The following is a 52,589-nucleotide window of genomic DNA, read 5'->3' as shown; positions in this document are numbered from 1 at the left end:
TCTTTTTTGCCTTCTTCTTCGTTATTTAGTCTTCTACTCCTTCTTTTTGCCTTCTTCTTCGTTATTTAGTCTTCTACTCCTTCTTTTTTGCCTTCTTCTTCGTTATTTAGTCTTCTACTCCTTCTTTTTTGCCTTCTTCTTCGTTATTTACTCTTTTTTGCCTTCTTCTTCGTTATTTAGTCTTCTACTCCTTCTTTTTTGCCTTCTTCTTCGTTATTTAGTCTTCTACTCCTTCTTTTTTGCCTTCTTCTTCGTTATTTAGTCTTCTACTCCTTCTTTTTTGCCTTCTTCTTCGTTATTTAGTCTTCTACTCCTTCTTTTTTGCCTTCTTCTTCGTTATTTAGTCTTCTACTCCTTCTTTTTTGCCTTCTTCTTCGTTATTTAGTCTTCTACTCCTTCTTTTTTGCCTTCTTCTTCGTTATTTAGTCTTCTACTCCTTCTTTTTTGCCTTCTTCTTCGTTATTTAGTCTTCTACTCCTTCTTTTTTGCCTTCTTCTTCGTTATTTAGTCTTCTACTCCTTCTTTTTTGCCTTCTTCTTCGTTATTTAGTCTTCTACTCCTTCTTTTTTGCCTTCTTCTTCGTTATTTAGTCTTCTACTCCTTCTTTTTTGCCTTCTTCTTCGTTATTTAGTCTTCTACTCCTTCTTTTTTGCCTTCTTCTTCGTTATTTAGTCTTCTACTCCTTCTTTTTTTGCCTTCTTCTTCGTTATTTAGTCTTCTACTCCTTCTTTTTTGCCTTCTTCTTCGTTATTTAGTCTTCTACTCCTTCTTTTTTGCCTTCTTCTTCGTTATTTAGTCTTCTACTCCTTCTTTTTGCCTTCTTCTTCGTTATTTAGTCTTCTACTCCTTCTTTTTTGCCTTCTTCTTCGTTATTTAGTCTTCTACTCCTTCTTTTTTGCCTTCTTCTTCGTTATTTAGTCTTCTACTCCTTCTTTTTTGCCTTCTTCTTCGTTATTTAGTCTTCTACTCCTTCTTTTTTGCCATCTTCTTTGTTATTTAGTCTTTTTTTGCCTTCTTCTTCGTTATTTAGTCTTCTACTCCTTCTTTTTTGCCTTCTTCTTCGTTATTTAGTCTTCTACTCCTTCTTTTTTGCCTTCTTCTTCGTTATTTAGTCTTCTACTCCTTCTTTTTTGCCTTCTTCTTCGTTATTTAGTCTTCTACTCCTTCTTTTTTGCCTTCTTCTTCGTTATTTAGTCTTCTACTCCTTCTTTTTTGCCTTCTTCTTCGTTATTTAGTCTTCTACTCCTTCTTTTTTGCCTTCTTCTTCGTTATTTAGTCTTCTACTCCTTCTTTTTTGCCTTCTTCTTCGTTATTTAGTCTTCTACTCCTTCTTTTTGCCTTCTTCTTCGTTATTTAGTCTTCTACTCCTTCTTTTTTGCCTTCTTCTTCGTTATTTAGTCTTCTACTCCTTCTTTTTTGCCTTCTTCTTCGTTATTTAGTCTTCTACTCCTTCTTTTTTTGCCTTCTTCTTCGTTATTTAGTCTTCTACTCCTTCTTTTTGCCTTCTTCTTCGTTATTTAGTCTTCTACTCCTTCTTTTTTGCCTTCTTCTTCGTTATTTAGTCTTCTACTCCTTCTTTTTTGCCTTCTTCTTCGTTATTTAGTCTTCTACTCCTTCTTTTTTGCCTTCTTCTTCGTTATTTAGTCTTTTTTGCCTTCTTCTTCGTTATTTAGTCTTCTACTCCTTCTTTTTTGCCTTCTTCTTCGTTATTTAGTCTTCTACTCCTTCTTTTTTGCCTTCTTCTTCGTTATTTAGTCTTCTACTCCTTCTTTTTTGCCTTCTTCTTCGTTATTTAGTCTTCTACTCCTTTCTTTTTTGCCTTCTTCTTCGTTATTTAGTCTTCTACTCCTTCTTTTTTGCCTTCTTCTTCGTTATTTAGTCTTCTACTCCTTCTTTTTTGCCTTCTTCTTCGTTATTTAATCTTTTTTGCCTTCTTCTTCGTTATTTAGTCTTCTACTCCTTCTTTTTTGCCTTCTTCTTCGTTATTTAGTCTTCTACTCCTTCTTTATTGCCTTCTTCTTCGTTATTTAGTCTTCTACTCCTTCTTTTTTGCCTTCTTCTTCGTTATTTAGTCTTCTACTCCTTCTTTTTTGCCTTCTTCTTCGTTATTTAGTCTTCTACTCCTTCTTTTTTGCCTTCTTCTTCGTTATTTAGTCTTCTACTCCTTCTTTTTTGCCTTCTTCTTCGTTATTTAGTCTTCTACTCCTTCTTTTTTGCCTTCTTCTTCGTTATTTAGTCTTCTACTCCTTCTTTTTTGCCTTCTTCTTCGTTATTTAGTCTTCTACTCCTTCTTTTTTGCCTTCTTCTTCGTTATTTAGTCTTCTACTCCTTCTTTTTTGCCTTCTTCTTCGTTATTTAGTCTTCTACTCCTTCTTTTTTGCCTTCTTCTTCGTTATTTAGTCTTCTACTCCTTCTTTTTTGCCTTCTTCTTCGTTATTTAGTCTTTTTTTGCCTTCTTCTTCGTTATTTAGTCTTCTACTCCTTCTTTTTTGCCTTCTTCTTCGTTATTTAGTCTTCTACTCCTTCTTTTTTGCCTTCTTCTTCGTTATTTAGTCTTCTACTCCTTCTTTTTTGCCTTCTTCTTCGTTATTTAGTCTTCTACTCCTTCTTTTTTGCCTTCTTCTTCGTTATTTAGTCTTCTTCTCCTTCTTTTTTGCCTTCTTCTTCGTTATTTAGTCTTCTACTCCTTCTTTTTGCCTTCTTCTTCGTTATTTAGTCTTTTTTGCCTTCTTCTTCGTTATTTAGTCTTCTCCTCCTTCTTTTTTGCCTTCTTCTTCGTTATTTAGTCTTCTACTCCTTCTTTTTTGCCTTCTTCTTCGTTATTTAGGCTTCTACTCCTTCTTTTTTGCCTTCTTCTTCGTTATTTAGTCTTTTTTGCCTTCTTCTTCGTTATTTAGTCTTCTACTCCTTCTTTTTTGCCTTCTTCTTCGTTATTTAGTCTTCTACTCCTTCTTTTTTGCCTTCTTCTTCGTTATTTAGTCTTCTACTCCTTCTTTTTTGCCTTCTTCTTCGTTATTTAGTCTTCTACTCTTTCTTTTTTGCCTTCTTCTTCGTTATTTAGTCTTCTACTCCTTCTTTTTTGCCTTCTTCTTCGTTATTTAGTCTTCTACTCCTTCTTTTTTGCCTTCTTCTTCGTTATTTAGTCTTTTTTGCCTTCTTCTTCGTTATTTAGTCTTCTACTCCTTCTTTTTTGCCTTCTTCTTCGTTATTTAGTCTTCTACTCCTTCTTTATTGCCTTCTTCTTCGTTATTTAGTCTTCTACTCCTTCTTTTTTGCCTTCTTCTTCGTTATTTAGTCTTCTACTCCTTCTTTTTTGCCTTCTTCTTCGTTATTTAGTCTTCTACTCCTTCTTTTTTGCCTTCTTCTTCGTTATTTAGTCTTCTACTCCTTCTTTTTTGCCTTCTTCTTCGTTATTTAGTCTTCTACTCCTTCTTTTTTGCCTTCTTCTTCGTTATTTAGTCTTCTACTCCTTCTTTTTTGCCTTCTTCTTCGTTATTTAGTCTTCTACTCCTTCTTTTTTGCCTTCTTCTTCGTTATTTAGTCTTCTACTCCTTCTTTTTTGCCTTCTTCTTCGTTATTTAGTCTTCTACTCCTTCTTTTTTGCCTTCTTCTTCGTTATTTAGTCTTCTACTCCTTCTTTTTTGCCTTCTTCTTCGTTATTTAGTCTTCTACTCCTTCTTTTTTGCCTTCTTCTTCGTTATTTAGTCTTTTTTGCCTTCTTCTTCGTTATTTAGTCTTCTACTCCTTCTTTTTTGCCTTCTTCTTCGTTATTTAGTCTTCTACTCCTTCTTTATTGCCTTCTTCTTCGTTATTTAGTCTTCTACTCCTTCTTTTTTGCCTTCTTCTTCGTTATTTAGTCTTCTACTCCTTCCTTTTTGCCTTCTTCTTCGTTATTTAGTCTTTTTGGCCTTCTTCTTCGTTATTTAGTCTTCTACTCCTTCTTTTTTGCCTTCTTCTTCGTTATTTAGTCTTCTACTCCTTCTTTATTGCCTTCTTCTTCGTTATTTAGTCTTCTACTCCTTCTTTTTTGCCTTCTTCTTCGTTATTTAGTCTTCTACTCCTTCTTTTTTGCCTTCTTCTTCGTTATTTAGTCTTTTTTGCCTTCTTCTTCGTTATTTAGTCTTCTACTCCTTCTTTTTTGCCTTCTTCTTCGTTATTTAGTCTTCTACTCCTTCTTTATTGCCTTCTTCTTCGTTATTTAGTCTTCTACTCCTTCTTTTTTGCCTTCTTCTTCGTTATTTAGTCTTCTACTCCTTCTTTTTTGCCTTCTTCTTCGTTATTTAGTCTTTTTTGCCTTCTTCTTCGTTATTTAGTCTTCTACTCCTTCTTTTTTGCCTTCTTCTTCGTTATTTAGTCTTTTTTGCCTTCTTCTTCGTTATTTAGTCTTCTACTCCTTCTTTTTTGCCTTCTTCTTCGTTATTTAGTCTTCTACTCCTTCTTTATTGCCTTCTTCTTCGTTATTTAGTCTTCTACTCCTTCTTTTTTGCCTTCTTCTTCGTTATTTAGTCTTCTACTCCTTCTTTTTTGCCTTCTTCTTCGTTATTTAGTCTTTTTTGCCTTCTTCTTCGTTATTTAGTCTTCTACTCCTTCTTTTTTGCCTTCTTCTTCGTTATTTAGTCTTCTACTCCTTCTTTTTTGCCTTCTTCTTCGTTATTTAGTCTTCTACTCCTTCTTTTTTGCCTTCTTCTTCGTTATTTAGTCTTCTACTCCTTCTTTTTTGCCTTCTTCTTCGTTATTTAGTCTTCTACTCCTTCTTTTTTGCCTTCTTCTTCGTTATTTAGTCTTCTACTCCTTCTTTTTTGCCTTCTTCTTCGTTATTTAGTCTTCTACTCCTTCTTTTTTGCCTTCTTCTTCGTTATTTAGTCTTCTACTCCTTCTTTTTTGCCTTCTTCTTCGTTATTTAGTCTTCTACTCCTTCTTTTTTGCCTTCTTCTTCGTTATTTAGTCTTCTACTCCTTCTTTTTTGCCTTCTTCTTCGTTATTTAGTCTTCTACTCCTTCTTTTTTGCCTTCTTCTTCGTTATTTAGTCTTTTTTGCCTTCTTCTTCGTTATTTAGTCTTCTACTCCTTCTTTTTTGCCTTCTTCTTCGTTATTTAGTCTTCTACTCCTTCTTTTTTGCCTTCTTCTTCGTTATTTAGTCTTCTACTCCTTCTTTTTTGCCTTCTTCTTCGTTATTTAGTCTTCTACTCCTTCTTTTTTGCCTTCTTCTTCGTTATTTAGTCTTCTACTCCTTCTTTTTGCCTTCTTCTTCGTTATTTAGTCTTCTACTCCTTCTTTTTTGCCTTCTTCTTCGTTATTTAGTCTTCTACTCCTTCTTTTTTGCCTTCTTCTTCGTTATTTAGTCTTCTACTTTTTGCCTTCTTCTTCGTTATTTAGTCTTCTACTCCTTCTTTTTTGCCTTCTTCTTCGTTATTTAGTCTTCTACTCCTTCTTTTTTGCCTTCTTCTTCGTTATTTAGTCTTCTACTCCTTCTTTTTTGCCTTCTTCTTCGTTATTTAGTCTTCTACTCCTTCTTTTTTGCCTTCTTCTTCGTTATTTAGTCTTCTACTCCTTCTTTTTTGCCTTCTTCTTCGTTATTTAGTCTTCTACTCCTTCTTTTTTGCCTTCTTCTTCGTTATTTAGTCCTTTTACTCCTTCTTTTTTGCCTTCTTCTTCGTTATTTAGTCTTCTACTCCTTCTTTTTTGCCTTCTTCTTCGTTATTTAGTCTTCTACTCCTTCTTTTTTGCCTTCTTCTTCGTTATTTAGTCTTCTACTCCTTCTTTTTTGCCTTCTTCTTCGTTATTTAGTCTTCTACTCCTTCTTTTTTGCCTTCTTCTTCGTTATTTAGTCTTCTACTCCTTCTTTTTTGCCTTCTTCTTCGTTATTTAGTCTTCTACTCCTTCTTTTTTGCCTTCTTCTTCGTTATTTAGTCTTCTACTCCTTCTTTTTTGCCTTCTTCTTCGTTATTTAGTCTTCTACTCCTTCTTTTTTGCCTTCTTCTTCGTTATTTAATCTTTTTTGCCTTCTTCTTCGTTATTTAGTCTTCTACTCCTTCTTTTTTGCCTTCTTCTTCGTTATTTAGTCTTCTACTCCTTCTTTTTTGCCTTCTTCTTCGTTATTTAGTCTTCTACTCCTTCTTTTTTGCCTTCTTCTTCGTTATTTAGTCTTCTACTCCTTCTATTTTGCCTTCTTCTTCGTTATTTAGTCTTCTACTCCTTCTTTTTTGCCTTCTTCTTCGTTATTTAGTCTTCTACTCCTTCTTTTTTGCCTTCTTCTTCGTTATTTAGTCTTCTACTCCTTCTTTTTTTGCCTTCTTCTTCGTTATTTAGTCTTCTACTCCTTCTTTTTGCCTTCTTCTTCGTTATTTAGTCTTCTACTCCTTCTTTTTTGCCTTCTTCTTCGTTATTTAGTCTTCTACTCCTTCTTTTTTGCCTTCTTCTTCGTTATTTAGTCTTCTACTCCTTCTTTTTTGCCTTCTTCTTCGTTATTTAGTCTTCTACTCCTTCTTTTTTGCCTTCTTCTTCGTTATTTAGTCTTCTACTCCTTCTTTTTTGCCTTCTTCTTCGTTATTTAGTCTTTTTTGCCTTCTTCTTCGTTATTTAGTCTTCTACTCCTTCTTTTTTGCCTTCTTCTTCGTTATTTAGTCTTCTACTCCTTCTTTATTGCCTTCTTCTTCGTTATTTAGTCTTCTACTCCTTCTTTTTTGCCTTCTTCTTCGTTATTTAGTCTTCTACTCCTTCTTTTTTGCCTTCTTCTTCGTTATTTAATCTTTTTTGCCTTCTTCTTCGTTATTTAGTCTTCTACTCCTTCTTTTTTGCCTTCTTCTTCGTTATTTAGTCTTCTACTCCTTCTTTATTGCCTTCTTCTTCGTTATTTAGTGTTCTACTCCTTCTTTTTTGCCTTCTTCTTCGTTATTTAGTCTTTTTTGCCTTCTTCTTCGTTATTTAGTCTTCTACTCCTTCTTTTTTGCCTTCTTCTTCGTTATTTAGTCTTCTACTCCTTCTTTTTTGCCTTCTTCTTCGTTATTTAGTCTTCTACTCCTTCTTTTTTGCCTTCTTCTTCGTTATTTAGTCTTCTACTCCTTCTTTTTTGCCTTCTTCTTCGTTATTTAGTCTTCTACTCCTTCTTTTTTGCCTTCTTCTTCGTTATTTAGTCCTCTACTCCTTCTTTTTTGCCTTCTTCTTCGTTATTTAATCTTTTTTGCCTTCTTCTTCGTTATTTAGTCTTCTACTCCTTCTTTTTTGCCTTCTTCTTCGTTATTTAGTCTTCTACTCCTTCTTTATTGCCTTCTTCTTCGTTATTTAGTCTTCTACTCCTTCTTTTTTGCCTTCTTCTTCGTTATTTAGTCTTCTACTCCTTCTATTTTGCCTTCTTCTTCGTTATTTAGTCTTCTACTCCTTCTTTTTTGCCTTCTTCTTCGTTATTTAGTCTTCTACTCCTTCTTTTTTGCCTTCTTCTTCGTTATTTAGTCTTCTACTCCTTCTTTTTTTGCCTTCTTCTTCGTTATTTAGTCTTCTACTCCTTCTTTTTTGCCTTCTTCTTCGTTATTTAGTCTTCTACTCCTTCTTTTTTGCCTTCTTCTTCGTTATTTAGTCTTCTACTCCTTCTTTTTTGCCTTCTTCTTCGTTATTTAGTCTTCTACTCCTTCTTTTTTGCCTTCTTCTTCGTTATTTAGTCTTCTACTCCTTCTTTTTTGCCTTCTTCTTCGTTATTTAGTCTTCTACTCCTTCTTTTTTGCCTTCTTCTTCGTTATTTAGTCTTTTTTGCCTTCTTCTTCGTTATTTAGTCTTCTACTCCTTCTTTTTTGCCTTCTTCTTCGTTATTTAGTCTTCTACTCCTTCTTTATTGCCTTCTTCTTCGTTATTTAGTCTTCTACTCCTTCTTTTTTGCCTTCTTCTTCGTTATTTAGTCTTTTACTCCTTCTTTTTTGCCTTCTTCTTCGTTATTTAGTCTTTTTTGCCTTCTTCTTCGTTATTTAGTCTTCTACTCCTTCTTTTTTGCCTTCTTCTTCGTTATTTAGTCTTCTACTCCTTCTTTATTGCCTTCTTCTTCGTTATTTAGTCTTCTACTCCTTCTTTTTTGCCTTCTTCTTCGTTATTTAGTCTTCTACTCCTTCTTTTTTGCCTTCTTCTTCGTTATTTAGTCTTTTTTGCCTTCTTCTTCGTTATTTAGTCTTCTACTCCTTCTTTTTTGCCTTCTTCTTCGTTATTTAGTCTTCTACTCCTTCTTTATTGCCTTCTTCTTCGTTATTTAGTCTTCTACTCCTTCTTTTTTGCCTTCTTCTTCGTTATTAAGTCTTCTACTCCTTCTTTTTTGCCTTCTTCTTCATTATTTAGTCTTCTACTCCTTCTTTTTTGCCTTCTTCTTCGTTATTTAGTCTTCTACTCCTTCTTTTTTGCCTTCTTCTTCGTTATTTAGTCTTCTACTCCTTCTTTTTTGCCTTCTTCTTCGTTATTTAGTCTTCTACTCCTTCTTTTTTGCCTTCTTCTTCGTTATTTAGTCTTCTACTCCTTCTTTTTTGCCTTCTTCTTCGTTATTTAGTCTTCTACTCCTTCTTTTTTGCCATTTTCTTCGTTATTTAGTCTTCTACTCCTTCTTTTTTGCCTTCTTCTTCGTTATTTAGTCTTCTACTCCTTCTTTTTTGCCTTCTTCTTCGTTATTTAGTCTTCTACTCCTTCTTTTTTGCCTTCTTCTTCGTTATTTAGTCTTCTACTCCTTCTTTTTTGCCTTCTTCTTCGTTATTTAGTCTTCTACTCCTTCTTTTTTGCCTTCTTCTTCGTTATTTAGTCTTCTACTCCTTCTTTTTGCCTTCTTCTTCGTTATTTAGTCTTCTACTCCTTCTTTTTTGCCTTCTTCTTCGTTATTTAGTCTTCTACTCCTTCTTTTTTGCCTTCTTCTTCGTTATTTAGTCTTCTACTCCTTCTTTTTTTGCCTTCTTCTTCGTTATTTAGTCTTCTACTCCTTCTTTTTTGCCTTCTTCTTCGTTATTTAGTCTTCTACTCCTTCTTTTTTTGCCTTCTTCTTCGTTATTTAGTCTTCTACTCCTTCTTTTTTGCCTTCTTCTTCGTTATTTAGTCTTCTACTCCTTCTTTTTTGCCTTCTTCTTCGTTATTTAGTCTTCTACTCCTTCTTTTTTGCCTTCTTCTTCGTTATTTAGTCTTCTACTCCTTCTTTTTTGCCTTCTTCTTACGTATTTAGTCTTCTACTCCTTCTTTTTTGCCTTCTTCTTCGTTATTTAGTCTTTTTTTGCCTTCTTCTTCGTTATTTAGTCTTCTACTCCTTCTTTTTTGCCTTCTTCTTCGTTATTTAGTCTTCTACTCCTTCTTTTTTGCCTTCTTCTTCGTTATTTAGTCTTCTACTCCTTCTTTTTTGCCTTCTTCTTCGTTATTTAGTCTTTTTTTGCCTTCTTCTTCGTTATTTAGTCTTCTACTCCTTCTTTTTTGCCTTCTTCTTCGTTATTTAGTCTTCTACTCCTTCTTTTTTGCCTTCTTCTTCGTTATTTAGTCTTCTACTCCTTCTTTTTTGCCTTCTTCTTCGTTATTAAGTCTTCTACTCCTTCTTTTTTGCCTTCTTCTTCGTTATTTAGTCTTCTACTCCTTCTTTTTTGCCTTCTTCTTCGTTATTTAGTCTTCTACTCCTTCTTTTTTGCCTTCTTCTTCGTTATTTAGTCTTCTACTCCTTCTTTTTTGCCTTCTTCTTCGTTATTTAGTCTTCTACTCCTTCTTTTTTGCCTTCTTCTTCGTTATTTAGTCTTCTACTCCTTCTTTTTTGCCTTCTTCTTCGTTATTTAGTCTTCTACTCCTTCTTTTTTGCCTTCTTCTTCGTTATTTAGTCTTCTACTCCTTCTTTTTTGCCTTCTTCTTCGTTATTTAGTCTTCTACTCCTTCTTTTTTGCCTTCTTCTTCGTTATTTAGTCTTCTACTCCTTCTTTTTTGCCTTCTTCTTCGTTATTTAGTCTTCTACTCCTTCTTTTTTGCCTTCTTCTTCGTTATTTAGTCTTCTACTCCTTCTTTTTTGCCTTCTTCTTCGTTATTTAGTCTTCTACTCCTTCTTTTTTGCCTTCTTCTTCGTTATTTAGTCTTCTACTCCTTCTTTTTTGCCTTCTTCTTCGTTATTTAGTCTTCTACTCCTTCTTTTTTGCCTTCTTCTTCGTTATTTAGTCTTCTACTCCTTCTTTTTTGCCTTCTTCTTCGTTATTTAGGCTTCTACTCCTTCTATTTTGCCTTCTTCTTCGTTATTTAGTCTTCTACTCCTTCTTTTTTGCCTTCTTCTTCGTTATTTAGTCTTCTACTCCTTCTTTTTTGCCTTCTTCTTCGTTATTTAGTCTTCTACTCCTTCTTTTTTGCCTTCTTCTTCGTTATTTAGTCTTCTACTCCTTCTTTTTTGCCTTCTTCTTCGTTATTTAGTCTTCTACTCCTTCTTTTTTGCCTTCTTCTTCGTTATTTAGTCTTTTTTGCCTTCTTCTTCGTTATTTAGTCTTCTACTCCTTCTTTTTGCCTTCTTCTTCGTTATTTAGTCTTCTACTCCTTCTTTTTTGCCTTCTTCTTCGTTATTTAGTCTTCTACTCCTTCTTTTTTGCCTTCTTCTTCGTTATTTAGTCTTCTACTCCTTCTTTTTTGCCTTCTTCTTCGTTATTTAGTCTTCTACTCCTTCTTTTTTGCCTTCTTCTTCGTTATTTAGTCTTCTACTCCTTCTTTTTTGCCTTCTTCTTCGTTATTTAGTCTTCTACTCCTTCTTTTTTGCCTTCTTCTTCGTTATTTAGTCTTCTACTCCTTCTTTTTTGCCTTCTTCTTCGTTATTTAGTCTTCTACTCCTTCTTTTTTTGCCTTCTTCTTCGTTATTTAGTCTTCTACTCCTTCTTTTTTTGCCTTCTTCTTCGTTATTTAGTCTTCTACTCCTTCTTTTTTGCCTTCTTCTTCGTTATTTAGTCTTCTACTCCTTCTTTTTTGCCTTCTTCTTCGTTATTTAGTCTTCTACTCCTTCTTTTTTGCCTTCTTCTTCGTTATTTAGTCTTCTACTCCTTCTTTTTTGCCTTCTTCTTCGTTATTTAGTCTTCTACTCCTTCTTTTTTGCCTTCTTCTTCGTTATTTAGTCTTTTTTGCCTTCTTCTTCGTTATTTAGTCTTCTACTCCTTCTTTTTTGCCTTCTTCTTCGTTATTTAGTCTTCTACTCCTTCTTTTTTGCCTTCTTCTTCGTTATTTAGTCTTCTACTCCTTCTTTTTTGCCTTCTTCTTCGTTATTTAGTCTTCTACTCCTTCTTTTTTGCCTTCTTCTTCGTTATTTAGTCTTCTACTCCTTCTTTTTTGCCTTCTTCTTCGTTATTTAGTCTTCTACTCCTTCTTTTTTGCCTTCTTCTTCGTTATTTAGTCTTCTACTCCTTCTTTTTGCCTTCTTCTTCGTTATTTAGTCTTCTACTCCTTCTTTTTTGCCTTCTTCTTCGTTATTTAGTCTTCTACTCCTTCTTTTTTGCCTTCTTCTTCGTTATTTAGTCTTCTACTCCTTCTTTTTTGCCTTCTTCTTCGTTATTTAGTCTTCTACTCCTTCTTTTTTGCCTTCTTCTTCGTTATTTAGTCTTCTACTCCTTCTTTTTTGCCTTCTTCTTCGTTATTTAGTCTTCTACTCCTTCTTTTTTGCCTTCTTCTTCGTTATTTAGTCTTCTACTCCTTCTTTTTTGCCTTCTTCTTCGTTATTTAGTCTTCTACTCCTTCTTTTTTGCCTTCTTCTTCGTTATTTAGTCTTCTACTCCTTCTTTTTTGCCTTCTTCTTCGTTATTTAGTCTTCTACTCCTTCTTTTTTGCCTTCTTCTTCGTTATTTAGTCTTCTACTCCTTCTTTTTTGCCTTCTTCTTCGTTATTTAGTCTTCTACTCCTTCTTTTTTGCCTTCTTCTTCGTTATTTAGTCTTCTACTCCTTCTTTTTTGCCTTCTTCTTCGTTATTTAGTCTTCTACTCCTTCTTTTTTGCCTTCTTCTTCGTTATTTAGTCTTCTACTCCTTCTTTTTTGCCTTCTTCTTCGTTATTTAGTCTTCTACTCCTTCTTTTTTGCCTTCTTCTTCGTTATTTAGTCTTCTACTCCTTCTTTTTTGCCTTCTTCTTCGTTATTTAGTCTTCTACTCCTTCTTTTTTGCCTTCTTCTTCGTTATTTAGTCTTCTACTCCTTCTTTTTTGCCTTCTTCTTCGTTATTTAGTCTTCTACTCCTTCTTTTTTGCCTTCTTCTTCGTTATTTAGTCTTCTACTCCTTCTTTTTTGCCTTCTTCTTCGTTATTTAGTCTTCTACTCCTTCTTTTTTGCCTTCTTCTTCGTTATTTAGTCTTCTACTCCTTCTTTTTTGCCTTCTTCTTCGTTATTTAGTCTTCTACTCCTTCTTTTTTGCCTTCTTCTTCGTTATTTAGTCTTCTACTCCTTCTTTTTTGCCTTCTTCTTCGTTATTTAGTCTTTTTTTGCCTTCTTCTTCGTTATTTAGTCTTCTACTCCTTCTTTTTTGCCTTCTTCTTCGTTATTTAGTCTTCTACTCCTTCTTTTTTGCCTTCTTCTTCGTTATTTAGTCTTCTACTCCTTCTTTTTTGCCTTCTTCTTCGTTATTTAGTCTTCTACTCCTTCTTTTTTGCCTTCTTCTTCGTTATTTAGTCTTCTACTCCTTCTTTTTTGCCTTCTTCTTCGTTATTTAGTCTTCTACTCCTTCTTTTTTGCCTTCTTCTTCGTTATTTAGTCTTCTACTCCTTCTTTTTTGCCTTCTTCTTCGTTATTTAGTCTTCTACTCCTTCTTTTTTGCCTTCTTCTTCGTTATTTAGTCTTCTACTCCTTCTTTTTTGCCTTCTTCGTTATTTAGTCTTTTTTGCCTTCTTCTTCGTTATTTAGTCTTCTACTCCTTCTTTTTTGCCTTCTTCTTCGTTATTTAGTCTTCTACTCCTTCTTTTTTGCCTTCTTCTTCGTTATTTAGTCTTCTACTCCTTCTTTTTTGCCTTCTTCTTCGTTATTTAGTCTTTTTTGCCTTCTTCTTCGTTATTTAGTCTTCTACTCCTTCTTTTTTGCCTTCTTCTTCGTTATTTAGTCTTCTACTCCTTCTTTTTTGCCTTCTTCTTCGTTATTTAGTCTTCTACTCCTTCTTTTTTGCCTTCTTCTTCGTTATTTAGTCTTCTACTCCTTCTTTTTTGCCTTCTTCTTCGTTATTTAGTCTTCTACTCCTTCTTTTTTGCCTTCTTCTTCGTTATTTAGTCTTCTACTCCTTCTTTTTTGCCTTCTTCTTCGTTATTTAGTCTTCTACTCCTTCTTTTTTGCCTTCTTCTTCGTTATTTAGTCTTCTACTCCTTCTTTTTTGCCTTCTTCTTCGTTATTTAGTCTTCTACTCCTTCTTTTTTGCCTTCTTCTTCGTTATTTAGTCTTCTACTCCTTCTTTTTTGCCTTCTTCTTCGTTATTTAGTCTTCTACTCCTTCTTTTTTGCCTTCTTCTTCGTTATTTAGTCTTCTACTCCTTCTTTTTGCCTTCTTCTTCGTTATTTAGTCTTCTACTCCTTCTTTTTTGCCTTCTTCTTCGTTATTTAGTCTTCTACTCCTTCTTTTTTGCCTTCTTCTTCGTTATTTAGTCTTCTACTCCTTCTTTTTTGCCTTCTTCTTCGTTATTTAGTATTCTACTTCTTCTTCGTTATTTAGTCTTCTACTCCTTCTTTTTTGCCTTCTTCTTCGTTATTTAGTCTTCTACTCCTTCTTTTTTGCCTTCTTCTTCGTTATTTAGTCTTCTACTCCTTCTTTTTTGCCTTCTTCTTCGTTATTTAGTCTTCTACTCCTTCTTTTTTGCCTTCTTCTTCGTTATTTAGTCTTCTACTCCTTCTTTTTTGCCTTCTTCTTCGTTATTTAGTCTTCTACTCCTTCTTTTTTGCCTTCTTCTTCGTTATTTAGTCTTCTACTCCTTCTTTTTGCCTTCTTCTTCGTTATTTAGTCTTCTACTCCTTCTTTTTTGCCTTCTTCTTCGTTATTTAGTCTTCTACTCCTTCTTTATTGCCTTCTTCTTCGTTATTTAGTCTTCTACTCCTTCTTTTTTGCCTTCTTCTTCGTTATTTAGTCTTCTACTCCTTCTTTTTTGCCTTCTTCTTCGTTATTTAGTCTTCTACTCCTTCTTTTTTGCCTTCTTCTTCGTTATTTAGTCTTCTACTCCTTCTTTTTTGCCTTCTTCTTCGTTATTTAGTCTTCTACTCCTTCTTTTTTGCCTTCTTCTTCGTTATTTAGTCTTCTACTCCTTCTTTTTTGCCTTCTTCTTCGTTATTTAGTCTTCTACTCCTTCTTTTTTGCCTTCTTCTTCGTTATTTAGTCTTCTACTCCTTCTTTTTTGCCTTCTTCTTCGTTATTTAGTCTTCTACTCCTTCTTTTTTGCCTTCTTCTTCGTTATTTAGTCTTCTACTCCTTCTTTTTTGCCTTCTTCTTCGTTATTTAGTCTTCTACTCCTTCTTTTTTGCCTTCTTCTTCGTTATTTAGTCTTCTACTCCTTCTTTTTGCCTTCTTCTTCGTTATTTAGTCTTCTACTCCTTCTTTTTTGCCTTCTTCTTCGTTATTTAGTCTTCTACTCCTTCTTTTTGCCTTCTTCTTCGTTATTTAGTCTTCTACTCCTTCTTTTTTGCCTTCTTCTTCGTTATTTAGTCTTCTACTCCTTCTTTTTTGCCTTCTTCTTCGTTATTTAGTCTTCTACTCCTTTTTTTGCCTTCTTCTTCGTTATTTAGTCTTCTACTCCTTCTTTTTTGCCTTCTTCTTCGTTATTTAGTCTTCTACTCCTTCTTTTTTGCCTTCTTCTTCGTTATTTAGTCTTCTACTCCTTCTTTTTTGCCTTCTTCTTCGTTATTTAGTCTTCTACTCCTTCTTTTTTGCCTTCTTCTTCGTTATTTAGTCTTCTACTCCTTCTTTTTTGCCTTCTTCTTCGTTATTTAGTCTTCTACTCCTTCTTTTTGCCTTCTTCTTCGTTATTTAGTCTTCTACTCCTTCTTTTTTGCCTTCTTCTTCGTTATTTAGTCTTCTACTCCTTCTTTATTGCCTTCTTCTTCGTTATTTAGTCTTCTACTCCTTCTTTTTTGCCTTCTTCTTCGTTATTTAGTCTTCTACTCCTTCTTTTTTGCCTTCTTCTTCGTTATTTAGTCTTCTACTCCTTCTTTTTTGCCTTCTTCTTCGTTATTTAGTGTTCTACTCCTTCTTTTTTGCCTTCTTCTTCGTTATTTAGTCTTTTTTGCCTTCTTCTTCGTTATTTGGTCTTCTACTCCTTCTTTATTGCCTTCTTCTTCGTTATTTAGTCTTCTACTCCTTCTTTTTTGCCTTCTTCTTCGTTATTATTAGGCTTCTACTCCTTCTTTTTTGCCTTCTTCTTCGTTATTTAGTCTTTTTTGCCTTCTTCTTCGTTATTTAGTCTTCTACTCCTTCTTTTTTGCCTTCTGTTCATGCTGAACAAGGGGCAATATCGCCAGGGGAGCATCTCTGGGGAAAATGTACCTGTCGCCATATTAGTGGTACCTCTCTTTTATGACTCTGAAAATAAACTCCAAAGAAGACGGATCGTCCTCCTCATCAGCATATCGAACTCTGCCATCTTTTATTGGGAATTTTCTGGACTTGTACTTGCCACGGCCCCCGACAGCTTCATTTTTGGTCCTTCGCCCGAGATATTCCAGCGCCTTTTTTGCCAAGATAAGTACGGTGCCGAAATTCCCATCATATATGTATGTACATACATGCATATATATGTAGATATACTGCTGCATCCAATTTATTTAAAGCACTACCAACTTGGGCAGTAGTATATGTATATATATGCATGTGTTTACATGGCTATATGCCCCTTTCCTATTTTCTAAATCAGCCAATATCCGAAAAGGTTTACATCCAGTTTTTTTTCCATACATAAAAAACCATACATCCACACCGATTCCGTAGTATATGTACGTACATACATACTTACACAATTTGCATACGCACATAGGTATGTACGAACATTGCCGATTTATGAACATACATATGGAGATCACCTTTGGTTCACAAATCGGCGGCATTTAGAAGAGAAAATAAATAAAGATCATATCCATCCACCATAAATATACATATTTTCCATCCACTGCACATTAACAACAAAACAAAAAAAAGATAAATAAAGATAACCCCCTCCTCCAGCTGGCCGATCATACGTGCATACATATATGCACATATCCATATACATAAATTGCTGGACCGGCAATTGAGCATCGGCAGCTATCAGTGTCGCTGCATTCAAACACAAAACCAAGTGAAACAAACAAAATTAAAATCTGCGTTTTTAATAGTTTTTTTTTTTTTTGTTTGTTTATTTTGCGTAAATACATAGGTATGTAAGTACTGGCCGCCAAGGTTGCGACGCTATTACCATACGCGTCTGTTAATGAGCCGTTCACACTTGGGTGCATTTTTTTTTTGCATTATTGGTTTTTGAGTTTCAATTCGACTAATTTACAACCTAATTTTTCCAAATCGTGTACACCGTTCCGATTATTTTTTTGGTACGCATTATCCAGCGTCCAAGCATATCTTAAAAGGCGATAAGCATACATTTTCGATTTATCCTTTTGTCTTCACTTTCCAACCCCACAGTATTTTTCGACAAACATTTATTTGTCCCCGAATAATTGATTCTACATATTTTTTCTCGGTTCTATTTCAAATCGATAATTATAATTTTGTCGATTAACTCTGTTTTCCTGCGCTTATCCAGCGTCCCTGTATTGATTTAAAAATCGATAACATCCTTTTCGAGTATTATTTGTTTATTTACGCTTATCCAGCGTCCCTGCACTTATTCCAAATCGATAAATATAATTTTTTCGATTAACTCTGTTTTTCCTGCGCTTATCCAGCGTCCCTGTATTGATTTAGAATCGATAACATCCTTTTCGAGTATTATTTGTTTATTTACGCTTATCCAGCGTCCCTGCACTTATTCCAAATCGATAAATATAATTTTTTCGATTAACTCTGTTTTCCTGCGCTTATCCAGCGTCCCTCTATTGATTTAAAATCGATAACATCCTTTTCGATTAATTTGTTCTACGCGTTATCCAGCGCCCCCATATCTTTAAACCGGGTACATCCGTGCCAACGCGTTATCCAGCGCCCCCATATCTTTTGAACCGAGCACATTCGTGTCAACGCGTTATCCAGCGTCCCTGTATTAATTGGAAATCGATAGCTTTTTTTCGATTAATTTGTTCTACGCGTTATCCAGCGCCCCCATATCTTTAAACCGGGTACATCCGTGCCAACGCGTTATCCAGCGCCCCCATATCTTTTGAACCGAGTGCATTCGTGTCAACGCGTTATCCAGCGTCCCTGTATTAATTGGAAATCGATAGCATTTTTTCGATTAATTTGTTCTACGCGTTATCCAGCGCCCCCATATCTTTCGAACCGAGTACATCCGTGTCAACGCGCCATCCAGCGCCCCCTTATCCTTCAAATCGATAACCATTTTGAACGCTTTATCCAGCGTCCCTGTATTGATTTAAAATCGATAACCATCAATTTTGAACGCTTCATCCAGCGTCCCCGGACTAATTGAAATCGATAACATTTTTTCGATTAACTCGGTTTTTTTTTTTTTGCGCTTATCCAGCGGCCCCTCTCCGAACCACGTCAAAGTCGATAGACTACCTCACTCACTTACATTTTCCGGCTCCTACGAGAGCTACGAGAGCCAATTGGTGACGGTGAGGAACCAAAATCCTTTTTGGCCGTTTCTAAGGAAAAAGAGTCTCACAGAGTCAGGGAAAAGAGTGAATCTACTGTGCCTTCCAAAAGCGAAAATCCCTCTCGCAGCAAAGGCCCATTGACAACCGCAACTCCACTAAGATCTTCGAGCACGTCGTTTGAAGTTCCACGGTCTGTTCCATCCACAAAAGCCGCAAGGTCAGTCGTATCTCCCCACCTCACTAGAGCAAGTGGCAGAATGGCTCAAGCTGAGGGAGACAGGGCCTTGAGGAAGTTCACGACCATAACCGATAGGGTGAGTCAGTTTGAAGCCAGAATCAATACCAATGAGGACACAAATCCGTCCATCCACACGAGTAGGGTTCGACTCGAGCAGATCAGGGCCCTCTGGGACAAGGTGGAAAAGGAATATGAGACGTGCTCCGAAGTTGTGGCCAGTCAAACCTGCAAAGACAAAATAACAGCCATGCAATCCAAGTATGACGACTGTTATACCGTTTACGAGCGGTGCGCAGCAAGCCTCAATGAGATCATTGCAGATTCACGCGCACAACAGTCTGTTCAGTCCTCCAATCTGACGCCGTCTCAGGGCGGATGTCGCTTACCTCCAGTCGAGTGCGAAGTTTTCAATGGTGACTATGTTCAATGGCCCACATTTCGGGACCTTTTCTCCGCCATCTATATACGCAATCCTCGGCTTTCAGAAGTCGAAAAACTGTTCCATCTCAATGCGAAGACGAGCGGCGAGGCCAAATCCATTGTGGCCTTATCTCCGTTGACCAATGATGGTTTTGAGTCAGCATGGAGAAACTTGCAGAATCGGTTCGAGAACAAGAGGCTGCTGGTCAATAGCCAATTAAAGATCTTGTTTAATTTGCCTTCTGTTGCCCAGGAATGCGGAAAATCCTTGAAGCATTTAGAGAGCACAATCCAAGGTTGTTTAACGGCCCTGCAATTAGCAAGAGTCGAGACCACGAATTGGGATTGCCCTGCTTGTTTTCCTGTGCTCGTCCAAGTTGCCAAAACTAACTTTGGCTCTTTGGGAACAGTCCCTGCTAAGTAAGTCAGAGGTTCCACTCTGGGCTGAATTCCAGGCCTTCTTAAAAGATCGTCATCGAACGCTTGAGGCGATTGAGGAGTTCAAGCCAAACGCGAGCGTTCAATCCAGGGCACTGAGGGCTGACAATAGCTCGCGGTCGATCCAAACCTTCGAAAACAGAGTTACGGTAAACCCGCAATCCTGTAAACTCTGTGCACAAGAGAACCATCCACTCCGTGTATGTCCTCTATTCTTGCGAATGTCAGTCGCAGATCGAGAGAGACATGTGAAACAGCAGAAGTTGTGCTTGAACTGCTTCGCAAGAACGCATCTGCTCCGGGACTGCAACAGCACGCATAATTGCTACACCTGCAGTGGACGTCACAATACTCTCCTGCATCGAAGCGGCCCTCCGCCAGTCCATTCAGTGGTTATGCCTGACCAACAGTCCCATCCATCCACAGCAATCCAGCAACATATACAGTCCACTCCATCGACGGGTCAAGCGAATGTGCAAACGTTTCTTGCCGTTAACACGCAAGGGGTCCTCCTGAGTACGGCAATAATAGAAGTTTGCCATTTGGGCATCAAATACTCAGCACGGGCTCTCATTGACTCAGGTTCCGAGGCAACCTTTATCTCAGAACGGTTGTTCAACCTGATTAAGTTGCCTTATGAGTCCATCCAAGCGCAAGTTTCAGGGGTCAACCTTTCCGTTGCAGCTCAGCCCCGTAAGCGTTGTCAATTCAGACTAGGTTCTCCCGTCAAGCCCCATATCCAAATTGAAACCTGTGCGTATGTGCTACCACAGTTAGCCGGGAATCTCCCATCCTACACTATACCAGAGGATTCATTAAAGGATCTTCCACCTCTGCAACTAGCAGATCCAGATTTCTACCGGAGCTCGCCGATTGACGTGCTTATTGGTGCCGATATCCTGCCATCAATCATGCTCAGAGGCTCCCATTCCAATATTTGTGGAACACTCCTTGGTCAAGAGACCATATTCGGGTGGACTCTTTGCGGTCCTATTGCAACGAGTCCCATAAGCAGAATCTGTTCTTTTTCAGCCCGATTAGCAGTGACCGAGTCCAAACCAGGCAGCATCCTCACCAAATTTGGGGAGGTGGAGGATGTTCCAGTGAAGTTAGTAAAGGAATCCACCTCGGTTTGCGAGGAGAACTTTATCCGATCCACCAAAAGAAGTGAGGATGGAAGATATGTTGTTTCGTTGCCCTTTAAAGAGCCGGACAATATTAAGCTGGGACATTCCAGACCCATCGCACTAGCTCAGTACCTCCGAAACGAAATGCGATTAAGTAAAGATCTTCCATTGAAGGAGCAGTACGACTCAGTCATTCGAGAGTACTTAGACTTAGGTCATATGCACCAAGTCTCCTGACGACTCTAGCAGTTTTTATCTGCCTCATCACGCTGTCTTCAAACCAGATAGCACCACGACGAAGGTTCGCGTCGTGTTTAACGCTTCCAATCCCTCATCAAACGGGAACAGCCTCAATGATATCCTTCATGCGGGGCCTGTACTACAGTCCGATCTGACTATTCAGATTCTAAAATGGCGTTTCCTTAAGTATGTTTTTAATGCGGACATCACAAAGATGTATCGGCAAATCCGGGTCAATCCTGATCACACGCGCTTTCAGAAAATCTTATTCCGCAACAAATACGGTGAGCTCTGTGACTATGAACTCGACACAGTCACCTTCGGCGTAAATTGTGCGCCGTTCCTGGCCATCAGAGTGCTTCAGCAGTTGGCTCAGGACATCCGAGGCCAATATCCTTTGGCCAGCGACATCATTTCGAATTTTATGTACGTGGACGATGTGCTCGCAGGGGCTCACACTCGGCAGTCGGCAGTTTTAGCCATTAAAGAACTTCGGCTGGCTCTCGAGAGTGCCGGTTTTCCACTGCGCAAGTGGACCTCCAACGAAAGGAGACTCCTACAAGCGATTCCGAGGGAACATTTGGTCAGTGCAGACTTCCTTGAGCTGGAAGATGCCAGCACGGCGAAAACTCTCGGGATCCGTTGGCAAGCTACATCCGATAGTTTCTTTTTTGTTCCAATGGTGATCCCCCTGCAAACTGCCTACACCAAACGAGAGGTTTTGTCTCAGATAGCCAAACTTTTCGACCCAGCAGGGTGGTTATCGCCTTTCGTAATCCGAGCCAAGATTTTCATGCAGGAAATTTGGCTACGGGAGCTAGGCTGGGATCAGCCACTCCCCACCGACCTTGTGACCAAGTGGCAAGAGTTTTTGAAAGGGTATCCAATCCTGAGGGAAATTCGTAGTCCGACATGGGTGCGTTTCCATCCTGCAGCCAAATTGCAGTACCAGGACGCGTATGGGGCTGCCATTTTCATCCGAGTCGAAACGACTGATGGCTGGTGTACCCATCGGCTGACATCCAAAGCCAGAGTTGCTAGTCAGGTCCATATCCATACCCCGCCTGGAGCGGTTTTCTACCTTCGACCGCCACAACATGGGGCGTCATCCGACGACCAGCTGCGAAAATTATTCGCCTCCCAATGGACGGCCCCACTGACCATAGTGACTCCTCAATAGATTAGTCCTTCCAATTGACATTTACTAGTCCTAAGTTGTGTCATCCAACGTCGTCGTTCCGTCCACGTGTCTTGTTCATCCTCATCCATAACACTTCATTTTCATATTTATCCATTTCTCTGTTTTTAACGTAGATCCGTGTATACAATAGCTCCAACGACCCACCGAAATCCTCGTCGCTCATCCGGGAGCAATGTATACAGATGTCGAGTCTGCGGGAGAGTCCACGCTCTGAGGGTTTGCCAACGGTTTCTCCAACTGCCGGCTGTGAAGCGGCTCCGCGCGGTACTAATTAACCAGTACTGCGCGAACCGTCTGGCAAGGAGGCTCATCACACGCTGCTGCACCTCCACACTGGGCAGCCTCGCTCTTCGCGGCCCCGACAAAGGCGCAACCCACCCTCGGATTCTCGGCCTCAGCGGCAGCCACAGCAGCGCCAGCAGGCGCCTGTATCCGGACCTCGGCGGCCCGCCACGCCAATGGATATGTCTCCATCCCGCAGCCGGTCGTGCACGCCTATCCTGGCGCGCACGAGGGTTAGCATCCTCTCCGGACGGTGTTCCCTTTCGTAGATCGCAAGTATTCCTCTTGCGAGGGGGGGAGAATGTTCATGCTGAACAAGGGGCAATATCGCCAGGGGAGCATCTCTGGGGAAAATGTACCTGTCGCCATATTAGTGGTACCTCTCTTTTATGACTCTGAAAATAAACTCCAAAGAAGACGGATCGTCCTCCTCATCAGCATATCGAACTCTGCCATCTTTTATTGGGAATTTTCTGGACTTGTACTTGCCACGGCCCCCGACAGCTTCACCTTCTTCTTCGTTATTTAGTCTTCTACTCCTTCTTTTTTGCCTTCTTCTTCGTTATTTAGTCCTCTACTCCTTCTTTTTTGCCTTCTTCTTCGTTATTTAGTCTTTTTTGCCTTCTTCTTCGTTATTTGGTCTTCTACTCCTTCTTTTTTGCCTTCTTCTTCGTTATTTAGTCTTCTACTCCTTCTTTATTGCCTTCTTCTTCGTTATTTAGTCTTCTACTCCTTCTTTTTTGCCTTCTTCTTCGTTATTTAGTCTTCTACTCCTTCTTTTTTGCCTCTTCTTCGTTATTTTGTCTTCTACTCCTTCTTTTTTGCCTTCTTCTTCGTTATTTAGTCTTCTACTCCTTCTTTTTTGCCTCTTCTTCGTTATTTAGTCTTCTACTCCTTCTTTTTTTTTTGGATTCTTCTTCGTTATTTAGTCTTCTACTCCTTCTTTTTTGCCTTCTTCTTCGTTATTTAGTCTTCTACTCGTTCTTTTTTGCCTTCTTCTTCGTTATTTAGTCTTCTACTCCTTCTTTTTTGCCTTCTTCTTCGTTATTTAGTCTTCTACTCCTTCTTTTTTGCCTTCTTCTTCGTTATTTAGTCTTCTACTCCTTCTTTTTTGCCTTCTTCTTCGTTATTATTAGGCTTCTACTCCTTCTTTTTTGCCTTCTTCTTCGTTATTTAGTCTTTTTTGCCTTCTTCTTCGTTATTTAGTCTTCTACTCCTTCTTTTTTGCCTTCTTCTTCGTTATTTAGTCTTCTACTCCTTCTTTATTGCCTTCTTCTTCGTTATTTAGTCTTCTACTCCTTCTTTTTTGCCTTCTTCTTCGTTATTTAGTCTTCTACTCCTTCTTTTTTGCCTTCTTCTTCGTTATTTAGTCTTTTTTTGCCTTCTTCTTCGTTATTTAGTCTTCTACTCCTTCTTTTTTGCCTTCTTCTTCGTTATTTAGTCTTCTACTCCTTCTTTATTGCCTTCTTCTTCGTTATTTAGTCTTCTACTCCTTCTTTTTTGCCTTCTTCTTCGTTATTTAGTCTGCTACTCCTTCTTTTTTGCCTTCTTCTTCGTTATTTAGTCTTTTTTGCCTTCTTCTTCGTTATTTAGTCTTCTACTCCTTCTTTTTTGCCTTCTTCTTCGTTATTTAGTCTTCTACTCCTTCTTTTTTGCCTTCTTCTTCGTTATTTAGTCTTCTACTCCTTCTTTTTTGCCTTCTTCTTCGTTATTTAGTCTTCTACTCTTTCTTTTTTGCCTCTTCTTCGTTATTTAGTCTTCTACTCCTTCTTTTTTGCCTTCTTCTTCGTTATTTAGTCTTTTTTGCCTTCTTCTTCGTTATTTAGTCTTCTACTCCTTCTTTTTTGCCTTCTTCTTCGTTATTTAGTCTTCTACTCCTTCTTTATTGCCTTCTTCTTCGTTGTTTAGTCTTCTACTCCTTCTTTTTTGCCTTCTTCTTCGTTATTTAGTCTTCTACTCCTTCTTTTTTGCCTTCTTCTTCGTTATTTAGTCTTCTACTCCTTCTTTTTTGCCTTCGTCTTCGTTATTTAGTGTTCTACTCCTTCTTTTTTGCCTTCTTCTTCGTTATTTAGTCTTTTTTGCCTTCTTCTTCGTTATTTGGTCTTCTACTCCTTCTTTTTTGCCTTCTTCTTTGTTATTTAGTCTTCTACTCCTTCTTTTTTGCCTTCTTCTTCGTTATTTAGTCTTCTACTCCTTCTTTTTTGCCTTCTTTTTCGTTATTTAGTCTTCTACTCCTTCTTTTTTGCCTTCTTCTTCGTTATTTAGTCTTCTACTCCTTCTTTTTTGCGTTCTTCTTCGTTATTTAGTCTTCTACTCCTTCGTTTTTGCCTTCTTCTTCGTTATTTAGTCTTCTACTCCTTCTTTTTTGCCTTCTTCTTCGTTATTTAGTCTTCTACTCCTTCTTTATTGCCTTCTTCTTCGTTATTTAGTCTTCTACTCCTTCTTTTTTGCCTTCTTCTTCGTTATTTAGTCTTCTACTCCTTCTTTTTTGCCTTCTTCTTCGTTATTTAGTCTTTTTTGCCTTCTTCTTCGTTATTTAGTCTTCTACTCCTTCTTTTTTGCCTTCTTCTTCGTTATTTAGTCTTCTACTCCTTCTTTATTGCCTTCTTCTTCGTTATTTAGTCTTCTACTCCTTCTTTTTTGCCTTCTTCTTCGTTATTTAGTCTGCTACTCCTTCTTTTTTGCCTTCTTCTTCGTTATTTAGTCTTTTTTGCCTTCTTCTTCGTTATTTAGTCTTCTACTCCTTCTTTTTTGCCTTCTTCTTCGTTATTTAGTCTTCTACTCCTTCTTTTTTGCCTTCTTCTTCGTTATTTAGTCTTCTACTCCTTCTTTTTTGCCTTCTTCTTCGTTATTTAGTCTTCTACTCTTTCTTTTTTGCCTCTTCTTCGTTATTTAGTCTTCTACTCCTTCTTTTTTGCCTTCTTCTTCGTTATTTAGTCTTTTTTGCCTTCTTCTTCGTTATTTAGTCTTCTACTCCTTCTTTTTTGCCTTCTTCTTCGTTATTTAGTCTTCTACTCCTTCTTTATTGCCTTCTTCTTCGTTGTTTAGTCTTCTACTCCTTCTTTTTTGCCTTCTTCTTCGTTATTTAGTCTTCTACTCCTTCTTTTTTGCCTTCTTCTTCGTTATTTAGTCTTCTACTCCTTCTTTTTTGCCTTCTTCTTCGTTATTTAGTGTTCTACTCCTTCTTTTTTGCCTTCTTCTTCGTTATTTAGTCTTTTTTGCCTTCTTCTTCGTTATTTAGTCTTCTACTCCTTCTTTTTTGCCTTCTTCTTTGTTATTTAGTCTTCTACTCCTTCTTTTTTGCCTTCTTCTTCGTTATTTAGTCTTCTACTCCTTCTTTTTTGCCTTCTTTTTCGTTATTTAGTCTTATACTCCTTCTTTTTTGCCTTCTTCTTCGTTATTTAGTCTTCTACTCCTTCTTTTTTGCGTTCTTCTTCGTTATTTAGTCTTCTACTCCTTCTTTTTTGCCTTCTTCTTCGTTATTTAGTCTTCTACTCCTTCTTTTTTGCCTTCTTCTTCGTTATTTAGGCTTCTACTCCTTCTTTTTTGCCTCCTTCTTCGTTATTTAGTCTTCTACTCCTTCTTTTTTGCCTTCTTCTTCGTTATTTAGTCTTCTACTCCTTCTTTTTTGCCTTCTTCTTCGTTATTTAGTCTTCTACTCCTTCTTTTTTGCCTTCTTCTTCGTTATTTAGTCTTCGACTCCTTCTTTTTTGCCTTCTTCTTCGTTATTTAGTCTTCTACTCTGTTAGAAGACCCCTAATATCGATATATTATTTGAAGAACACACTTGATATCGATATTAGTGTGTCGTGGCAAAAACACAACTAATAGGAGATGTCCACACTATTCTGCGTGGTCTCTTCCTCTTCCTGTTTTATTCTTCTGAGAGAGAAGACGTGTTTATCTGATTTTTATTAAATAAAATAAAGTGCAGTGCAACGAAAAGAATTGAAATAAAAGGAAATATTGAACTTGATTAAAACGTGATTAAAACTATATACTGGATGGGTGCTGATTAAATGGGAATGCGGAGATATTTCTGGATTCATCGTGCAGCTTCTTTTTTGAGAAAACAGAAGCTTCTGAGAACCTCTTTTAATTAATAGGTTATGGGCCCAGTCCCGCCAAGGAAACTAAAGCTAAGTATCAAATCAATTAATAAACTTAAAAATTTAAAAGAACAAAAGAAATATTAAACCTTTCGATGGAGAGAAATACACTATCTGGAAATTCCGAGTAAGAGCACTTCTCAGTGAAACCGACGCCATTAAGGTTATAGACGGAACATGTGGTGAAAATATTGAGGAGTGGAATAAACTAGAAAAAACGGCGAAAAGTATAATAATAGAATATTTATCCGATTCGTTCCTCAGTTTTGCAACAACAGAGTGTAGTGCAAAAGAAATTCTGCAGAATTTGGATGCAATATATGAAAGAAAAAGCTTAGCGTCGCAGTTGTCTGTCCGTAAACAGTTATTATCATTAAAGCTAAAAGCCGATACGCCATTACTAAATCACTTTACAGTTTTTGACGATTTAGTAACTGAGTTGCTTGCTGCTGGAGCGAAATTGGAAGAGTTAGATAAGGTTTCTCACTTACTCTTAACACTTCCTTCGTCATACGACGGTGTAACTACTGCGATTGAAACTTTATCCGAAAATACTCTTACATTGGCGTTTGTAAAGAACAGACTTTTGGACCATGAAATAAAATTAAAAAATGCAAGTAAAGATACAAGTCTAAAAGTTTTACAAGCAGTCAAAAGAAACATTAGACCCAATAATTTTCAAAACAAAAACATAAATTTTAAGCAGAAATCAAAACTACACTTTAAAAATAAATTGAATATTAAAAAATGTTTCCATTGTGGCAAAAGTGGGCACTTCAAGAAAGATTGCTACATATATTTGAGGGAGAAAGAGAAAGAAAATAATAATGACAAAAACAAACATGCACAAATGGCAGAAGCTTCATCTGATTCGAATCGTTCCGGACTTGCGTTCATGTTTAAACGTGAAGTAGAACAAGAAAAACAAATTTCATTTCTTCTGGATTCAGGAGCATCTGACCACTTAATTAATGACGAGGGCTTATATAAGAGTTATACGATTTTGGAAACACCTATAAAAATTGGAGTAGCGAAGTGTGGCCAATTTATAAATGCAACAAAAATTGGCACAGTGGAATTGTTCACTAATTCTGAAGCGAGAGTTATTTTGAAAAATGTTTTGTTTTGTTCAGATGTTCCACACAATCTCTTGTCAGTAAAGAAAATGCAGGATGCTGGATTAACAATCTTGTTTCATCCAGGAGGTGTCTCTATTAGTAAAGCTGATGAAATTTTAATAAATGGTAAATATTTAGATAATGTTCCTATAATTAACCTCTCAAGTCCAAATAGGGCATTTCTTTCAAATTCTGTTAAAACTAATAATTATAAGTTATGGCATGAACGATTAGGGCACATAAGTAAGGGAAAATATTTAGAAATTAAATCACATAATATGTTCGGAGATATTGAGATGCTTAAAGATATAAAACCTAATGACGACATATGTGAAGCCTGTATTAGCGGCAAACAAGCAAGACTAAAATTTGAAAGATTTAAAAATAAAGATTATATTAATAGACCATTATTTGTTGTCCACTCAGATGTCTGTGGTCCGATTTCCCCTGCGACTATTGATAAAAAGAATTATTACGTTATTTTCGTTGACCAATATACCCACTATTGTGTCACATACCTATTAACTTATAAATCTGACGTATTCTCTGTATTTAAGGATTTCATCGCTAAAAGTGAAGCACATTTTAATTTAAAATTGGTTAATTTATATATTGACAATGGAAGAGAGTATCTATCTAATGATATGCGAGAATATTGTGTAGAAAAAGGCATTAGTTACCATCTTACAGTCCCACATACTCCGCAATTGAATGGTGTATCCGAAAGGATGATAAGATCCATTACAGAGAAAGCACGCACTTTAATTAGTGGTGCGAAAATGCAGAAGGAGTTTTGGGGTGAAGCTGTTTTGACAGCTACATACTTAATTAATCGAGTCCCAACCAATGCATTAAATGAAAGCAAGAAAACTCCTTATGAAATGTGGCATAGTAGAAAGCCCTGTCTCAAATATTTGAGAATTTTCGGTTCAACTGTATACATCCACAAGAAAATTAGAAAAAGAAAGTTTGATGAGAAATCGTGGAAGGGTATATTAGTTGGATATGAACCGAATGGATATAAGGTGTGGGATGGAAAATCAGGAAGATTTTCAGTTGCTAGAGATGTTATTTTTGACGAAAATAACATGATAAACTCAAGAGTTGAGTTAAGTGAAGAAATCATTGATTTCGATAATGGGATTATCGAAAGTTTAGATGATGATTTCAATAAAAACAATCAAATTGATGATCAATTGGAAATTGATAGTGATGGTTCTGATGGAGTTTCAGATGGAAGTCAAAGAAAGATGGTAACAGAAAAGAATGCCGATCCAGATGTATCTGGTGATGTTGAATCTAATGATTCAAAGATAAATGATGAAACAATTCGAAAAAGTGAACGGATAAGGAATAAGCCGAAATTGTCTTATTGGGATATGTTAAATAATTGTGTAATGAATGCTCAGTGTTCATTAGATAATCTACCAACTTCATTTAATGAAATAAAGAATAGAGGTGATAAAGAAAAATGGGAAGAGGCAATAAATGAAGAGTTAGATTCACACTTACTAAATAACACTTGGACACTTATGCAATTACCCGAAAATAAAAATGTTGTGGATTGTAAATGGGTATTTACAATAAAACGGAATGAATTTGGTCATCCGATTAAATATAAGGCGAGACTCGTGGCTCGGGGCTTTACACAAGAATACTTAATTGACTATAATGAAACCTTTGCACCTGTAGCAAGAATTTCTAGTTTTAGACTGATTATATCTATTGCTAATCAGTATAATCTTATGGTACACCATATGGACGTTAAAACAGCCTTTTTGAATGGTACACTTAAAGAAGAAATTTATATGAAAATACCGGATGGTCTGGTAAATGAGAAAAATGAAGTTTGTAAATTAAATAAGGCAATATATGGTTTAAAACAAGCTGCAAGGTGCTGGTTCGATAAATTTGAGCTAGTACTGAAAGAAATTGGTTTTGTTAATTCACCAGTAGATCGATGTATATATCTTCTTGATAAAGGAGATATATCTTCAAATATTTATGCTCTATTATATGTAGATGACTTGGTAATATCAACAAAGAATAAAGAAACTATGAAAAATTTTAAATCATATCTAATGAATAAGTTTAGAATGACAGATTTAAATGAAATTACATTTTTCTTAGGTATAAAAGTAGATAGAACTAAAGATCAAATAAAGTTAAGTCAATCTGCATATATAAAGAATACTATTTTAAAATTTAATATGGAAAATTGCAATCCAGTAAAATGTCCTCTTCCCAATAAGCTTAATCATATGGCCTTAAATTCAGATGAAAAATGCGATGCACCTTGTCGAAATCTAATAGGATGTTTGATGTACATTATGATATGTACAAGACCAGATCTGAGTGCATCAATAAATCTTTTAAGTCGTTACTGTGAAAATAATAGTATAGAGTTGTGGCAATGCCTTAAGAGAATTTTAAGATATCTAAAGGGTACAATAGATTTGAAATTAATTTTTCAAAGAAATAAACATTTTAATAACATTTTGGTAGGGTACGTAGATTCAGATTGGGGAGGCAGTGAGTCAGACAGGAAAAGCACAACTGGGTATATCTTTAAAATGTTTGATTCGAATATGATTTGTTGGAATACGAGAAAACAGAGTTCAGTAGCTGCTTCTTCAACAGAAGCTGAGTATATGGCATTTTTTGAAGCAGTAAGGGAGGCAATTTGGCTAAATTCTTTATTGACTAGCTTAAAACTTAAAAAAGAAAATCCAATTAAGATATATGAGGATAATCAAGGTTGTATATGTATTGCCAAAAACCCTTCATGCCATCCATAAACGAACAAAACATATAGATATAAAATATCATTTTACAAGGGAACAAATAGAAAAGAATCTAATTGAACTTGTATATATTCCCACAGATAAACAACTAGCGGATATGCTAACAAAACCGATACCAGCGCCACGGTTTTGTGAATTGCGAAACCAAATGAGTTTGATGGATTAATCAAATGAAGGAGAAAAGGATCTCATGGATATGGACTGAACCAAAATAATTTTTTTTTAATTTTTTATTTTGCTAAGAAATATTGTATAACGTAATTTCTAATTTCAAACTGGTTTGATTGAGGTTTTTCTGGGTTTTCCCTCAATCCAAGCAACGAATGTTGAACCATATTGTAATTTCCCAGAGCCTGCCTTATTGCTCAAGTTTGATTTAATCTTAATATATAAATAACAAACTATTAGTTATGTTTTTGAGGAGGTGTGTTAGAAGACCCCTAATATCGATATATTATTTGAAGAACACACTTGATATCGATATTAGTGTGTCGTGGCAAAAACACAACTAATAGGAGATGTCCACACTATTCTGCGTGGTCTCTTCCTCTTCCTGTTTTATTCTTCTGAGAGAGAAGACGTGTTTATCTGATTTTTATTAAATAAAATAAAGTGCAGTGCAACGAAAAGAATTGAAATAAAAGGAAATATTGAACTTGATTAAAACGTGATTAAAACTATATACTGGATGGGTGCTGATTAAATGGGATTGCGGAGATATTTCTAGATTCATCGTGCAGCTTCTTTTCTGAGAAAACAGAAGCTTCTGAGAACCTCTTTTATTTAGTCTACTCTTTCTTTTTTGCCTTCTTCTTCGTTATTTAGTCTTCTACTCCTTCTTTTTTTTTTGGATTCTTCTTCGTTATTTAGTCTTCTACTCCTTCTTTTTTGCCTTCTTCTTCGTTATTTAGTCTTCTACTCCTTCTTTTTTGCCTTCTTCTTCGTTATTTAGTCTTCTACTCCTTCTTTTTTGCCTTCTTCTTCGTTATTTAGTCTTCTACTCCTTCTTTTTTGCCTTCTTCTTCGTTATTTAGTCTTTTTTGCCTTCTTCTTCGTTATTTAGTCTTCTACTCCTTCTTTTTTGCCTTCTTCTTCGTTATTTAGTCTTCTACTCCTTCTTTTTTGCCTTCTTCTTCGTTATTTAGTCTTCTACTCCTTCTTTTTTGCCTTCTTCTTCGTTATTAAGTCTTCTACTCCTTCTTTTTTGCCTTCTTCTTCGTTATTTAGTCTTCTACTCCTTCTTTTTTGCCTTCTTCTTCGTTATTTAGTCTTTTTTGCCTTCTTCTTCGTTATTTAGTCTTCTACTCCTTCTTTTTTGCCTTCTTCTTCGTTATTTAGTCTTCTTCTCCTTCTTTTTTGCCTTCTTCTTCGTTATTTAGTCTTCTACTCCTTCTTTTTTGCTTTCTTCTTCGTTATTTAGTCTTCTACTCCTTCTTTTTTGCCTTCTTCTTCGTTATTTAGTCTTCTTCTCCTTCTTTTTTGCCTTCTTCTTCGTTATTTAGTCTTCTACTCCTTCTTTTTGCCTTCTTCTTCGTTATTTAGTCTTTTTTGCCTTCTTCTTCGTTATTTAGTCTTCTACTCCTTCTTTTTTGCCTTCTTCTTCGTTATTTAGTCTTCTACTCCTTCTTTTTTGCCTTCTTCTTCGTTATTTAGTCTTTTTTGCCTTCTTCTTCGTTATTTAGTCTTCTACTCCTTCTTTTTTGCCTTCTTCTTCGTTATTTAGTCTTCTACTCCTTCTTTTTTGCCTTCTTCTTCGTTATTTAGTCTTCGACTCCTTCTTTTTTGCCTTCTTCTTCGTTATTTAGTCTTCTACTCTGTTAGAAGACCCCTAATATCGATATATTATTTGAAGAACACTCTTGATATCGATATTAGTGTGTCGTGGCAAAAACACAACTAATAGGAGATGTCCACACTATTCTGCGTGGTCTCTTCCTCTTCCTGTTTTATTCTTCTGAGAGAGAAGACGTGTTTATCTGATTTTTATTAAATAAAATAAAGTGCAGTGCAACGAAAAGAATTGAAATAAAAGGAAATATTGAACTTGATTAAAACAAGATTAAAACTATATACTGGATGGGTGCTGATTAAATGGGATTGCGCAGATATTTCTGGATTCATCGTGCAGCTTCTTTTCTGAGAAAACAGAAGCTTCTGAGAACCTCTTTTAATTAATAGGTTATGGGCCCAGTCCCGCCAAGGAAACTAAAGCTAAGTATCAAATCAATTAATAAACTTAAAAATGGAAAAGAACAAAAGAAATATTAAACCTTTCGATGGAGAGAAATACTCTATCTGGAAATTCCGAGTAAGAGCACTTCTCAGTGAAACCGACGCCATTAAGGTTATAGACGGAACATGTGGTGAAAATATTGAGGAGTGGAATAAACTAGAAAAAACGGCGAAAAGTATAATAATAGAATATTTATCCGATTCGTTCCTCAGTTTTGCAACAACAGAGTGTAGTGCAAAAGAAATTCTGCAGAATTTGGATGCAATATATGAAAGGAAAAGCTTAGCGTCGCAGTTGTCTGTCCGTAAACAGTTATTATCATTAAAGCTAAAAGCCGATACGCCATTACTAAATCACTTTACAGTTTTTGACGATTTAGTAACTGAGTTGCTTGCTGCTGGAGCGAAATTGGAAGAGTTAGATAAGGTTTCTCACTTACTCTTAACACTTCCTTCGTCATACGACGGTGTAACTACTGCGATTGAAACTTTATCCGAAAATACTCTTACATTGGCGTTTGTAAAGAACAGACTTTTGGACCATGAAATAAAATTAAAAAATGCAAGTAAAGATACAAGTCTAAAAGTTTTACAAGCAGTCAAAAGAAACATTAGACCCAATAATTTTCAAAACAAAAACATAAATTTTAAGCAGAAATCAAAACTACACTTTAAAAATAAATTGAATATTAAAAAATGTTTCCATTGTGGCAAAAGTGGGCACTTCAAGAAAGATTGCTACATATATTTGAGGGAGAAAGAGAAAGAAAATAATAATGACAAAAACAAACATGCACAAATGGCAGAAGCTTCATCTGATTCGAATCGTTCCGGACTTGCGTTCATGTTTAAACGTGAAGTAGAACAAGAAAAACAAATTTCATTTCTTCTGGATTCAGGAGCATCTGACCACTTAATTAATGACGAGGGTTTATATAAGAGTTATACGATTTTGGAAACACCTATAAAAATTGCAGTAGCGAAGTGTGGCCAATTTATAAATGGAACAAAAATTGGCACAGTGGAATTGTTCACTAATTCTGAAGCGAGAGTTATTTTGAAAAATGTTTTGTTTTGTTCAGATGTTCCACACAATCTCTTGTCAGTAAAGAAAATGCAGGATGCTGGATTAACAATCTTGTTTCATCCAGGAGGTGTCTCTATTAGTAAAGCTGATGAAATTTTAATAAATGGTAAATATTTAGATAATGTTCCTATAATTAACCTCTCAAGTCCAAATAGGGCATTTCTTTCAAATTCTGTTAAAACTAATAATTATAAGTTATGGCATGAAATTAAATCACATAATATGTTCGGAGATATTGAGATGCTTAAAGATATAAAACCTAATGACGACATATGTGAAGCCTGTATTAGCGGCAAACAAGCTAGACTAAAATTTGAAAGATTTAAAAATAAAGATTATATTAATAGACCATTATTTGTTGTCCACTCAGATGTCTGTGGTCCGCAATTGAATGGTGTATCCGAAAGGATGATAAGATCCATTACAGAGAAAGCACGCACTTTAATTAGTGGTGCGAAATTGCAGAAGGAGTTTTGGGGTGAAGCTGTTTTGACAGCTACATACTTAATTAATCGAGTCCCAACCAATGCATTAAATGAAAGCAAGAAAACTCCTTATGAAATGTGGCATAGTAGAAAGCCCTGTCTCAAATATTTGAGAATTTTCGGTTCAACTGTATACATCCACAAGAAAATTAGAAAAAGAAAGTTTGATGAGAAATCGTGGAAGGGTATATTAGTTGGATATGAACCGAATGGATATAAGGTGTGGGATGGAAAATCAGGAAGATTTTCAGTTGCTAGAGATGTTATTTTTGACGAAAATAACATGATAAACTCAAGAGTTGAGTTAAGTGAAGAAATCATTGATTTCGATAATGGGATTATCGAAAGTTTAGATGATGATTTCAATAAAAACAATCAAATTGATGATCAATTGTAAATTGATAGTGATGGTTGATGGAGTTTCAGATGGAAGTCAAAGAAAGATGGTAACAGAAAAGAATGCCGATCCAGATGTATCTGGTGATGTTGAATCTAATGATTCAAAGATAAATGATGAAACAATTCGAAAAAGTGAACGGATAAGGAATAAGCCGAAATTGTCTTATTGGGATATGTTAAATAATTGTGTAATGAATGCTCAGTGTTCATTAGATAATCTACCAACTTCATTTAATGAAATAAAGAATAGAGGTGATAAAGAAAAATGGGAAGAGGCAATAAATGAAGAGTTAGATTCACACTTACTAAATAACACTTGGACACTTATGCAATTACCCGAAAATAAAAATGTTGTGGATTGTAAATGGGTATTTACAATAAAACGGAATGAATTTGGTCATCCGATTAAATATAAGGCGAGACTCGTGGCTCGGGGCTTTACACAAGAATACTTAATTGACTATAATGAAACCTTTGCACCTGTAGCAAGAATTTCTAGTTTTAGACTGATTATATCTATTGCTAATCAGTATAATCTTATGGTACACCATATGGACGTTAAAACAGCCTTTTTGAATGGTACACTTAAAGAAGAAATTTATATGAAAATACCGGATGGTCTGGTAAATGAGAAAAATGAAGTTTGTAAATTAAATAAGGCAATATATGGTTTAAAACAAGCTGCAAGGTGCTGGTTCGATAAATTTGAGCTAGTACTGAAAGAAATTGGTTTTGTTAATTCACCAGTAGATCGATGTATATATCTTCTTGATAAAGGAGATATATCTTCAAATATTTATGCTCTATTATATGTAGATGACTTGGTAATATCAACAAAGAATAAAGAAACTATGAAAAATTTTAAATCATATCTAATGAATAAGTTTAGAATGACAGATTTAAATGAAATTACATTTTTCTTAGGTATAAAAGTAGATAGAACAAAAGATCAAATAAAGTTAAGTCAATCTGCATATATAAAGAATACTATTTTAAAATTTAATATGGAAAATTGCAATCCAGTAAAATGTCCTCTTCCCAATAAGCTTAATCATATGGCCTTAAATTCAGATGAAAAATGCGATGCACCTTGTCGAAATCTAATAGGATGTTTGATGTACATTATGATATGTACAAGACCAGATCTGAGTGCATCAATAAATCTTTTAAGTCGTTACTGTGAAAATAATAGTATAGAGTTGTGGCAATGCCTTAAGAGAATTTTAAGATATCTAAAGGGTACAATAGATTTGAAATTAATTTTTCAAAGAAATAAACATTTTAATAACATTTTGGTAGGGTACGTAGATTCAGATTGGGGAGGCAGTGAGTCAGACAGGAAAAGCACAACTGGGTATATCTTTAAAATGTTTGATTCGAATATGATTTGTTGGAATACAAGAAAACAGAGTTCAGTAGCTGCTTCTTCAACAGAAGCTGAGTATATGGCATTGTTTGAAGCAGTAAGGGAGGCAATTTGGCTAAATTCTTTATTGACTAGCTTAAAACTTAAAAAAGAAAATCCAATTAAGATATATGAGGATAATCAAGGTTGTATATGTATTGCCAAAAACCCTTCATGCCATAAACGAACAAAACATATAGATATAAAATATCATTTTACAAGGGAACAAATAGAAAAGAATCTTTTTGCTTTCTTCTTCGTTATTTAGTCTTCTACTCCTTCTTTTTTGCCTTCTTCTTCGTTATTTAGTCTTCTTCTCCTTCTTTTTTGCCTTCTTCTTCGTTATTTAGTCTTCTACTCCTTCTTTTTGCCTTCTTCTTCGTTATTTAGTCTTTTTTGCCTTCTTCTTCGTTATTTAGTCTTCTACTCCTTCTTTTTTGCCTTCTTCTTCGTTATTTAGTCTTCTACTCCTTCTTTTTTGCCTTCTTCTTCGTTATTTAGTCTTCTACTCCTTCTTTTTTGCCTTCTTCTTCGTTATTTAGTCTTCTACTCCTTCTTTTTTGCCTTCTTCTTCGTTATTAAGTCTTCTACTCCTTCTTTTTTGCCTTCTTCTTCGTTATTTAGTCTTCTACTCCTTCTTTTTTGCCTTCTTCTTCGTTATTTAGTCTTTTTTGCCTTCTTCTTCGTTATTTAGTCTTCTACTCCTTCTTTTTTGCCTTCTTCTTCGTTATTTAGTCTTCTTCTCCTTCTTTTTTGCCTTCTTCTTCGTTATTTAGTCTTCTACTCCTTCTTTTTTGCTTTCTTCTTCGTTATTTAGTCTTCTACTCCTTCTTTTTTGCCTTCTTCTTCGTTATTTAGTCTTCTACTCCTTCTTGTTTGCCTTCTTCTTCGTTATTTAGTCTTCTACTCCTTCTTTTTGCCTTCTTCTTCGTTATTTAGTCTTTTTTGCCTTCTTCTTCGTTATTTAGTCTTCTACTCCTTCTTTTTTGCCTTCTTCTTCGTTATTTAGTCTTCTACTCCTTCTTTTTTGCCTTCTTCTTCGTTATTTAGTCTTCTACTCCTTCTTCTTCGTTATTTAGTCTTCTACTCCTTCTTTTTTGCCTTCTTCTTCGTTATTTAGTCTTCTACTCCTTCTTTTTTGCCTTCTTCTTCGTTATTTAGTCTTCTACTCCTTCTTTTTTGCCTTCTTCTTCGTTATTTAGTGTTCTACTCCTTCTTTTTTGCCTTCTTCTTCGTTATTTAGTCTTTTTTGCCTTCTTCTTCGTTATTTAGTCTTCTACTCCTTCTTTTTTGCCTTCTTCTTTGTTATTTAGTCTTCTACTCCTTCTTTTTTGCCTTCTTCTTCGTTATTTAGTCTTCTACTCCTTCTTTTTTGCCTTCTTTTTCGTTATTTAGTCTTCTACTCCTTCTTTTTTGCCTTCTTCTTCGTTATTTAGTCTTCTACTCCTTCTTTTTTGCGTTCTTCTTCGTTATTTAGTCTTCTACTCCTTCTTTTTTGCCTTCTTCTTCGTTATTTAGTCTTCTACTCCTTCTTTTTTGCCTTCTTCTTCGTTATTTAGTCTTCTACTCCTTCTTTTTTGCCTCCTTCTTCGTTATTTAGTCTTCTACTCCTTCTTTTTTGCCTTCTTCTTCGTTATTAGTCTTCTACTCCTTCTTTTTTGCCTTCTTCTTCGTTATTTAGTCTTCTACTCCTTCTTTTTTGCCTTCTTCTTCGTTATTTAGTCTTCTACTCCTTCTTTTTTGCCTTCTTCTTCGTTATTTAGTCTTCTACGCCTTCTTTTTTGCCTTCTTCTTCGTTATTTAGTCTTCTACTCCTTCTTTTTTGCCTCCTTCTTCGTTATTTAGTCTTCTACTCCTTCTTTTTTGCCTTCTTCTTCGTTATTTAGTCTTCTACTCCTTCTTTTTTGCCTTCTTCTTCGTTATTTAGTCTTCTACTCCTTCTTTTTTGCCTTCTTCTTCGTTATTTAGTCTTCGACTCCTTCTTTTTTTCCTTCTTCTTCGTTATTTAGTCTTCTACTCTGTTAGAAGACCCCTAATATCGATATATTATTTGAAGAACACACTTGATATCGATATTAGTGTGTCGTGGCAAAAATGCAACTAATAGGAGATGTCCACACTATTCTGCGTGGTCTCTTCCTCTTCCTGTTTTATTCTTCTGAGAGAGAAGACGTGTTTATCTGATTTTTATTAAATAAAATAAAGTGCAGTGCAACGAATAGAATTGAAATAAAAGGAAATATTGAACTTGATTAAAACGTGATTAAAACTATATACTGGATGGGTGCTGATTAAATGGGATTGCGCAGATATTTCTGGATTCATCGTGCAGCTTCTTTTCTGAGAAAACAGAAGCTTCTGAGAACCTCTTTTAATTAATAGGTTATGGGCCCAGTCCCGCCAAGGAAACTAAAGCTAAGTATCAAATCAATTAATAAACTTAAAAATGGAAAAGAACAAAAGAAATATTAAACCTTTCGATGGAGAGAAATACTCTATCTGGAAATTCCGAGTAAGAGCACTTCTCAGTGAAACCGACGCCATTAAGGTTATAGACGGAACATGTGGTGAAAATATTGAGGAGTGGAATAAACTAGAAAAAACGGCGAAAAGTATAATAATAGAATATTTATCCGATTCGTTCCTCAGTTTTGCAACAACAGAGTGTAGTGCAAAAGAAATTCTGCAGAATTTGGATGCAATATATGAAAGGAAAAGCTTAGCGTCGCAGTTGTCTGTCCGTAAACAGTTATTATCATTAAAGCTAAAAGCCGATACGCCATTACTAAATCACTTTACAGTTTTTGACGATTTAGTAACTGAGTTGCTTGCTGCTGGAGCGAAATTGGAAGAGTTAGATAAGGTTTCTCACTTACTCTTAACACTTCCTTCGTCATACGACGGTGTAACTACTGCGATTGAAACTTTATCCGAAAATACTCTTACATTGGCGTTTGTAAAGAACAGACTTTTGGACCATGAAATAAAATTAAAAAATGCAAGTAAAGATACAAGTCTAAAAGTTTTACAAGCAGTCAAAAGAAACATTAGACCCAATAATTTTCAAAACAAAAACATAAATTTTAAGCAGAAATCAAAACTACACTTTAAAAATAAATTGAATATTAAAAAATGTTTCCATTGTGGCAAAAGTGGGCACTTCAAGAAAGATTGCTACATATATGTAGGAATTTAATATTCAATACAATGATTTTATTTGTGGGATTTGGTTTAAACATAAGTGCTTAGATTAATTTTACAATGTTCTTTTCTTTTAGTTTGCACGAGCTCTTATTTCACGACCTCCTCTTTTTCTCTCTCGACGATCTAGTGATGACAAAACATGGCATCTTCCATTTTCTTAATTCTGCTTATTCTAACTATCGAGAATTACTTCAATATCGTCCTGACCTCGCGTTGCCAGATAGCTTAAACCGCTTCGAGTGTGCCGCGAAGGAAACCCGCCTGTTTCAAATCCTACATTCGGCCCTCCTGACTGTTCATTCGCCTCGAATGAACCTGACCATGGCTTCATAAATTCAGAAACTGTTGATGTTTTAAACGGACCCTCTGTATCTCCAATGCGTTCTACCTCATATCTCCCATGCTCCTTTACAGCAACTATCTTGTATGGCCCTAAGAATTTTCCCTTAAGCTTTAATCCGACTCCGTACTGGGTTCTCTTTATCGCCACTAGGTCATTGATTTTGTAAACTCGTTCTTGTTTTCTTTTTGAATCAAACGACTTCTTGTTTTCCTCCTGTACCGCCTTTATGTTGTCTCTTGCCGTTTGACGATACTTCTCCCTTTCTTCATCCAGCTCTTTCACTATGAGCTCCTGCATTAAATCTCTCAGTTCGGCGAAATCAGTCAGTCGCATCTCCACTCCTGTTAAAAGCTTGAACGGCGTGATCTTTGTGCTTCTCGGCTCAGTGCTATTGATAATCTGCTGAACTCTTCCAACGTATTTATACCATGCAAACGGGCTTTCATAGCTCAGCTTTGCCAGCATTGGTACAACGATCTTGTGGATCCTTTCGACTTGGCCATTCCCGCGCGGTACGCCTGTTGCTATAAGCAGATGCTGAATGTTGTTCGACTCGCAATACTCCTTGAACGCTAAAGAGGTAAAAGCTGTGCCTCTGTCGCTTACTATGCGAAACGGGTTACCAAAGTGTGCAGCTTGTTTTTCCAGGCAAGTTAAAACTTCTTCGACACCAGTGCTACGAGTTGGGTAGAGCCACACATACTTAGAAAAGCCATCAACTACGACAAGGATATGATTGTAGCGTTTGGTCGTCATCTCCATTGGCCCGACGTGATCGATGTGGTATGTGACAAATGGTAGCTCACCTTTGTCAATGGGAGTTAAAAACCCTTCCCTTTTTCCTGCTTTGGCATTTACGATTATGCATCTGATGCAATTTTCGACTATTCGCCCTGCCTTCTCGTTTAACTTGGGAATGAAGTAAGACTTTTCGATGAGATCCTGTGTCTTTTTAGTTGAGAAATGTCCTTGATTATGCGCGTTTTGGATTATTTCATTTTCCATGGCCGAAGGTACAACAAGTAGTTCGCGATTTGGGTCTTTGAAAAGAACGTCGTTTTGAATGTAGAAATCCTGGTAAGAATCCTTTTCCACAAGGCTCCTAACTGCTTGAGTCCACTCATCTTTAACTTGAGCTTCTTTTAGACGATGTGTTGCAGAGTCTGATAAGAAATAACACGAAGCTCGGCTCAGAGCATCAGCATGTTTCATTTGCGTCCCTGAACGATGCTCAATCTTGTAGTTGAAATCCTGCAAATACAACGCCCACCGTGCGACGCGAAGAGGAACTTCCTTCTTGTTCATTGTCATCTTGAATGCGTTACAGTCCGTAACAATTGTGAACTTTATGCCCAAAACATAAACACGCCACTTGACTAGAGCTCCAATAATAGCCAACACCTCCAGCTCGTACGAATCGTATTTTTCTTCAAATGGTGAAGTTTTGCGGCTCATGTATTGAACTGGGTGAAAGGAACTGTCTTCTGGATCTTTCTGCAATAAAACAGCGCCGAAACCGTGCTTAGAAGCATCTGTGTGAATTTCTGTTTGTAAATTTGGATTGTACAGCTTCAGGACTGGTTCACTGATGAGAGCAGTCTTCAGCTTTTCAAACGCCAATCGTTGTTTCTCTCCGAATTCATACTTAAAATCACCTCTCATCAAATCCGACAAGGGCCTGGCAATGGAAGCGTATCCGTTAATGAATTTTCGAAAATAGGACGTCAGTCCTAGGAATCTCTGAATACCTTTCTTGTCTCGCGGTTCGGGAAATTCTTTCACAGCTTGTATTTTCTCAGGACCTGGAGTGATAGTTCCACTCTGAATGATGTAGCCTAAAAACTGTACTCTGTTGCTCAGTATTTGACATTTACTCCAGTTGATACGCAAACCGTTTCTAGAAGCGACCTCTAACACATCTTTCAACTTAGCAAGTCCTTCTTTAATATCCTGGCTGGGAACAATTACGTCGTCCATGTAAACAACGACAACATTGGTAGCAATGAGCTCTCTTAGAACTGCCATGATAAATCTGGTGAAAACCGCAGGCGAATTCGATATGCCAAACGGAACATAAAGGAATTCGAACTGTCCTGACTGAGTTACAAATGAGGTATACTTTCGAGAACCTGGTTCAATGGGAACGTGGAAGAAACCGTTGGTTAGATCCAAAGTGGTGAATATTTTGGATCCTTGCAGCTTGTCCAGAACGGTCTCCATATGAGCCATAGGGAAATTGTCTCGTATAATCTTTTCGTTTAGCTTCCGATAGTCACAACATAGACGCTTCTTTCCGTTTTTCTTGGATACCAAAACTACTGGCGACGCATATTCCGAGGTACTCGGTTGGATTATCTTCTCTGAAAGCCACTCCTTAACTTGATCGTCCACTGTTTTCTGGTCACAGACAGGTAAGCGCCGTGGATGCTGATAAACAGGTATCTCGTCCTTCAGAATGATTTTCATTTGTACTGGTGCGTCTACATTGCGTTCGGCTACGTACTCCTCAATCAAATTCTTGACCTCGACCACCTGAGATTGATCTAAATGCGACAAATCAACTTGACCTGAAACTGCCACCTGTTCTGCACACATGCCCCTAAACTCTTGTAAAAACTCGGTATCTATGTTGCTCTGCTCTTCATCGATACTTCTGGATGCGTTTCGACGCAAAAACTCGGTGCCTTCTTTAGTAACTTTCATGTCCACAATGTCAAGAATAGTTCTGCCCAAAATTGCGTCAAAACCCATGTCTTCTTCCGGAACTACGTGGAACTCTACTTCCATTTTGATGTTGTCTATTTCAACTGGTAGGATTATACTTCCAAACGTCAATACCTGACTCTCGCCTATTCCAGTCAAGCATTTCTCTCTTCCAGTGAGAAGTTTGCTGCCTATCTTGAGGAAAATGTTCCTGCGCATCAAGCATAGATCTGCACCTGTGTCGACGAGTCCTTTAAATTGAACAACGGGATGCTTTACAACTTTTAGTTCAAGGCCGGAAGCTGTAAACTCGCTTTTTGGTTTCGTGGCTGCGCTCTCCAAGTGAATAGCATTAGTGTTACTCTCTTGCTTTACCTCGAGTTCGGCCTTGCACTGTGCAGCACGATGACCTGGCTGTCCGCAACGATAGCAATTGAAATTGTCCTTCTTCTTGCAATCCTTTTTTAAGTGGGACGGATCTCCGCACTTAAAGCATTTTCGCACAAATTCAGGTTTCGAAACAAAACCTTTCGATCCTTCCGTCTCAGCTGTACGCTGCTCATTCTTGAATGATCCCTTGAAAGTGCCACGGACTTTCTTGTAGACTTCGATCTGCTCCTTCAGATCCCTTATAGTTTTGGCCTGGTATAACATGATCTTGTTTGCCTTCGCATCTGGCACTCCCTTCACGAAGTATTCGATTAAACTCTCTTCGTCTAAATTGACTGGCTTAGCAATTTCCATCAACGCATACAAATATTCCTGAAGAGTTTCTCCTTTTGCTTGCACCCGCTGACCTAGCTTGCGATGCACCTCAGCCGACGATATTTTAACTGCAAATTCCCTGCGCAAAGCTGTTTTGAGAGAATCCCAATTGCGAATATTAACCTGACTGCGAATGAACGATTTAGCAGCTCCACTGAGCAACTGTTTAGAGTAAATAAATAGTTGAAGCTGATTCCACTCAACGGTTAAAGCACATTCTTCTAACTCTTGAATCCAATGGTCAACATCTGGGCTACCTGTTCCTGCAAAAGTTGTTACACTGCCTTCTACATCTTTAAGAGTGAACATAGAACGGCTTTTCGGCATTTCCGGCATTGTACGATCGAGAGCGGTAGCTACAGATTCGATTTCTGAATCGCTGTTTTCATCCTCATCACGAATATTAAAGTGAGCAAGAAGCCTATCCTGTAAATCGCGCTTTCTACCGGTTGTGACTAAATTCAACTCTCCTAGCTTCGCGCGCAAATCTTCGCATCTCATAACCATTATTTCTTCGAGCTGCATTTTGAAATGTTTACAATAATTGATATTAGCTTAACAATAACAATATGTTTTTTCAAGATTTTAAGAATTTCTTACGTTTCAGTTGTTCTTACGTTCAGTTCTGTTCAAATTTTATACATACAGTCTGCTTAACACTGCTTCTCAGCCACTTCCAATTAGATCTTCTTAGCCTTAACGTTTTGCACCTCTTCCGGTGCACTGCTTTCGAGACTGCTTGACCGCCTGTCTCGCCTTCCACCAGTTACTTGCCAACTGCTTGACCGCCAAATCTGCTTGCTCCAGTTAGCGTCACTTTTTGCGCTTGTCGCTGCTTGTCCGCCTGTGCCCTTCCGCGATGATCTGCCTGCTCCAGATTCACTTCCGTTGTCTCTGCTTGTCCGCCTGTGCTCTTCCACGATGATCTGCCTGCTCCAGATTCACTTCCGTTGTCTCTGCTTGTCCGCCTGTGCTCTTCCACGATGATCTGCTTGCTCCAGATTCACCTCCGTTGTCTCTGCTTGTCCAGTCCCTGCCTCACGCACCTGACTTGCTCCGCTCGCCTCTGCCTTACGCTGCTCCCAACGCCTTCCACAGATCAGCCTTTGCAAACTTCAGTTTTCCGTGACCGGCCCGATCTCAGACTGCCGCTCTGACGATAATTGACGCACTGCCTCTGAACTTCAGCCGCTACATCCACATGCGTCTCCTTTGCGTGTCTTCTAGCTCGTCTCAAAAGCGCTCACACATTCACAATGTTGCTCTCCAGCGTTGCCTCGTTTCACAAACTGCCTCGTTTCAGTTGCAATTTCACCACACTTCGCAATTTTTGTTCATCTGTAGTTGTGTGTGAAAACGCACTTCAGCACTCTCCAATTGTCTGGCACTTGATGTTTGGGTTAAATCCCGGTTGAGCCCCCAAATTGTAGGAATTTAATATTCAATACAATGATTTTATTTGTGGGATTTGGTTTAAACATAAGTGCTTAGATTAATTTTACAATGTTCTTTTCTTTTAGTTTGCACGAGCTCTTATTTCACGACCTCCTCTTTTTCTCTCTCGACGATCTAGTGATGACAAAACATGGCATCTTCCATTTTCTTAATTCTGCTTATTCTAACTATCGAGAATTACTTCAATATCGTCCTGACCTCGCGTTGCCAGATAGCTTAAACCGCTTCGAGTGTGCCGCGAAGGAAACCCGCCTGTTTCAAATCCTACATATATTTGAGGGAGAAAGAGAAAGAAAATAATAATGACAAAAACAAACATGCACAAATGGCAGAAGCTTCATCTGATTCGAATCGTTCCGGACTTGCGTTCATGTTTAAACGTGAAGTAGAACAAGAAAAACAAATTTCATTTCTTCTGGATTCAGGAGCATCTGACCACTTAATTAATGACGAGGGTTTATATAAGAGTTATACGATTTTGGAAACACCTATAAAAATTGCAGTAGCGAAGTGTGGCCAATTTATAAATGCAACAAAAATTGGCACAGTGGAATTGTTCACTAATTCTGAAGCGAGAGTTATTTTGAAAAATGTTTTGTTTTGTTCAGATGTTCCACACAATCTCTTGTCAGTAAAGAAAATGCAGGATGCTGGATTAACAATCTTGTTTCATCCAGGAGGTGTCTCTATTAGTAAAGCTGATGAAATTTTAATAAATGGTAAATATTTAGATAATGTTCCTATAATTAACCTCTCAAGTCCAAATAGGGCATTTCTTTCAAATTCTGTTAAAACTAATAATTATAAGTTATGGCATGAACGATTAGGGCACATAAGTAAGGGAAAATATTTAGAAATTAAATCACATAATATGTTCGGAGATATTGAGATGCTTAAAGATATAAAACCTAATGACGACATATGTGAAGCCTGTATTAGCGGCAAACAAGCTAGACTAAAATTTGAAAGATTTAAAAATAAAGATTATATTAATAGACCATTATTTGTTGTCCACTCAGATGTCTGTGGTCCGATTTCCCCTGCGACTATTGATAAAAAGAATTATTACGTTATTTTCGTTGACCAATATACCCACTATTGTGTCACATACCTATTAACTTATAAATCTGACGTATTCTCTGTATTTAAGGATTTCATCGCTAAAAGTGAAGCACATTTTAATTTAAAATTGGTTAATTTATATATTGACAATGGAAGAGAGTATCTATCTAATGATATGCGAGAATATTGTGTAGAAAAAGGCATTAGTTACCATCTTACAGTCCCACATACTCCGCAATTGAATGGTGTATCCGAAAGGATGATAAGATCCATTACAGAGAAAGCACGCACTTTAATTAGTGGTGCGAAATTGCAGAAGGAGTTTTGGGGTGAAGCTGTTTTGACAGCTACATACTTAATTAATCGAGTCCCAACCAATGCATTAAATGAAAGCAAGAAAACTCCTTATGAAATGTGGCATAGTAGAAAGCCCTGTCTCAAATATTTGAGAATTTTCGGTTCAACTGTATACATCCACAAGAAAATTAGAAAAAGAAAGTTTGATAAGAAATCGTGGAAGGGTATATTAGTTGGATATGAACCGAATGGATATAAGGTGTGGGATGGAAAATCAGGAAGATTTTCAGTTGCTAGAGATGTTATTTTTGACGAAAATAACATGATAAACTCAAGAGTTGAGTTAAGTGAAGAAATCATTGATTTCGATAATGGGATTATCGAAAGTTTAGATGATGATTTCAATAAAAACAATCAAATTGATGATCAATTGGAAATTGATAGTGATGGTTCTGATGGAGTTTCAGATGGAAGTCAAAGAAAGATGGTAACAGAAAAGAATGCCGATCCAGATGTATCTGGTGATGTTGAATCTAATGATTCAAAGATAAATGATGAAACAATTCGAAAAAGTGAACGGATAAGGAATAAGCCGAAATTGTCTTATTGGGATATGTTAAATAATTGTGTAATGAATGCTCAGTGTTCATTAGATAATCTACCAACTTCATTTAATGAAATAAAGAATAGAGGTGATAAAGAAAAATGGGAAGAGGCAATAAATGAAGAGTTAGATTCACACTTACTAAATAACACTTGGACACTTATGCAATTACCCGAAAATAAAAATGTTGTGGATTGTAAATGGGTATTTACAATAAAACGGAATGAATTTGGTCATCCGATTAAATATAAGGCGAGACTCGTGGCTCGGGGCTTTACACAAGAATACTTAATTGACTATAATGAAACCTTTGCACCTGTAGCAAGAATTTCTAGTTTTAGACTGATTATATCTATTGCTAATCAGTATAATCTTATGGTACACCATATGGACGTTAAAACAGCCTTTTTGAATGGTACACTTAAAGAAGAAATTTATATGAAAATACCGGATGGTCTGGTAAATGAGAAAAATGAAGTTTGTAAATTAAATAAGGCAATATATGGTTTAAAACAAGCTGCAAGGTGCTGGTTCGATAAATTTGAGCTAGTACTGAAAGAAATTGGTTTTGTTAATTCACCAGTAGATCGATGTATATATCTTCTTGATAAAGGAGATATATCTTCAAACATTTATGCTCTATTATATGTAGATGACTTGGTAATATCAACAAAGAATAAAGAAACTATGAAAAATTTTAAATCATATCTAATGAATAAGTTTAGAATGACAGATTTAAATGAAATTACATTTTTATTAGGTATAAAAGTAGATAGAACTAAAGATCAAATAAAGTTAAGTCAATCTGCATATATAAAGAATACTATTTTAAAATTTAATATGGAAAATTGCAATCCAGTAAAATGTCCTCTTCCCAATAAGCTTAATCATATGGCCTTAAATTCAGATGAAAAATGCGATGCACCTTGTCGAAATCTAATAGGATGTTTGATGTACATTATGATATGTACAAGACCAGATCTGAGTGCATCAATAAATCTTTTAAGTCGTTACTGTGAAAATAATAGTATAGAGTTGTGGCAATGCCTTAAGAGAATTTTAAGATATCTAAAGGGTACAATAGATTTGAAATTAATTTTTCAAAGAAATAAACATTTTAATAACATTTTGGTAGGGTACGTAGATTCAGATTGGGGAGGCAGTGAGTCAGACAGGAAAAGCACAACTGGGTATATCTTTAAAATGTTTGATTCGAATATGATTTGTTGGAATACGAGAAAACAGAGTTCAGTAGCTGCTTCTTCAACAGAAGCTGAGTATATGGCATTGTTTGAAGCAGTAAGGGAGGCAATTTGGCTAAATTCTTTATTGACTAGCTTAAAACTTAAAATAGAAAATCCAATTAAGATATATGAGGATAATCAAGGTTGTATATGTATTGCCAAAAACCCTTCATGCCATAAACGAACAAAACATATAGATATAAAATATCATTTTACAAGGAACAAATAGAAAAGAATCTAATTGAACTTGTATATATTCCCACAGATAAACAACTAGCGGATATGCTAACAAAACCGATACCAGCGCCACGGTTTTGTGAATTGCGAAACCAAATGAGTTTGATGGATTAATCAAATGAAGGAGAAAAGGATCTCATGGATATGGACTGAACCAAAATAATTTTTTTTTAATTTTTTATTTTGCTAAGAAATATTGTATAACGTAATTTCTAATTTCAAACTGGTTTGATTGAGGTTTTTCTGGGTTTTCCCTCAATCCAAGCAACGAATGTTGAACCATATTGTAATTTCCCAGAGCCTGCCATATTGCTCAAGTTTGATTTAATCTTAATATATAAATAACAAACTATTAGTTATGTTTTTGAGGAGGTGTGTTAGAAGACCCCTAATATCGATATATTATTTGAAGAACACACTTGATATCGATATTAGTGTGTCGTGGCAAAAACACAACTAATAGGAGATGTCCACACTATTCTGCGTGGTCTCTTCCTCTTCCTGTTTTATTCTTCTGAGAGAGAAGACGTGTTTATCTGATTTTTATTAAATAAAATAAAGTGCAGTGCAACGAAAAGAATTGAAATAAAAGGAAATATTGAACTTGATTAAAACGTGATTAAAACTATATACTGGATGGGTGCTGATTAAATGGGATTGCGGAGATATTTCTAGATTCATCGTGCAGCTTCTTTTCTGAGAAAACAGAAGCTTCTGAGAACCTCTTTTAATTAATATACTCTTTCTTTTTTGCCTTCTTCTTCGTTATTTAGTCTTCTACTCCTTCTTTTTTTTTGGATTCTTCTTCGTTATTTAGTCTTCTACTCCTTCTTTTTTTTTGGATTCTTCTTCGTTATTTAGTCTTCTACTCCTTCTTTTTTGCCTTCTTCTTCGTTATTTAGTCTTCTACTCCTTCTTTTTTGCCTTCTTCTTCGTTATTTAGTCTTCTACTCCTTCTTTTTTGCCTTCTTCTTCGTTATTTAGTCTTCTACTCCTTCTTTTTTGCCTTCTTCTTCGTTATTTAGTCTTTTTTGCCTTCTTCTTCGTTATTTAGTCTTCTACTCCTTCTTTTTTGCCTTCTTCTTCGTTATTTAGTCTTCTACTCCTTCTTTTTTGCCTTCTTCTTCGTTATTTAGTCTTTGTTTACGCCAGGAGGCCCCTGCTCCCCCTCTGGCCACCGAGCGTCCAAAAGCTTAAGCGCTCCCAGCTTAGCAACGCTCGCCCGCTCTCCGCTCCTCGGTATTACCGATCGCACGCTCCCGTGTTCCCGATCGTCGCTCGCTTCTAGGGACGGCTACGCCGGTCTAGTTCACTGTTCTCCCGCTCTCCCGCTCTCGCGCCGTTAAGCTGGGCTTCTCGGCCGGCAGCGGGCCCTTAGGCTAAGCTAAGTTTAGTACCGAATCGAATGCGAAAATATATGTATGCTACGGGCACTCCGCCGTTGTCACTTTTCGACCCCCGAATTTTCTGCGTTTTTTCTACTTCGTGGGATAACCTTTTATTGATCCTTTTGCGGAGGTTTGAGCAGCCACCCCACTCCTAAACATGGTCCTTCGAGCCGGATAAGGATATCGTCCTGGAATCCTTTTTTTCCAGGAGCTTGGTGGTGCCGCCGCAGAAAAGATAAGTAAAAAGTTTCCTCCCGTCTCTAATTGCCGGTCGTCAACAGTTGTCCGAAATTTAAATTTCACTCAACCTGCAGACGATATTTTTGTCAACTCCTAGTCCGAGTTTTCCGACACCACGGCAATTAGACAACTTAAAAATCATTTCCAAAGCCAATTTTCCCCACTTCCATTTGCCTGCACTTCGTTCTGCAACGGCATAATTATCGCCGTTTTTTCTTCCACTTCTTCGGACCCGTTGTACATTTCTCCTGCACTTCGTTCTGCAACGGCATAATTATCGCCGTTTTTTCTTCCACTTCTTCGGACCCGTTGTACATTTGTCCGTACATACATATGTTACATACATCCCAATACTCGGCCGTACATTAACGGATAAAACGGTCTTGACATACATACATGTAATGTAAATCGGCGCGCATTACTCCGCGAGTTGGTTGGTCACTTACTTAGAGTGGTAATTGACATCCTCAACCTTCAGCCGAACAATATATAAAAAATTATAATAATAAAATAAGTGAAAGTGTGTTTCAAGTCGAGCGCCGCGGCAGTGAAAATTCTACAGTGAATATTTCGTGTTGCCGAATTCGGCCCCCTACCCGAGATTTTATTCTCATATGTATATTCGGTCACTGTGTGTTTCCCGCCGCCTCGATATTTTCTTGAACACAATTCCTTCAACTTCAAATAATACAGTCCACTTCTCGACGCTCTACTGTACTTATGCCAATATATAAATATATTTTCGGCCTCCAATATTTTTTGTACGCCCTCACAACTCCAGTCCAGTTCTCGGGTTTCCACTGTACAAAATATATTTTCTGCCTTCAATATTTTTTTGTACGCCCTCAGCAGTTCCGTTATCGGGTTTCCACTGTACAAAATAAAGACAACTTTTCCATACATATTTTGCATGCTCATACAATTGCATACGTATTTATATTTTCTGCCTTACATACAGGAATTAAATAACCATCAAACAATAACAAAAATAACCAAGATTTTGTCTCCACATCCACATAACCGCCGCAGCAAACGTGTTGTTATTGTTGTTGTTCCTCAAGTTCCGTTTTGGTCTCTCTCCTGAGCTCTTCACTTAGGCTGTGTTTTGCCGACGGCTTTTCTTAAACCAAACTTCGATTTATGGTTGTTTTCGGACCCCCGCACTAACCGCCGCATCAGCCGTGCTGTTGTTGTTGTTGTTTCGGTTTCTGTTCCTTTCGTCTCTCATAGGCGCCTCACTTATGCACTGCTTTGCCGACGGCATAGCCCAGTGAGTTTTCCCCGAGTCAAAGCCAAGGTTTATATTTTAATTCCGCCTTTCCGGCTCCGTATTAATTACGTGCAAATATGTAAATAATTCACATTAATTATTTCCGACATTAATAATTAATTAATTTTTTTTTGTTATCACGGACTATAATTAATAAATTAATTTTCCAATTTAGACAAACTCCCCTTCCGAGCCACGAAATATATATAGACATCTTTGCTTCCTACTCCACCACGATCACGGACAGTACGGTCTACGTTCTGGTTGCCGACTCTGCTTTCCACTTCGAATCAGGCATCCTTCGCTCAGGTCAGTCGACAACCGCTGATCCGCCGAGTCCCAAATTGAGTTTGTCTACTGGAAACAACAAAAAACCACTGCCAACCCAAGGGCAAAAAGCGACAAGTCCGTCGATTCTGGTCCCGTTCCTTCGCCAAGACTCACTCAGTCGGTTTCCAAAATGGCTCAAAATGCCCTAGACATCGCCCTGCGAAAGTTCATTTCGACGACAGCCCGTGTTAGCCAATTCGAAGCTAACATCCACATTCCGAGCGCTCCTGACACGGAGAGGTTTTCCCCCGCCATGTGCCGGATCCATCGGGACCAAATTCGGGCCCTGTGGGACAAGGTGGAGAAAAGCTATGAAAGCTGCTCCGATCTTCTTTCCGTGTCCTCCGACAGTACAGCCACCGCCACTGAGCTTGAATCCAAGTACAGTGAGTGCTACTCCTTATATACGAGGTGTCTTGTACAGCTGCAGGAAATTATCGACAAGGCCGCCTCCCAGTCTATTCAGGCTTCCGCCCCTGCGCCCACACTCCCGTCCATGGGTTGTCGATTGCCACCAGTGGACACCGAGGTCTTCACAGGCGATTATCTTCGGTGGCCCACCTTCCGGGACCTCTTCACGGCGATTTACATTAATAATTCCCGACTTACGCCTGTGGAGAGGTTATTCCACCTACTTTCGAAGACAAGCGGCGATGCTCATGCCATCGTTTCAAAGGCCCCTCTGACCAACGAGGGTTTCGTCTCAGCATGGAGCAGCCTTTCCGACCGCTTCGAAAATAAGCGCTTGTTAGTCAACAGTCAGTTAAAGATTCTTTTTAACATCCAGGCTGTGCCTCAAGAATCCGGAGTCGCTCTAAAAGAGCTCCAAGGCACAATTCAAAGCTGTTTGACCGCGTTACAAATGTCCTCCATTGAAGTCGAGGCGTGGGACTGCCTTCTTGTGTATATGGTCTCCTCGAAGCTTCCCAAGATTACGCTCTCCTTGTGGGAGCAATCAATTCACAATAAGGCCGAAATTCCAACCTGGCGTGAGTTGGACGCGTTTCTGACCGAGCGCCATCGCACTTTGGAGGCCATCGACGACGTCAGGCCTAGCGGCTCTGGGCATCTTCCGCCAAAGTCAACAAATGCCAATCCCCCGGTGCGCAGGCTCAATTCATACGAAGCTAGGGTGGCTCCAACACCGAGAAGGTGTAATCTATGTTCCAGAGAAGACCACCCTATCCGTATATGTCCGCTTTTCCTAGACATGAATGTCAATGAGCGGACAGACTTCATCCGAAGAAAGCAACTCTGCTTGAATTGTTTTTCGCGAGGGCACCAGCAACGGGACTGTACTAGTGCCTATTCCTGCTTTACGTGTCACAGCCGGCATCATACTCTGCTGCACCGCGACAACCCTGCGGCTACCGTTCCAAGACCCTCCGCTCCATCTAGTCCTCGACCTGCACCCATCCAAAGGGTTTCCTCGTTTTCCACCCGAGTGACCACTTCTGCCGATTCCTCCAATTACTGGGTTCCGTACGACGACAGCAAGAGCAGGCGTTCCCGAGGTATTTTATCCTACCAATGCCGAGTCTGCCAAGGGAACCATCCGCTCCGGAAGTGCCAACAGTTCCTCAAACTCTGCGCTGAGAAGAGGCTCCGAGCGGTTCTCGACCACCGCTATTGTTCCAACTGTTTGGCCCACGAACATTCCGAGGGAACCTGCCGCAGCGGTGACCGATGCAAGACGTGCAATCAGCACCACCACACTCTCCTGCATCCGCATGACCGTCCAGAGCATCCACTCCGCTCGCAGCATCGGTCACCCCCATACTTCTAGTTCGCATTTACTTGACCATCACTCATCTCCATGTCATCTTCTTTCATCCAGATCACATACGAGGGCTTCATTTCCACACACCGCGATCGCTCTGGAAGGCAGACGTACTCGAGGTTCTTAGTCCTACCATTGCCGAGTCTGCCAACGTTCGGCCGCTACGGAAAGTTCGACGTCTTCTAGCGCACAGTGATGCGTCCTGGTCACGGCATTCGACGCCTCCGCCTTGTTCAGCAAGCTCCTTGCGACAAGCTCCCGCCTCTCCATGGCAATCATCCGCCTCTCCTTGGCACTCATCCGTCCTTCATCGCTCCTCGTCGCTCCAGCATCAACGATCTACGCGGCGCTCTGACGCCCCTCCATACCATCGTCCTGCACGGGTTAATTGCAACCCGAGTGATTGCAAGGGG

The 52,589-nt window shown here is 37.3% G+C and overlaps 1 protein-coding gene and 2 long non-coding RNA genes across 3 annotated transcripts; all 3 read left to right on the top strand.

Annotated features, from left to right (window-relative positions):
- The first annotated feature begins 17,926 nt into the window (after positions 1-17,926).
- On the top strand, positions 17,927-21,853 carry LOC121502909 (uncharacterized). The gene is made up of 5 exons (XM_070288793.1): positions 17,927-18,652; positions 18,738-20,106; positions 20,177-21,297; positions 21,447-21,597; positions 21,675-21,853. The coding sequence occupies exons 1-5, from the start codon at positions 17,927-17,929 to the stop codon at positions 21,851-21,853; spliced, it is 3,546 nt and encodes a 1,181-aa protein (XP_070144894.1).
- A 4,908-nt stretch (positions 21,854-26,761) lies between these two features.
- On the top strand, positions 26,762-30,049 carry LOC121502019 (uncharacterized). Its single transcript, XR_005990778.2, has 2 exons — positions 26,762-26,968; positions 29,727-30,049. It is a non-coding gene; the product is annotated as an uncharacterized lncRNA (long non-coding RNA).
- Positions 30,050-44,097: 14,048 nt separating this feature from the next.
- LOC121502852 (uncharacterized) lies at positions 44,098-47,519 on the top strand. Its single transcript, XR_005991101.2, has 2 exons — positions 44,098-44,443; positions 47,197-47,519. It is a non-coding gene; the product is annotated as an uncharacterized lncRNA (long non-coding RNA).
- The last annotated feature ends 5,070 nt before the right edge of the window (positions 47,520-52,589 follow it).

Source organism: Drosophila kikkawai, unplaced genomic scaffold (genome assembly GCF_030179895.1).
Source record: "Drosophila kikkawai strain 14028-0561.14 unplaced genomic scaffold, DkikHiC1v2 scaffold_158, whole genome shotgun sequence".
In the NCBI taxonomy this organism is placed as follows: domain Eukaryota; kingdom Metazoa; phylum Arthropoda; class Insecta; order Diptera; family Drosophilidae; genus Drosophila; species Drosophila kikkawai.
Note: the sequence above shows the minus strand (reverse complement) of the source record. Positions and strands in the feature narration are given on the sequence as shown.

Excerpts from the sequence above, each read along its gene's own strand:
- LOC121502909 (XM_070288793.1), top strand. The coding sequence starts at position 17,927 with ATGGCTCAAGCTGAGGGAGACAGGGCCTTGAGGAAGTTCACGACCATA. Across the intron at positions 20,107-20,176 it reads TCGAGAGTACTTAGACTTAG|ATAGCACCACGACGAAGGTT; the intron begins GTCATATGCACC and ends TCTTCAAACCAG. Across the intron at positions 21,298-21,446 it reads GGACGGCCCCACTGACCATA|ATCCGTGTATACAATAGCTC; the intron begins GTGACTCCTCAA and ends TTTTTAACGTAG.